The 72089-nt window shown below is 37.8% G+C and overlaps 1 protein-coding gene across 1 annotated transcript; it reads left to right on the top strand.

Moving 5' to 3' along the window:
- Positions 1 to 13397: 13397 nt before the first annotated feature.
- On the top strand, positions 13398 to 55018 carry ZMAT1 (zinc finger matrin-type 1). Its single transcript, XM_022566498.3, has 7 exons — positions 13398 to 13756; positions 27925 to 28031; positions 31957 to 32058; positions 32136 to 32310; positions 33917 to 34201; positions 50702 to 50801; positions 52052 to 55018. The coding sequence occupies exons 1-7, from the start codon at positions 13483 to 13485 to the stop codon at positions 53364 to 53366; spliced, it is 2358 nt and encodes a 785-aa protein (XP_022422206.2). The 5' UTR covers positions 13398 to 13482; the 3' UTR covers positions 53367 to 55018.
- Positions 55019 to 72089: the final 17071 nt, after the last annotated feature.

Here is a 72089-nt window from a genome sequence, read left to right on the forward strand (position 1 = left end):
TGGTGGTGAGCACACTGTAGTGTATACAGAGGTAGAAATATAATGTTGTACACATGAAACTATGTAATGTTATAAACCAATGTTACCTCTGTAAATAAATATATAAATATTTAAAAAATAAAACCTCCTTGCCTGCAAATATTAGGTTCAGATACTAAAAATCAAGACAGTAATTCTTTGGTACTATCAAAGAAAGATGTGTTACTCACACAAGTGGGGAAATTCTGAGGCAAGATGCTAGGAAGATGGTTGTTTTGGGAAAAAGTCTGGGGGGAGAGAGGGAGAGAGAGATAGAGAGAGGCAAGTGCATGGGCATTTTATAACTAGTCATTACCAGAGGGGAGAAGGATGGAGGGATGGGCAAGATAGGGGAAGGAGATTAAGAAGTACAAACTACTAGGTATAAATTAAATAAGATACAGGGATATAATGTACAGCACAGGGAATATAGCACTATTTCATAATAACTTTAAATGGTGTATAATCTGTAAAAATACCAAATCACTCACTATGTTGTACAGCTAAAAACTAATATAATATTGTAAATCAACTATACTTCAATTAAAAAATATGGAATCCCAACTGGCATGAAATTTAAGAGACAGCTATTAGCATAAAGTTTAAAAGAGGCATCAAGAGGGTGCAAGAGCTTGTGGAGTATGTGTGTGGGCAGGGGTGAGCCTTATTAGGATGCTGAAGGAGGCAACAGACACAAATAGGAAATGTGGCCTAGAGGTCGCTGGTACTAAATCAAACATCAGTTAGGATACAAATTTTTTCCTGAGGTCTGAGTTAGCACAGCAACCTACTACATTTCCTGTAGATAAACGTATGCTTGAGAGAGATCAAATTTGCAAAACCAACTCAAAATAATCCGATCAGCAATTATTATAACTCCCTGAAAGATAGTACAGCCATCACCTTCACTGCAGGCAGAAGGAGAAATCCAGGAGAAGAAATCAACCAGGGCCCAGGGAATCTCTTAGAGTACTTTTGTAATATTTATTACTTGGTTTTCTCTATCTGTTGGAATATTCCAAAGATCTTTCCTGTACTATTGGCCCATATTTAAGGCACAAACTTCACCTTGATATGGCAGTAAGTAGTCCAATGCTAACTTTTAATCAGTTACCATAGGAGCTAGAGAGATTTATGCCACATTAAGGGCTTCTAAGGCTTGAGCTGCTTGATATACATGGTCTTCTAGGAGTGATGCCATTGTCTGGGTGGCCTATATGGATTGAGTTTGTGTTAATAAATTGAAAATACCTAAATTTGTGCCTGTTATACCAAAGGTTTTGAAGAGGCCCAATATAATAGGTAAAAAGATAATTTGCTGCTACTTTTTGTGGGAAGGCTAGATAAGAGAAGTTGATTTTCTAATTAGATATAATGAGACCAGAGGCTAAATATGCAGAAAACAAAGGTCAAGGTGCATAAGGCAGAAGGGGGAGGAATGGAGGAGTAGAATATGCTACCCTACTGAACAGGAGTGGTACCACAGGAGAACCAGTAGCCCAAGGGGGCTTGGAGAGTGGGATTTCTGATGGGAAAATTTAGATCAGTGCAGACATGTGAGGATCAAATAGTCTTAACGGAGGGACATGGCTGTGTATAATATTGATTGATGGTGGGAGACAGGAAGGATATACGGTCCATGAAGGAAATTTTTTTTTTTTCGGTACACGGGCCTCTCACTGTTGTGGCCCTTCGCGCTGCAGAGCACAGGCTCCAGACGCACAGGCTAAGCCGCCATGGCTCACGGGCCCAGCCGCTCCATGGCATGCGGGATCCTCCCAGACCGGGACACGAACCCACGTCCCATGCACCAGCAGGCGGACCCCCAAGCACTGAGCCACCAGGGAAGCCCAATGAAGGGAAATTTAATGAGGGCAAGGGAATGCTGGGAAGAAATGCAGGGGCGCCAGATGAGGAGAAAATGATGAGTAGTCAATATGGACATCAAACACCTCCAAGGGGACAGGGGTTAGTTGTATAAGTGGTTGTCCAAGCTGGAGCACCAGGTAGCAGGTCCAGCATTATTAGAGGTTTAGTTCTTAGGTAACATGTTGCATAAATATTTTCCAGCAAGTCAAAGAAAGGAGGAAGTGGGAATGATGACTGCGAGATAGTGGAGAGTGAAGTGTGGGTTGTTGGACAAGGGGAAATCATAGCTACTGCAGTTGTGGGGGTCACAATGGAAAATGATGTGGGAACAATTATAGGTACAGTAATCACAGCCAGGTCCCAACTGCTATGCATAATAGTAGGTAGAGTTTTAGGCCTTTGTGAAGAGATAGTGGAGGTGAGGATCCCAATTCAGGTTTTAGGTACTCAAGAGGAGAAATTAAATGGTGTGGCACCAGTAGGAATAAATCAGCTAACTTAGAGGGTGCTAGTGTACACTAAGAAGGCAGTGCATGGAGATGGAAAAGAGTGGGCCCAGAACAAATCTAAATAATCTGCAAGGAGTTCTTTGATGCAGCAGGATAGATAATGGGGCCTGCCAATAGGCTTTAGTTCCTTGCAAGGTATTCTTACGTGTTATAAGAGAGGATATGAAATCATAGAGATGTAGGTAAGCAGGATGGGTAGGATCTTCATTTAAGCATTTGACAATAACCATGGTGGCACTGGCATCATCTAGGTAGGGAACAGAGGCCTGCATAGATTGAAATTGAGGGATAAGGTAGGAGGAGAGAGAAGAGAGGGCAGTTAGGGAAATTATAGGGGATCCAGTTGGGTATATAGGTGGGGTGGAAGAGCCAAGGGTTGAGTCTGGAAACAGAGAAGGTGAGCCTGGTCAGAAACTTTATTTGGTGGGTTTTGGCATTGGACTGTGTTGGCAGGACATCTTGCAGTGTCAGTGTCAAGGTTAGGACTGCCAAGTTGTGCTGAGATCATCATTTGAGATGTGTTCATCTACTGGGCAGAGGTCATCATCTTGAAAGTGCTGGGCTGCTGGGCTGAGGCCATCATTTCTGAGGTGATGGTTTGTTGTCTGTGTCCTTGTCCATTACTGGCTTGTGGGTGATACCTGTAAGGAGCCTAGTGGGGCAGGGGGACCAGGAGCTCCTGACATGAATCCTGAGCTACCTTTAAGACTTTAAAGCAAAGTTTTACATTTGGAAAAATATTACAAAAGTGGCTGAATAGTTGCCTTTTGCCCTCCAGGTGTTACGGAGTAACTTCTTATGGGGAAACTGTGAACTGACTGAACACTTCAAACAAGTAGGAGAAAAAGGAGCCCAAGCAGTTTGGCATTGAGCTGAAGTGGTGGAATCCCACATCCAAACCATGAGCCAAATAAGGCACAGCAAGAACAAGCAGAACTAGAATGTTCCACAACTTTGGGCCTTTGGCATATAGTCCCTGGTGTGCTGGGGCTGCCTGTTTATTATGTTGAGAGTCATAGGCATTGTCATCCCAGATCCTGTAGTGGCTCCTCATTTGGTATCACTGTAATGAGGTGGATCCACAGCTGGTATGCTATTTAGCAATACTGGCCCAGAGAACTAAGTTAAGATCTTTCTTCACTGGAAGAGCCACACAGTTGTAAGTAGTATCAGGTGTGGAGACTTCTATTCCTTGAAAAGAGGAACCTCTAGTTGACCAAACTTTAAAACCATCATATTGGGAAAGGACAGCAGACTTTTGTGGAAAGCTTCCTTGTGGCATACAGAATAACCTTTTGGGGTGGAGGCAGACTAAATTTTTGGTGAGTCTCATTCTATTATTTGCCCTTCATCCAGGCACCAATTCAGCATGATTTGTGCCAGGATAGAAATGGGGTAATAGAATGGGGATATGTCATTAATTTGAAGGTGCTGTTACATTTGGATATTGTATACCTAGACCTATAAGTGAGAAGTGCCCATTTATGGCTAGAAGGGGGATGACAAATTGTTCAGGAATAAAGTGGCCTGTTCAAAAAGAGATCCAATATACAGACATATTTAATAAAAACCTGACTTCAAACTTCTTGCTGGTTGCATGATAATTGACCAGAGTTATGTATTTTCCCTAAACATTTATTTCCCCATCTGTGAACTAGAAGTGGAAGTACACACCATATAAAAGTGTAGTGAAGAGTAAAAGAGAGAATGCACATAACTTAAGCAGTTTGATCCTGGCATTTAACATATTCTCAATATATGTTTGCTGAATATATCATTACTTGTATTCCTCCCAGCCAACCAGAAAAAGAATAAAGGTTAGTGGTTGGAGACTGGGGAAGTTTATTGCATTTTGTCCAATCCAGTACCCTCCTTCTGGCACTGTTATATGAACAGACCCACATAGACCCTCTGCTGGGAAATGGATGGTCTGAGAAGTTTCTCGGTGGCTAAAGTGAAACTGGTTAGCTCTGGTTATGGGTAGTTGACATCCTGGCATCTGCTGCTTCAGTCTGTATCCAGGCCACTTTGCTAAGGTCCCTAAGTCCCTGCACACTGGGGACTCTGTCTGCAGGCCTTTTACATTCACCGGCCCTAAAAGCACCATGTGATAATGTAAATGCAAAATTGTATTATTTGCATTCATAATAATAATTTAAGAGTGAAGAAAAAGGTTAACACTGAATATGGCTATTAGGGTTTTTTCTATACTTTTTCACAATCTATATTTAAAATAGATTGCTATATATATTGTTTTTAGTCACAGGTCAGTGCCATCTGGTGAAGACGCCCAATATTATAGCTTGGACATCATGTAACAGGTAACAAGGAGTTGAAGGGGCATGAAGGGGTTATATGTGGTACAGGAAATCAGGCAGAGCACTCAAACACTAAATCACATGACAAAAAGTATTCTTTAGATCTTTTCTCAGCTAACAAGAAAGGTGTGTGTGTTTGTGTATGTGTGTGTTTGTGTATGTGTGTGTTTGTGTGAGACCCTGGGGAAAGAGAGAGAGACAGAGAGAGAGAGGGAGAGGAAGAGAAAGGTGTAAGGAGTGTTCAGAAGCTAATGACATACTAAGAGAATATATAGTATTATATATTATATTATTGAAAAAAATATATACTATATATTAACACTATAAATATACTGTGATATATGACTGAACAAAAGATGCAGGTAAAAGGTGTTTATAACCTCATTTTTTTCTGTCAATGATACATATTTAACACCTTTGAATGTAAGAGAAATACATTTACACAAAATAATTTTTTGATTCAATTTAAAACTCCATTTCTTACATTTTAAAAATGTATATCAAGTTATTTTCCTGATGACCAAATTAATATATTTGAGGCAAGCATTGGAAAATATATCAATATAAGAGGAAATTTTTATGTTGTTGCCTCTCATCTTGCCACATCACAAGATAAACCAATAGCAATATTTGGATGTATAGTCTCCAGATGTGTGTGTGTGTGTGTGTGTGTGTGTGTGCGTGCGCGCGCGCCTATCCCAGAAAATGTAATTTACCTCCTGTAACTCAGGCATTGCCCATCTTCAAAATGGGAGCAATGGAACCTTCCTTGCATGATCACTGGGAGGAGAAAATGAGAAAACCTAAGAAGGTTTGTCACATTGGGCACATTCAGAAACTGTCCTCACTCTGCTTTCTCCCTCACATAAAGAAGTCACTTTAATACCTACTGTTCCAGTTATCTATTGCTGTGTAACAAACTGTCATAGAATTTAGTGGTATTAAATATTTATTTGGAGTCAGACAGTTATGCATTCGAGTCCCAGTTCACATTGTTTTTAACATTCAGTGGTTATAGGATAAATTACCTAATGGAGTTGGTAAAGAAAAGAATACTTTTTATCATTTTCTTTTCTTTCATGTGTTTTCCTAACTCCTGAAATTGTTGTATAGTATGATATAGGAGAAAATTTTCCACTAATCTCCAAAAGGAAAAGATGGACAGAGTGACAGAGCATAATAGTGAGACTGCTAAACAGAGAAATGGATTCAGGAGATACATACTGTTGGGCCCATACATAACCTACATCATTTTCATTAATGAACATTAATTATATTAATTGATTAATATAATTCATTAATTATATTAATGCTCCCTTCAAGTAACCATTTTGCTAGCACTATGGTAGGCTTCTAACAGGAACTGTCTAAGGTCAACTGGCTAGCTTATTCTGTCTGCTTGATTGTTTAGTACCTCTTCTGTGGTAGGTGCTCTTTAGTGGGTATTAATATGCAATACAAAGATGTTCACTTTTTGCCTACTCCCATTAGTCCATCCACATAACTCCTCTCCAGATTTTCTTGTACTGGATATTCTATCTTTCTCCTTCCAGGACCCTGACCAACTTGACAAGTCATTCTCCACTGCCTGTGAATTCATATATATTCTTACCTTGTTCTCTTTGAACCAAGTTCTCTTTGAACCAAGGTGAATGACCAGATGCTCTCCCTATAGCGCTGCACTTTGGGAAACTTTACCCTTAAAAGGTATGTCTTTCAAGGCTACCTCTGAGCGAAGGTTAGTGCAGCAGCATTCCATGTTCAGCTTGTACCTGCATACTGGGCCAACCCATACATGAATGTTTCTTTCTCCAAGTGAGTCATAAGGAATCTCCCGTGGCCACAAGTGTGACTTGAGACTTGAGTCTCTGATGCAACAGTTTTGCTAACTTGGGAGGCTGGGCCACCCACATCAGTAGTTTAATTGTGCTTTGGGGACCTGCCCATGCCCAATCCCAGCCATATCACTTCCAATTTACAATGAATCATTGCTGGACCCACTCAAGTTTATGATTTTGTGGGTCTGACTGTATTCAGCTCATGATGGGAAATTCTAGCTGTATATTCACTTAGTGTCAAAGGATCAGGTGCTTTGTCTCTACCAAGGCCGAATAATGTGCTGGGGGGTCTTTTTTGAATGGTATCTAATTCTTCATTGCACATGGCATGCCCTTTCTCCAGGACATCAGAGATTATGTTGTAAATATCCTGCTGAGGCTTTCCATAAAGTACACATCATCTATTCCCTCTACATGTACCTACCTTTAATATCATAGGATCTGTTGGGTCATATGGCCCAAGCAGCAAGGCTGCATACACCCCAACTTGGACCTACTACAGAGCCTTTTCTCAATTAAGCCCAACTCAAAGTTGGTATTCTTGCATACCACTAAGTAAATGTGTCAGAACAGTACTTCCAAGTTGGAATATGCTGCCTCCAAATCTGAAGAGGTCTATCTGGTGTCTTATCTATCCTACTTGATGGTGGATGGCTAAAAATGCTATAATACATCCTGTACGTTCATAAGATTGTCCCTGTGTGCCCAACACCACTAGACCCCTAAAAACTTCACTGATGTGAATCTGTGATGGTTTTATCTCCCACCCTCTGGAACATTATCTGTTTTACTAAGGACTCAAATGTACCTACCAGTTCTTTCTTATCTGATCCAATTAACATGATATCATCTATATAGTAGACCAAAGCAATATTCTGCAGAATATCTACATGTTCCATATCTCTTCAAACTATGTTATAATAGAATTGGAATGTTAACATATCTCTGGGACAAAGGCTTACATTAATTAGGTTGTCCAAATCATGTGAATGTGAACTGTGCCTGGACGTTCTTCATGGTAAAGATGGGAAAGAACTCATTTGTTAGATTAGTGGCCATGTCCTGTGTACTTAAAGCCATGTTAATCTGCTCTAGCAAAGATACCACAACCAATATGGCAGCTGCAATTGAGGCTAATACCTGTTTCAGTTTGTGGTGACTTACTCTCCTCCTCCATGGTCCCTCTGGACTTTTTATGGTCCAGACTGATAAATTAAGTGGGAAAATGATGGGCATTATTACCACTGCATCCTCTAAGTCTTTAAGAGTGGGACAAATTTCTGCCACTCCCCACAAGATTTTTTAAAAATTTACTGTCTTGGCCAGGGTAGTAGCAATTTCAGAGGCTTCCACTTGGATTTCCCCAGAATAATAGCTTTTTCCTCACAGGCTAAGGAAACGATGTGGAGGTTCTGCCACCTGCCATGTACATTTACTCTAATTATATATTTGTGGATCAGGGAGATGCCAAGCAGATTGTTTCATAGACTTATTAGAACCACAGTGAGTCAGACATGGGATAATTCATATGCTCCCTCTCAAACAGAGAGCCATGAATATGCTTTAGGTCTTCAGGCATCAATGTCAACTAGAACTCCATGTCCAAGAGCCTAAATATGCCTGGGTAATTGTTCCCCAATGTACAATTAGTTAAGTAAAAGGCTATAGGTGTCTTTGGGGAAGGACTCTGTGAACTATCACCATATAAACTTGCTATAGAGTTGCAAGATCCTTACTTCCGCGGACCTCACATTTATGCTGTCCCTGGAGGCTGACAAGACAAATTACTGAAGGGAGTAGGTCTGTTAGATTGAGTGCTAAAGTGAGAGTCAGCCGGTGTGTATCCCATAGTCAGACCCATCAGTCTTTGTAGGACCTGAAGTAGGTCACATTCTCTGTCATCATGTTCAGCACCCAATAAATGCCGACTCATTATTATAGTGAAGTAAATGTCCTGTGGTGCTTTTGAGTAGTTTTACAAGACCCTGTAAAAATATTCAGACCCTCACCCAAACACTTCTAGAATGGAGCTATTTTAAAAGAAAATCTTTTTTGAAGAAAAGACTTGTGAGTGGCTCTGTTGAAGAGAATTTCAAAGATGTGGATCTGGTCTGTTCAGTACACACACACACACACACGCACACCAGATATCAGCAAACTAAATTCTCAGACACTTCCTGTATCATAAAATCTCTCTATAATAGAGCTAAATATTTTAAATGCTCACGTGAAATACAACCTTTTGCAACAACAAAAAGTGGCTACAGTGATATTTATTCTGACATTATTTACATACAGAAAATAATTATTGGCTGGGTAGTAAGATTAGTTCTAAATTTAAAAAAATTTATAGCTCATACTATTACTTAGGCAATTACTTTTATTTAACTTCATTGTCACTTTAATGCTGAGTAGTCTCTAGCTGAAAGAACAACTCTAAATAGGAGCTAAGAGGGCAGTTGATGTCTCTTAAAGCAAGAGCTGCATGGCGATGTAAAGAGGATGGATAACATAAAATGTAAAAGTCAGAAGTCAGGAAAGCACATGAAACAAGTGAAGGTGGGGTGCTGAAATTTGTCCCTGACTCCAAACTCCATTGGGTGATAAAGTGACCAATACCTAAACTGTTCTTCCCTTAACCCATCATAGACAATAAACTTAGGTTTAGGAAAACACTTCCCTGTAGTTCCCAACCAGTGAGAATTTTCTGTATGTTTATGGAGCATATGGAGCATTAAGAGTGATTCTGGTAGATCTGGATGCTAAATCACATGGTAGGATATTCCCCTCAGACCCTCTCTAGACTGACAAGAGAGTTCTCTGTGTGTGTGTGTGTGTGTGGTGTGTCTGTCTGTCTGTCTGTCTATGTGTCTGTGTGTCTGTGTGATGGGGGTGGGGAGCAGAGAACAAGAATGAGAATATACTTAAGTGTATACCATGAGACCAACACATTAGGCATACACAGATATATTTTCTGTGAAGTCTCTGTATAACTTCCTTTTCATTTAACTGTATAGATATTTGACAACTTTCATATTAATAAAAATACACTTCTATAACATCAATTCCTAATGAGATACATCTTATGCTGTCATAATTTTATCTATATAACTATTACTGCTTCAACAATGGAGAAATATTAAATACTCTTAGTATTCTGCAGATACATTTTATGTGTTTGTACATAATTCAGTTGTTATATCTGTATGTTCATATGTATATATTTTTTGTTTAAAACTTTGTCACATTATACATGCTATTTTATGTCTTTCTTATTTGTACATATCAATGTGTCTGTTTGCTTTTCTTTAATTTTACTGTTGTTGAACAACCAGATATTTGATTGCCATTGTTTTTCAGCTTTGATTTATTTGTTGATAAAATTTGAACATCACTGTTCTACTTAGATTCTTTTTTTTTAACATCTTTATTGGAGTATAATTGCTTTACAATGGTGTGTTAGTTTCTGCTTTTTAACAAAGTGAATCAGCTATACATATACATATATCCCCATATCTTTTCCCTCTTGCGTCTCCCTCCCTCCCACCCTCCCTATTATGTCAATCACACTAGCTATATGCCACTAAATTATGTTCTAATTATTTTTTCCATTTTCTGATATCTTTAAGAGTACCGTATTTGGTAATAATGAATTTTTAATTTCCCCACATTATTCCAAACAATGCATATTATGTTTCACTGTAGAAATAGCAAAATAGCAATTGGTATGCTTTTTCTTATTGATTTCTCAAATATTCAAAGATACACTCCTTTATTTATTTTTGACCTCCACCTTAGACCCACTTCCACAACCCCCCACCCCTGTCTTCTCTCTATGATTTGGGGAGTTGGTAGTTAAAACTCATTTCAACCAATACTGTCCTCCTCCCTCTGGTCCAGTGATATAAACAAACCATTTCAATCACTAAATTGAAAACCATGGAAAAGTTAGTTACATCCATGAGGCTGAGTGCATTCTTTAAACGGGGTTAATGAGCCCAGTGTAATATCACTGTTGTGAGATGACTGGGAAATTATGGGAAAAGACTAGCCCATAGCAGGCTTTCATCAATTGTTACTCTCTGCCCCATTCCACCTCCTCTCTCTTGTGAAAGAAATTACTTTGGCATTCACTTAATAGCATTACTGTCATAGAGAGCAATGAGAAGTATAAGAGGAAGACAGGAAAGTAGGTGCATATTGTCACAGTGTATAACTCAGACTTGGTGGCATTTTTGTTTTATGGCATGTCACCAAATGGAGTTGGGGAATGTGCAGAAAATTAACTACTTTCTTTTACTTCATGCATTATCCTCTCCCCTCTTTTTACTGTTTGATTGAACAGCAGACACAGAATTTTCCATAGTGCCTAAGAAGGAAGAAGTAACTCTATAATTTAATAAATATTTGTTGACTTCTATAGTCCAAAGACAGGAAATTGTAACTGTCACACAGAGGTCAGCGGGCTCCAGAAAACCATTGCTAATCTTACAGGTCCTCCAAAGCCTTTGGGTGCAAACCTTGCAGAAGAATGTTAAGGCCACCACAAAAACTCATGTTTTGTACCTGTTGGAGTGCCTGTAAAGAATGGCTTTTATCTCCATTCTATTCTAAAATGTTTACCATTGGTGAAACCTAAACCATATTCAGAATCCTGCTGGCCAAAAAGTCTGGGAAATGTAATTCATAGGCTTCCAGCTTCTGCAACACAGGGGAGAGCACAGAAGGGGATGGAAAGGCTATACAATACTAGCTGACAGTATTCGGAAAAGTCCTCTGAGTTTTAGTCCTCTAACCTTTCTAATTTTTAAAAAATACCTGATTCCCTATATTAAATCATTTCTGTTCGAAATACCTAGTGCAGTTTCTCTTTTGCTGACTGAATCCTGAGTGATGCACACTCCCAGGAGATTCTGACTGAATAGTTCTTATACAGCAGACTGTGATTCGTATTTTCAGAAACAATGCTTTTGAGGGATTCCCCCTCGCATATTGGAAGGAATAGAGTAACACTCCTTTTTATGCTTACCTTGTCCTACTGGCTATTTCAGTGGAATATTTCTTGTGCATGATCTTTCCAGTAGTTTCTTTGATGAGTGAATGCTGCACTAACTTAGAGAAGGACAGGAAAGAACATCAGAGAAACCACCTAATGACTCAGGTAATCTTGGGTAAATTATTGAGCCACAAAAACAACATAGAAAATGTCCTTAAGAGCCTAGCACTCCAAGTCTCTGAATTTGCTATTCAGCTCCAGCCAGTTGTTGCCAGTCAGGAATACACAACCAATACTGTCAAATCTTCAAATGCTTTTAAGAAACTTTTTTCTTTTGTATGAAATGCCCCTTTCAAACGTTGACAGGCAAGTAAATAAATAATTGTGCAGTTAAAACATATCTGTGGACCAGACCTAAGGACTTAGGGACCTAGGCTTGGGGACCACTGGTTTTTGACCTTTGCCCTAGGACTTTACTGTGCTGGACCATGAGAAGTCAGAAATAAAACAAGCTGTCTTTTGTTTCAAAATGGTCCCAGGCTATGGACAAGAGAGGCACACAATAAAAATGTGCACAAAATATAGGTGTAGCACAGAGGAGGGTGGAATTAAGTCTAAGCAGGGACAGGACATGTTACCTGGAAGAAGTGATGTATTATTTGTGTTTCCAGGGGTGTATAAGGATTCAGTAGGAAGGTGCCTAATGTGGGGAAAGGGGCATTTCAGGAAGAAGGAGCAATATATACAATAGCATTACATCATGAAATAACAGTTTTTATAGGAATCTGTAAGAAGATTTAATACAGCTAAATAATAAAGTAAAAGAAGTGTGGGGAGGTGGGGGCAGTGGAAGGGGATGAGATAAGGAAGTAAGAGGGGAGACTAATAGTGCAAAGGTGTGTCCTTTGACTGTCTAACAAGCAAAGGTGAGCTATTGATAAATGGCAGCAAAATGGAAATAGATTGGAGGGTTTGAGATCAGAGAAAAGGAGACCAGTGGGACAGATGTCATAGTTCTGGCAAGAGATGATGAGTACTTGAAATAGAGCAATGGAAGTGAGACTGGAAAGGAGAGCATACCCAAGAGAAACTTTTGCACAGATGCACCATGACACATACCCATCAACAGAGAAATGGTTGGATATTGTACAGCATTGACAGTGAGTGAACTACAGCTATATGGATGAATCTCAGAAACAAAATTTTAGTGAAAGAAACAAGCCCCAAAATGCTACCTAGAAAAATATATAAATTTTTGTTAAATTTGAAAACAAAACAACATGGTTTAGGCACACATCTATGGCTAGAATGTATGTAAAAGGGGTATGGAAATAATAATATAAATCAAGATATTGGTTTCTTTGGAAGTTGAGGAAAAGACGGTGAGGAGATTCAAATTATAAGTAATATTCTAGTTTTTTGGTTGGGTACCGGATTCCCAGGTTTTTATTGTAATTTAGATGGGTAGATCCATAGTTAAGCAGGACCTTAGGGCCCATGATGAAACGCTTCATGACCAAGGCTTCTGCTTATTTCTGTTCACTGAGGGCTGTAAGAAAGGCAGGAGAACATATAGGGTGAAATAAATTGGTTTCCAGACATTTTTTTTTTACCTTAAATTGGATTTAGATTAGCTCCTCCAACGGAAGAAGCTTCACTGTGTGAGGCCCACGTGCTTTTACATCCCGCGCTTTTTGCCCTTTGCCCTTGGTCACCATTGCTTCCCCTCCAAAGGGAGGCGGGTGACGCCGAGCCGTGGGGGGAGGGGAGGGGTGGCCCGCGGATCTGAAGCGTTCCTATTGGTGGAGAGAAGGACTGAGAACGAGGCTTGAGCCAAAGAGAGAAGAGGGGCAAGGGGCGGGGCTAAGAAGGAGGCGGAGACAAAGGAACTTAACTGGAAAGAGACGAAGTGCAATTGTCCGCGCCTCGCTGCGATGGCGGCGGCGCGGAGCACAGCCACACCGCTGGCGGCGGAGTCTTCCCCTCAGGAAGCTACCGTCTCTGCCGCCTCCTCCTCCTCCTACACCGCCTGCGCGGCGGCGGCGGCGGCGGCGGCAGCGGTTGTGACTGTCTCCTCCGCCACCTCCACCCCTGCCTGCCCGCCTGCCGGTGGCTGCGGCGACGGCGGCTTTGGCGGCTCCACTATGGCGGCGGCGGGGAGGGGGGACAGTAGTTTTAAAGTAGACACCCGCCCTTGCCTCAGAGAAGGTGAGTTCCCGTCCCGGGGTGTGGGGGCGGCCCCGTCTCCTTCGCTGCCTCAGTTCAGTCAGTCCGAGATCGGACTGGGCGCGGTTCGTTAGCGCCCCACCCCCCACCTGCTGTGGCGCAGTAAAGGCCAACCTCGCCCCGTCCCGCCCCGCCCCGCCCCGCCGTTGTAGCCCCGAATGTGCCAGACGGACGAAGCAGAGAAGGGCTTCCCTACCTCCCCCTGCCCCGAGAAGGATGGCCCCCAGGAAAAGGAACTGCAGGTATTCACAAGACAGGAGTTCGAAGGGAAAAAAATACCACATAATTTCTCTCCCAGTCAGGGCGCTTTAGTATTCTCTGTAGGAAGCTGAGGTGTGATTTGGTGAAAGCAGAGGAGGCAAGGTAGAAAGTGCAGTGGAACTAGAAGGTCAGGGTAAGGGAAGGGGGACTGACGGAGAGAAGGGGCAGAGATGAGAGAGAAAAGGCCAAAGAAACGAGAGGGAGGAAATCTCCCTTTGGGGAAATTCAGCATCTCGCAGTGTAGAAACTTGCAGTAGTGTACGTAAGGAGAGACAACATTAGACATTTGGGGAGGTTAGAGTGTATATTGAGCTTTAAGGTAGGATCGGTTGGATTTTAGGATCGTAGGGTCTGGTGGAGGGGGTTGTACTGAGGAAAGAAGAGAGGGAGAAGCACAGATTTCAGAATTTTCTTTGGCTATTTGAGGGTGTGACCTTATAAAACAAGGTTTTCATGCCCATCTTTAAGGTGGTTTTGGTTTTAATAAGTGCTTTTGTACCTACCAACAGGTATTACTCCTAACATAAAATATTTCTTGACTATTTCAGTAGAAGTGGTATTTAGTTCACACAAAGTATATTATATACTTGTAAACAGCCTACTAATAGCAAACTGTAAAATTTGCCATTGAAATGTGTTTTAAAGCAGTATTGGAAATGCTTCTTAGGTGGTTGAGACAAAGTCCACCGCAGAATATCTCAGTAAAGCATTTTGCCATAGTAAAGTTCATAATTAATTTCCAGTATATTCTGTGTCACTGTATACTGCTAATTTGCCTCCAAAGTGAAAGACCGTGGACGCCAAAATAGAGTAAAATAATGTAAGTTACTTTTTCTTAGGAGGACACTGTATTAAAATTATCCCATAAAAATAATTTTCTCTTCACATTCTTAAATTATATATCCCATAACCTTTGACTCCTTTCACTTTGGAGGAATGGCAAAGCAGTAAAAAAAAATCCCTTACAATATTTGTCATATGCACATTACATAAATGGCACTTACTAAATATGGAAGTTAGAAATACACTGTAACATGATGTTTTTTTAATTTATTAACTCTCTTACTGAAAGCAACTTTTGAAAGACTATTTAGTGCATTCAGTCAGGCTGCATTTGTACAGTTGTTCTGGGATGAAAGTATGAAATCTCCTGGATTTTTTGTTTTTATACCAAAGTTTCTGTCTATAACCAGCAGGAAGGAGAGAACAGTTTCTCAGGGGTGAAGATCACAATTCAGTTTGGCTCTCATGGCCTTTTCACAGTAAGGTTTAGGACCAGCATCTTATGGAAAAATGCCTTTTTGCCTGGCTCTGTGACTGGCTTGGTTGCATTATCTTTGATATGCAAGCATTAATGGCTTTAAGATATAAATTCAGAAAGTAGCAGCAATACCCTGTCTGTACTACTGCTAGCTGGTAAAAATGAGGAGAGCCCTTGAATAGGGGTCTGGTGTAGTGAATCTAGCTTCTGTTGTTAGTTTATCTGCTAGATTTTTCTGACCCTGAACAGATCTCAAGCTTCCTGGATTTGGGTCTTGACATTTTTTAAATAGAGGTAATGGAGTAGCCAAACTCGAGGTTGATTTCAGATCTGAAAGCATGAACCATGATTTTGCAGTTCTGCATTGATAATCTTTCGATGGCATTTCCATGGCTGTGCACTGGAACAGTGATTCATAAGCCATAGAAACCTTCATCGAGAGTTATGACCTGACATTCAGTGAGTAATGAAATCTGTGTTGTAAGTGTTGAGACAATTTACTAGGATATGAGAAACCAAATATAATTGCTACCTAAGAATTATCTCTTACCATTTCATTTTGGGTAAATATCCTTCATTAACTGTTCAGTCCAAACCAAAACTCTTAAATTTTCACCTAACAAACTATGCATATTTGATATAGTACACTGTCCAAAACACTATTAGGTCTCAAAATATTTTTGTTTAGATATTTATAAATGCCATAAATGGTTACCAATTATGATAGTGGCTAAAAGAGAAGAGAGAAAAATGTTTCTTGGTGGTGTGCCAATGTCTTTTGCTTGTTTATTTTTTTAAGTCCTAGTTAGGAGATGGCTCTAACAGGTGGCAAAGAATTGTCAAGATTCAGATTATTACAAATCCACTCCAGATAGGACCATTAAAAGTTGTTTGATAAAGCATTTGCTGATCCATTTTCAACTGTAGTCAACATTCCGGAGGATTTCATCTGTTTTGGGGTTGGTAATGAGCAAATATCAGTGGAGATTAGAGATTGCCAAGCAGGGAAGATTAGAAACTCTGAAAGGTTACAAGTGGGAAATTGGGCAATCAACATAAAAACAATCAACAAATAAAAGAAATGCCAAGTGAACACACATGAAAAAAGCACATACCTACCCCAAATTCATGGCAAGGGGACTCATGAGAGTTTGAGGGACCCTTCATATTTCATTCAGTGAAGTTTTTCAAAAATGTTTAATGGCTCAAAACTGAATATTCATCCAGTATTGATGTTGCCATGTGATCATAGTAAAAATCAAAACATAAATAAACAAAAACCCTCTTGTTTATTTCCCTCTTCCTTTTAAGAAAAAGAAATTATTAAATGGATTCTCTTTTAGATTGGAGGACATGCTGGCATTTAATTTAGTTAATGATCTGTTTGCACAGCCATTACCTAACAAGACTTTCCTTTGTCTTGATGTTATTCAGTAAGTTCAAGTGCAGCATAAGAAAACCTAGTTAATAGCCTTTCCTTCATTTGTTCAGGAATCATTTATTGAACACCTGTGTGTGTGCGCGCGTGCACAGGCTCACATGCACCTGTGCCAGGCACTTGGTTCAGTGCCCAGAATATACAGGCGCACTAGACACAGCTATATTATAGAGCCCAATAGTAGTGCTTGATAGTAAAATTATAAAATAAAAAAATAATTGGGGAAAAAGCAGTTTTAAGGGTAACTAGCCAGACTCCTAAACTATCAAGGCTCCACCATCGTTTATTGTAAATCTGTACTTTGCCCATGGTGTTTCAAATACTATAGGCACACTAAAACACATTATATTATATATCTAATGTTAGTACTAAGGAAGAATAATTAGCCAACTGTTAGAATTAATATTTTTTCCAGACTGAAGCAATTTATTTAACACTTGAAGTTGTTGGCATATTTAACAATCATCAGATAGACTGTAATACTGATAAAGCATTATATGGGTTAATTTATAAAATATATTCTTAGCAGTTATCTAATAAACAACATTTGTCATTGATTGAGTACCTACTGGCATAATTGCTTTGCTTTCCAAATTGAGACAATCTTCCAATGTCACATGAAGTATTTTAAACTACTATGAAACATACATTCATTCGCTCATAAACTGAAGATTTTATAAAAAGAGCAAAATAATTAAAATTTTAAAATCAAAATCATAGGTTTTATTTTTCACTGTATTTTATTTTTACAAGAGATAAATAAACTGACACCAAACATTGTAAATGGATGACCACAACAAAAGCAACAATGATTGCAATTACCAAACACGAAACACACTCATACTATTTCATAATATTGCCATTCAGTCCAGTAATCCTCCAGTGTAACAGCTCCTTTACTTTGCAGTGAAAATTGATTTCTATATTTTTTGTCTCTTGAGTCCCTGTGGGATTTTTCTTTTATTCAAACAAAAGGTCACAAAAATTATAATCATCCTCATCAGTTCACTGAGTCCCATGTAATTAATTTTTTTTCATCTTGATCTTTTGTTAGCACTTTTATGAATTCACCAGTTTTCCATTAGAGTTTTGAAAATGCTTATTCATTCAGTTCAGCAGTATACTCAGTTACCAGAAACCTGTACTTGTCAGAGTCTTTTCCATGAACACCTTGAAGATGAAACCCTTTTATAGGAACATTTTTGTGAGAGCATCAGAGTACACCCAGAACTGTCTGTAAATGACAAAAGACTTAAAAATGACCACGGTTAAAGATTTGGTGAAAGTTCATATTAATGCAATTGACAAGGAAATTTAGTTATTTCTGAGATATACATTTTAAAGTAATAACTAGAATTATGACTTATAACATTATACCACAACATATAAGATTTTTAGAAATTTCATGAAATGTCTGAAACATTTATATTAACATATTTCCATACAAATAACCCAAAGAAAGTTTAGTATTAGTTGTTTTTCTTTGTTTTTTTTATACTGCAGGTTCTTATTAGTCATCAGTTTTATACACATCAGTGTATACATGTCAATCACAATCACCCAATTCAGCACACAACCATCCCCACCCCACCATGGTTTTCCCCCCTTGGTGTCCACACGTCTGTTATCTACATCTGTGTCTCAACTTCTGCCCTGCAAACTGGTTCATCTGTACCATTTTCACATACATGCGTTAATATACAATATTTGTTTTTCTGACTTACTTCACTCTGTATGACAGTCGCTAGGTCCATCCACGTCTCAACAAATGACTCAGTTTCGTTCTTTTTTATGGCTGAGAAATATTCCATTGTATATATGTACCACAACTTCTTTATCTGTTCGTCTGTCGATGGGCATTTAGGTTGCTTCCATGACCTGGCTACTGTAAATAGTGCTGCAGTGAACATTTTGGTACATGACTCTTTTTGAATTATGGTTTTCTCAGGGTATATGCTCAGTAGTAGGATTCCTGGGTCGTATGGTAGTTCTATTTTTAGTTTTTTAAGGAACCTCCATACTGTTCTCCATAGTGGCTGTATTAATTTACACTCCCACCAAAGTGCAAGAGGGTTCCCTTTTCTCCACACCCTCTCCAGCATTTATTGTTTGTACATTTTTTAATGATGGACATTCTGACCAGTGTGAGATGATATCTCATTGTAGTTTTGATTTGCATTTCTCTAATGATTAATGATGATGAGCATTCTTTCATGTGTTTGTTGGCAATCTATATCTTCTTTGAAGAAATGTCTATTTAGGTCTTCTGCCCATTTTTGGACTGGGTTGTTTGATTTTTTGATATTGAGCTGCATGAGCTGCTTGTAAACTTTGGAGATTAATCCTTTGTCAGTTGCTTCATTTGCAAATATTTTCTCCCATTCTGACGGTTGTCTTTTCGTCTTCTTTATGGTTTCCTTTGCTGTGCAAAAGCTTTTAAGTTTCATTAGCTCCAATTTGTTTATTTTTGTTTTTATTTCCATTTCTCTAGGACGTGGGTCAAAAAGGATCTTGCTGTGATTTATGTCATGGAGTGTTCTGCCTATGTTTTCCTCTAAGAGTTTGATAGTCTCTGGCCTTACATTTAGGTCTTTAATCCATTTTGAGTTTATTTTTGTGTATGGTGTTAGGGAGTGTTCTAATTTCATTCTTTTACATGTAGCTGTCCAGTTTTCCCAGCCCCACTTGTAGAAGAGGCTGTCTTTTCTCCACTGTATATTCTTGCCTCCTTTATCAAAGATAAGGTGACCATATGTGCGTGGGTTTACCTCTGGGCTTTCTATCCTGTTCCTTTGATCTGTATTTCTGTTTCTGTGCCAGTACCATACTGTCTTGATTACTGTAGCTTTGTAGAATAGGCTGAAGTCAGGGAGCCTGATTCCTCCAGCCCGGTTTTTCTTTCTCAAGATTGCTTTGGCTATTCTGGGTCTTTTATGTTTCCATACAAATTGTGAAATTTTTTGTTCTAGTTCTGTGAAAAATGCCAGTGGTAGTTTGATAGGGATTGCATTGAATCTGTAGATTTCTTTGGGTAGTAGAGTCATTTGCATAATGTTGATTTTTCCAATCCAAGAACATGGTATATCTCTCCATCTATTTATATCATCTTTAATTTTTTTCATCAGTGTCTTATAATTTTTTGCATACAGGTCTTTTGTCTCCTTAGGTAGCTTTATTCCTAGATATTTTATTCTTTCTGTTGCAGTGGTAAATGGGAGTGTTTTCTTAATTTCTCTTTAAGATTTTTCATCATTAGTGTATAGGAATGCAGAGATTTCTGTGCATTAATTTTCTATCCTAGTACTTTACCAAATTAATTGATTAGCTCTCAGAGTTTTCTGGTAGCATCTTTAGTATTCTCTATTTATAGTATCATGTCATCTGCAAACAGTGACAGCTTTACTTCTTCTTTTGCAATTTGGATTCCTTTTATTTCCTTTTCTTCTCTGATTGCTGTGGCGAAAACTTCCAAAACTATGTTGAGTAAGAGTGGTGAGAGTGGGCAGCCTTGTCTTGTTCCTGATCTTAGTGGAAATGCTTTCAGTTTTTCACCATTGAGGAGGATGTTGGCTGTGGGTTTGTCATACATGGCCTTTATTATGTTGAGAAATGTTCCCACTATGCCAACTTTCTGGAGGGTTTTTATCATAAGTGGGTGTTGAATTATGTCAAAAGTTTTCTCTGCATCTATTGAGATGGCCATATGGTTTTTATTCTTCAATTTGTTAATATGGTGTATCACGTTGATTGATTTGCGTATATTGATGAATCCTTCCATTCTTGGGATAAACCCCAGTTGATCATGGTGTATGATCCTTTTAATGTGCTGTTGGATTCTGTTTGCTAGTATTCTGTTGAGGATTTTTGCATCTATGTTCATCAGTGATATTGGCCTGTGGTTTTCTTTCTTTTTGACATCTTTGTCTGGTTTTGGTATCACAGTGATGGTGGCCTTGTAGAATGAATTTGGGAGTGTTCCTCCCTCTGCTATATTTTGGAAGAGTTTGAGAAGGATTGGTGTTAGCTCTTTTCTAAATGTTTGATAGAATTTGCCTGTGAAGCCATCTGGTCTTGGGCTTTTATTTGTTGGAAGATTTTTTTTTTTTTTTTTTTGCGGTACGTGGGCCTCTCACTCTTGTGGCCTCTCCCGTTGCAGAGCACAGGCTCCGGACACACAGGCTTAGTGGCCGTGGCTCATGGGCCTAGCCACTTGGTGGCATGTGGGATTTTCCCGGACTGGGGCACGAACCCATGTCCCCTGCATCGGCAGGCAGACTCTCAACCACTGTGCCACCAGGGAAGCCCCTGTTGGAAGATTTTTAATCACAGTTTCAATTTCAGTGCTTGTGATTGGTCTGATCATATTTTCTATTTCTTCCTCGTTCAGTCTCGGAAGGTTGTGCATTTCAAAGAATTTATCCATTTCTTCCAGGATGTCCATTTTATTGGCATATAGCTGCTTGTAGTAATCTCGCATGATCCTTTGTATTTCTGCAGTGTCAGTTGTTACTTCTCCTTTTTCATTTCTAATTCTATTGATTTGAGTCTTCTCCCTTTTTCTCTTGATAAGTGTGGCTAATGGTTTATCCACTTTTTTATCTCCTCAAAGAACTGGCTTTTAGTTTTATTGATCTTTGCTATTGTTTCCTTCATTTCTTTTTTAATTTATTTCTGATCTGATCTTTATGATTTCTTTCCTTCTGCTAACTTTGGGGTTTTTTTGTTCTACTTTCTCTAATTGCTTTAGGTGTAAGGTTACGTTTTTTATTTGAGATGTTTCTTGTTTCTTAAGGTAGGATTGTATTGCTATAAACTTCCCTCTTAGAACTGCTTTTGCTGCATCCCATAGGTTTTGGGTCGTCGTGTTTTCATTGTCATTTGTTTCTAGGTATTATTTGATTTCCTCTTTGATATCTTCAGTGATCTCTTGTTTATTAAGTAGTGTGTTGTTTAGCCTCCATGTGTTTGTTTTTCTTACAGATTTTTTCCTGAAATTGATATCTAGTCTCATACCGTTGTGGTCGGAAAAGGTACTCGATACAATTTCAATTTTCCTAAATTTATCAAGGCTTGCTTTGTGACCCAAGATATGATCTGTCCTGTAGAATGTTCCATGAGCACTTGAGAAGAATGTGTATTCTGTTGTTTTGGGATGGAATGTCCTATAAATATCAATTAAGTCCATCTTGTTTAATGTATCATTAAAAGCTTGTGTTTCCTTATTTATTTTCATTTTGGATGATCTGTCCATTGGTGAAAGAGGGGTGTTAAAGTCCCCTATTAAGATTGTGTTACTGTCGATTTCCCCTTTTACAGCTGTTAGTATTTGCCTTATGTATTGAGGTGCTCCTATGTTGGGTGCATAAATATTTACAATTGTTATATCTTCTTCTTAGATTGATCCCTTGATCATAATGTAGTGTACTTCTTTGTCTCTTGTAATAGTCTTTGTTTTAAAGTCTATTTTGTCTAATTTGAGAATTGCTACTCCAGCTTTCTTTTGATTTCCATTTGCATGGAATATCCTTTTCCATCCCCTCACTTTCAGTCTGTATGTGTCCCTAGGTCTGAAGTGGGTCACTTTTAGACAGCATATATATGGGTCTTGCTTTTGTATCCATTCAGCCAATCTATGTCTTTTGGTTGCAGCATTTAATCTATTTACATTTAAGGTAATCAGTGATATGTAAGTTCCTATTACCACTTTCTTAATTGTTTTGTGTTTATTATTGTAGGTCTTTTCCTTCCGTTTTGTTTCCTGCCTAGAGGAGTTCCTTTAGCGTTTGTTGTAAAGCTGGTTTGGTGGTGCTGAATTCTCTTAACTTTTGCTTGTCTGTAAAGGTTTTAAGCTCTCCGTCATTCTGAATGAGATCCTTGCTGGGTAGAGTAATCTTGGTTGTAGGTTTTTCTCCTTCATCACTTTATATATGTCCTGACTCTCCCTTCTGGCTTGCAGAGTTTCTGCTGAAAGATCAGCTTTTAACCTTTTGGGGATTCCCTTATGTGTTATTTGTTGTTTTTCCCTTGCTGCTTTTTATATTTGTTCTTTGTATTTAATTTTTGATAGTTTGATTAATATGTGTCTTGGTGTGTTACTCCTTGGGTTTATCCTGTATGTGACTCTCTGCACTTCCTGGACTTAATTAACTATTTCCTTTCGCATAATAGGGAAGTTTTCAACTATAATCTCTTCAAATATTTTCTCAGTACCTTTGTTTTCCTCTTCTTCTTCTGGGACCCCTATAATTCGAATGTTGGTGCGCTTAATGTTGTCCCAGAGATCTCTGAGACTGTCCTCAATTCTTTTCATTTTTTTTTCTTTATTCTGCTCTGCAGTAGTTATTTCCACTATTTTATCTTCCAGGTCACTTATCCGTGCTTCTGCCTCAGTTATTCTGCTATTGATCCCTTCTAGAGAATTTTTAATTTCATTTATTTTGTTGTTCATCACTGTTTGTTTGCTCTTTAGTTCTTCTAGGTCCTTGTTAAATGTTTCTTGTATATTCTCCATTCTATTTCCGATATTTTGGATCATCTTTGCTATCATTTTTCTGAATTCCTTTTCAGGTAGACTGCCTATTTCCTCTTCATTTGTTAGGTGGTGGGTTTTTGCCTTGCTCCTTCATCTGCTGTGTGTTTCTCTGTCTTTTCATTTTGCTTAACTTACTGTGTTTGGGGTGTCCTTTTCGTGTGCTGCAGGTCGTAGTTTCCATTGTTTTTGGTGTCTGTCCCCAGTGGCTAAGGTTGACTCAGTGGGTTGTGTAGGCTTCCTGGTGGAGGGGACTCGTGCCTGTGTTCTGGTGGATGAGGCTGGATCTTCTCTGTCTGGTGGGAAGTTCCACATCTGGTGGTGTGTTTTGGGGTGTCTGTGGCCTTATTATGATTTTTGGCAGCTTCTGTGCTAATGGATGGGGTTGTGTTCCTGTCTTGCTAGTTGTTTGGCACAGGTTGTCCAGCACTGTAGCTTGCTAGTCATTGAGTGGAGCTGGGTTTTGTTGTTGAGATGGAGATCTCTGGGAGATTTTTGCCATTTGATATTATGTGAAGCTGGGAGGTCTCTTTTGGACCAGTGTCTTGAACTTGGCTCTCCCACCTCAGTGGCCCAGCGCTGACGCCTGGCTGGAGCACCAAGAGCCTGTCCTCCACGCAGCTCAGAATAAAAGGGAGAAAAGAAAGAGAGAAAGAAGAAGATAAAATAAAATAAAGTAAAATAAATAAAAAATTAAAACCTGAAATAAAATAAATTAAAAAAATAATTATTAAGAAAAAAAATTTTAAGTAATAAAAAAAAAAAAAGACGGACAGACAGAACCCTAGGGTAAATGGTAAAAGCAAAGCTGTACAGACAATAATCACACACAGAAGCATACACATAAACACTCACAAAAAGAGAAAAAGGGAGAAAAATATACATATCATTGCTCCCAAAGTCCACCTCCTCAATTTGGGATGATTCGTTGTCTATTCAGGTATTCCACAGATGCAGGGTACATCAAGTTGATTGTGGAGATTTAATGCGCTGCTCCTGAGGCTGCTGGGAGAGATTTCCCTTTCTCTTCTTTGTTCGCACAGCTCCCAGGGTTCAGGTTTGGATTTGGCCCCGCATCTGTGTGTAGGTCGCCTGAAGGCTTCTGTTCTTCACTCAGACAGGACAGGGTTAAAGGAGCAGCTGATTCGGGGGCTCTGGCTCACTCAGGCCGGGGGGAGGTAGGGGTACAGATGTGGGGTGAGCCTACAGCGGCAGAGACCCCCGTGACCTTGCACCAGCCTGAGGCGCGCCGTGCGTTCTCCTGGGGAAGTTGTCCCTGGATCACAGGACCCTGGCAGTGGCAGGCTGCACAGGCTCCCAGTAGGGGAGGTGATAGTGACCTGTGCTTGCATACAGGCTTCTTGGTTGCTGCAGCAGCAGCCTTAGCGTCTCATGCTCATCTCTGCACCCCTGTTGATGCACTCTCCTCCGTGGCTCCGAAGCTGCCCCCCTCCACCACCTGCAGTCTCTGTCCGGGAAGGACCTTCCTTGTGTTTGGAAAACTTTTCTCCTTCACAGCTCCCTCCCAGTGGTGCAGGTCCCGTGCCTATTCTTTTATCTCTGTTTTTTCTTTTTTCTCTTGCCCTACCCAGGTACGTGGGCAGTTTCTTGCCTTTTGGGAGGTCTGAGGTGTTCTGCCAGCGTTCAGTAGGTGTTCTGTAGGAGTTGTTCCACATGTAGATGTATTTCTGATGTATTTGTGGGGAGGAAGGTGATCTCCGCATCTTACTCTTCCATCATCTTGAAGCTCCTCTCATATCCCTTTTTAATCACTTCTTTTCCTTTGTTGAATGCAGAATTAAGTCCAAATGCCCTGATGAAGCCAATTATGATTTGACCTCATTCCAAGCCTTCAATTATTGTCTTTCATATTCTTGTGTATCCCCAGGTACCTTTTTTCCACTCTTTTTATCTGAATTTTATTCATCTTTTAAAGCTTAGTTCAATACCTGTTCACCTCTAGAAAGCTTTTCCCAAACTCCTCAGCAGGAACCCACTGTACCTTATGTCTTATATCACTTACGACATTTTGATCTTGGAATCATAGTTCTTTTTAAAAATAATTAATTAATTAATTTAACTGCACCGGGTCTTAGTTGCGGCACGGGGATCTTTAGTTGTGGCCTGTGGGATCTTCGTTGCTGCACGCAGAATCTTTAGTTGTGGCCTGCAGGATCTTCGTTGCGGCATGCAGGATTTTTCAGTTGTGGTATGCGAACTCTTAGTTGCGGAATGTGGGATCTAGTTCCCCTACCAGGGATTGAACCCAGGCCCCTGCATTGGGAGCGTAGAGTCCTCACCACTGGACCACCAGTGAAGTCCCCATGGTTCTTTCTATACACATCTTTCTTACTAAATTGTAAATTCCTTGAGATTAGGAGTTATTCACTTGCTGTGTCATTTCCAACATGTGGAACAGTCATGTATTTATAATGGAAAAAAGTCAAGGTAAAACAAAGTTCCGCTCCACCAAATAACACATGTGACAAGTTATTTCGATTTCAGTGAATCCTAATTTCCTAACCTTCAGAATGTGGCAAATATCACTTACCTTGCAGACTTATTTAAAGAACTAAAGGGGTAAGCTATTACCTTGTTTACACATAGAGGGCCTTCAATAAGTGCTCTTTCTTTTTTCTTATTTCTTTCCAAAATGTGTACCATAGTACTTTGAAACTAACCTCAGTAAATACCAATAAAGCTAAATGATGTGCAAGACATTGAGGGCCTGAACTTGGGTAGTGTTATGGGGAATTAAAAGGAAGAGATGGATATCAGATAATGTTATAAGCTAGAATTGACATGAAACAGTGATTTGCTGGGGAGCAGAATGGCTGAGATTTTGAGTCTGGAATATTATGCCATTTAATAAAGAAAGACCAAGATCTTGTTTGAGAAAATGAGTCAAAGGCAATAAGTCTAGGCAATACCATTCTAAAGGAAAAGTTGTAGGGGTACCAGTAACTTCATGGACTTCATGGAAATTTATCTGGGTCACCAGTAATGAAAGGCTAGGTTAAAATACTTAGCCTTCATATTTCCCAACTTGAGTGTCAGTGTCAAACTTTGACTATTAGAAGTGGGGAAATCTGGAATTAAAGGTTGATCTAGGAAAGAAATGAGTGTTAAATTTTAGGAATTGTTGAACCTCTAAATTAGTAGTTTCCTTTTGTCTTCTTAATGGAAACTTTCCCTCTGTAACAAGTTATATTGCCACCAAATGATAATATTTACTTATTATTAAAGAATTTAATAGGAAGCTCAATATCTTATCACTATGCTCAGATTGCATATAGTAGTTAATTCTGAAACAAGGCAAGTCCTGAAATACATTTTAGTTAAACTCTCTACCTTGCTGACTTTAAGAGTCAAAGTTAGAGAAATCATATATTTTAAAACAACCTAAAAATAATTCAGAGAGGATACTATATATTATAGGGATAAATTTTTATGTGTTCATCAACTTGTTTTTGACATGTTCCTAGTTACAGTTATTATTATCTTGAGCATGCAATTTAAGTAAGCATTTTAATCCATACAGTGGTACTGAAAACAAAGCTTAGTTGTAGATATCCAACATAACTTTTAAAATAAATACCTCTAAAGGTTTTTAAATAGAAAGTCCTACATAATTCTTGCAAAAATTGAAAGAAAACAGTTGTACAGAAAATAAAATGTTAAATTTTCTCCCTTTCTTCCTTTTCTAGCCCCACTTCCCAAAGTTAATCACTTTTAAATTTAATTTATATCTTTCCATATTTTTTATATGTGATGTATATTTAATTTTTCTTAGTGTTGGAGATGGATGTATTGTATTTATTGTTCTACAACTTTTTATCCATTTAATATATCATTGGCCTTTCTCTGTGAAAGTATGTGTGGTATCAGCTTATTCATTTAAATAGCCAAATAGCAAACAAAATTTTGATGTTTTGTGATTTATACCTTATAGATGCACTAATAAATTTGGGGGGAATACATTGCAGCTGTTAAGAAGTTTAGATAGAAGTGTGGACCTCAAGTGTAAATTCAGAAGATTTTGGCATGTGTTATTTATTACAGTGAGAAACATTTAGAAATAACACTTCTAGATGGTATTATATGAACATTACTTTATAGCTTTGGGGGCTTCTGTGAGACTTGTTTGGCCAGATGAATGTGCTAATGTTCGTAGAACAATGGAAAATGTTTGCCTACTACGGGCAAAATTTTTTTGTGGTTCCGTGTGATTTTTAGATAACATTGGAACCATAGCTCCAGATAAGTGACAGTCTTATAACAATGCCTTTTTAAGGATTGTCTACTATAAAACACAAATTCCAAGGCTTGGTTTTTTAATCCTGCCGCTCATTATTGGTGCCCCAAATCAGTCTACGAAGCTCATGAAGTTACTGGTACCCCCATAACTTTTCATTTGGAATGGTATTGCCTAGGCTTATCATGTTAAATAAATAACACTTGCTATATCCTACATTAGAGGCATATTTATTATGCTCATATTAAATTGCATACTCAATAAGCAAAAAGCTTTTACTGTAGCCTCACAAGCACTCAGGTTTGAGGTGGTATATGAAACAATATGTAGTTGAAGAATGAAAATTATACTTCTAAATATTCATTTATGTGATATATAGTCTCATTACCCTTTATTTTATTCATAGATATGACTTGGAAAGAACAGGAAAAGACTGAACTTTTTACAGATAATTTTTGTAATATATGTGGAGTGGTGCTGCAGTTTGAATCACAAAGGATTTCACATTATGAGGTAGGTTAAAAACACTGGGAATAGAATCTAAAATAGGTTTTTAAATGTAACAGATAAACTTCATATATTATCTGTTTTTGATTCTTATGAGAATCCTGTGTATTATTTCCCTTTGATGGATGAGGAACCTGGCTCAGAGAGGGACAGTAACTTACTAGCTTAAGTTTGGAGAATTCGGGTTTAAACTTAGCCTTTTTGACTCCAAAGCATGTTTTCTTTTCTTCACATCATTCTGCCTCCATTTGTACCTATCAAGCCACTATATCCTTCGTGTCCTTGTAGTAAATATAAGGGAAGTTTTATAAAGCTTGTGTAGGAAACAGTTAATGTGAATCAAGGGATATAATTGAACTCCAGAGTTTTCCTTTACAGTAAATGAAGGATAAAAACAAAATGAACTCGTCTTGCACTTGATTTAGCTACATGTTTTTAAGCACAGTACCATAGAATTCTAGAGTTAAAAGAGGAATGTATAACGTTCTTACTTCTTTAGTTTATTGATTAGAAAACTGAAACCCAGAGGGATAGTGATTCTGCATAGCTAATCTTGGCATGACTAAGCTTAAAAATGATTTCTTCTAATTTCATATCCAGTGTTCTTTCCTTTCTTTTAGTGTTGTCTCCCATTTCTACATCATATTATGAACTATTGGATTTATTTTCATATCTGGTATCCGTGTTAACAAAAGTACTAGATACATTTACTTAAAAGAAATATAATGCCAGTTCTGCTTTTTTAAACACCTCATCTTGTTTTGCCCATTGCTAATCTTATTGGCAACTATATTTCAGTCCTTATGTTGATTGGGATTCAATTAACTGTAATTACAGATAGTGAAATTGTGTTGGCTGTGGATTGAAAGGACGTAGATTCAAGTCTTTAACTCCACCATTGTTGTGAAACCCTGGGCAAATCACTTTACCTCTCTTGAGCATGTTTCTTGAGCCTGCAAAATGGGGGCATAAGATCTCTCTTACTATACTTGTGAGAATTAAGTGAAATCAGATATGTGACTGTGCCTAGCATATCCTGGGACCCCAAAGCTCAAAGATTTAGAGTTAATAAAGAGAGACATATAATCAAGGGGCTCTGTGATAACTGTGGTTGGAACCATTTGAATTTAAATTTGAAAAATTACTTTTATGGGCTTATGAAGTACTATTCAGTGTAGAAAATATACAAAAATATGAGAAAATATGAATCAATCATAATTCTGTTGCTTGTAAGTAAGCATCATTTAATTAACTTCTGTTTAGTTTATATGATTCCAGTATGCTTTCTAAACACACAGACATATTTTTACAAAAGAGAATTGTATGTTGTTTTGCACTTGCTTTTTCATATAAGAACATATTCTGAACACTTTGTCCTATCATTACATCGTTTTACTTTTCTGTAATAGTTTAATGGCTATAAGGCATTATGTTATGTAATGTTGTAGCATATTTTTAAATTTAAATTTCAGTGCCATCTGTAAGTTTGGTACTTAAGCTTGTTAAATAATCAAATCAAAACTATACATGACTTTCCGTATATTTGAAAGCACTTCTGTGCAAATATCCTACTTGAAAAGGTGATTTTTTTTCTCTTTAGTATACAGCTTGGTTAATAGTGTCAGACTATCTCAGCATAGTATTTATTGTTCATGTAAAATAGGACAGTACTGCAGAAGATTTGAATTTTAATGAGGTTGCACTTATTAATATTTCCTTTTGTATTTATACTTACATGTTTAAGAAACCATTCTTTGTTCTTTTGTCATATAGATATTTCTGTTTTCTTCTAATACTTTTAAAAGCTTTATTTTTTAGGTTAAAATGTTTGATCCATCTGGTATTGATTTTCACATATGGAGGGTGGTAACATTATTTTCCATACAGATAACCAGGTATCCCAGCAATATTTATTTAAACAGTCCATCCTTGCCTCACTGATTTGTAGTGGCATCTCTATCATAAGTTAATTTATATATATATATATATATATATTTATAATGTTATTATGTTCTATTGTATTGCTTTGTTTACCTGTCTCTATAATAATTTCACCTTATTAGTATAGCTTTAAAATATGCCATGATACCTGGTAGGGAAAATTTATATGACAAAAAACTCATTATAAAGTTAAAAGACAAGCCACAGATTGAGTGCTATTTATAACCGATATAACTAACAAAGAATTAGTATCTAGAATATATAAAGAACTATATATCAATTAGAACAAGAAACAACCCAATAGAAAAATGGGAAAGTGTTATAAACAGGCTATAGAAGAGATACTTAACTTCAGAAGTGATCATATGGGAAATGCAAGTTAAAGTGATAATGAACTATCTTATCAAAACTATCATGCTCGCAAAAATTGAAATCTAATAGCACTTAACACTTCAGGAGAATATAGGAAGACAAATCACTCATATATGCTACATTTGGAGTTGTAAACTGCTTCAACATCTTTTTTTAAATTAATTTTTATTGGAATATAGTTGCTTGCTTCAACATCTTTGGAGAGAAATTTTATAATACCTATTAAAGCTGAAAACCCTCATACCTTATAAGCCAAATAGTCCATATCTAGGCGTCTACTTTAAAGAAACTCTTGGACATTATATTAGGAGATACATTTACATATGTTCAGTGCAGAAATGCTTGTGATAGCAAAATAAACAGAAACATAACTTCCTTCAGTAGGTAACTTGATGGGTAGCATATGGAGTGGAATATTATGCAGCATGTAATATGAATGAACTAGAGCTATATGTATCAATATGGGCAAATCTTACATAATATTGAGTTATAAAAAGTTGAAAAGGATATGAATAGACTGATTCCATTTTCATAAAATTAAAAAAATGACAGTAGTACATAATACTGTTTATGGGTACATGCATATCTAGTAAAGGAAGAGAAGCATAGAGGAAATGATATAGACCAACTTTAAGATAGTGGTTACCTATCGGGAGAGACTGAGGAGGGGAGGGATTGTTGGCATGAGGAGATAGGACTGTATGTGTAAAATTTCACCTCTTTTGAAAAGGAGATCTGAAACAAATATAGAAAAATGTTAATAGTATCTGTTAAAACTGGGCAGTGGGTATGTACTTCAACTATATTATTTCCTGTGCTTTTCTATATGTATATATTTCACAATTTAAAATGCTGTAGAGGGTAAGTAGTTGCCTCACAGTATATGTTCAGGAATGTTAGTTTCCCTTCTATTTACACCAACATTTTCATTATTACGTATTTTGTTCCACATTTGTTCAGAGATTTTTCTAATGTGCCTAACCTAGAAGAGTTAATTTCCTCACATAAAAGAATTTTAGAGGTAAGCAGTACAGGGCTGATGTGACAGCTCCATAACATTATCAGAGATCTAGGCATTTTCTCTCTTTCTACTCTGATGAACTAGCCTCTGTCCTTAAGATCCCCCATAGTCCCAGATGACCTTTAAATCTTAATTCCAGAAGCAGGAGGGAAGAAGGTTAGAAGAAGGGTTCATCCTCCATCCTTTTAGGAGGCTTCCCAGAAGTTCTACCCAGCATTTCAGATTACATCTTATTGGCCAGAATAGAGTCACAAGATTACGTCTTGCTGAAAGGGAGGCTGGAACATGCAGTCTTTTAGCTGGGTATATTGCCTAAGATGTGTAACTAAGGAAGAAGAATAAGTTTGATATTAGGCAAAAAAATCTATGAGTCTCTGTCAAAAACAAAAACCTAGAAGTTATTGGACTCTAAATTACAGCATTATTTTCATTTTAATTGAGATTTAGAGATTTGAAAGCATGTGAAGCCTTTTCGTAAACTTGGTACACATTAAATATATTTCAATTCACGGGTACTGTCCTCAAATTTGAAGAGGTGTAAATTTGGGGTACCTCTGTTATTGAATAAACAAAGTCATATTATATATATATTTTTAGAGTGAAAAACATGCTCAAAATGTTAGGTTTTATTTTCAAATGCATGGGGAACAAAATGAACTGCCTGGTAAGAAAATGAAGATGGATGTTAGGAATTTTCAGGTGAGTGGCCTTTGTTGATGTTGTAATTCGAAAGTTTGAGTTATTGAATCTTTCTAACAAGATTGTGCTTATTTCAGATGCATAGGAGTGAAGTAGTGGACAGAAACAAATTTTGTGATCTCTGCAACATGATTTTTAGCTCACCAGTTGTTGCTCAGTCTCACTATGTGGGGAAATTCCATGCTAAAAAACTGAAGCAATTAATGGAGGAGCATGATCAGGTATCTCCATCAGGATTTCAGCCAGAGATGGGTAAGATGACATTCACCTCTTTAACTTCAATACAGGGTCTCTCTATAATTTTTTACCATCTCTGCCATCTATTTTTTATTGGAGAGACTTTTACTCTGCCACAGTAACTTGGTTCTTCTTCTGCCTGGTTAATCTCTTTCTGTATCCTTGTAATTTAATATAGAGATCATAATTGCTAGCTGAATTTTAAGAAATGTGACCTCTCCTTTTCAGTTTATTAAATCCAAATAAAAGCAAGTTATTTGCTATGTTGCTATAAAGAAAGAACAATAAGCAACCTGAACTCTCCAGTTTCTAATCAAATTATAAAGTCTTAGCTCCTTCTTACTTCTTCCCCTTGGCATCTATCTCATTCTTCTTTTTTTGCTTTAGTACTTTCCAAAACATTATCTCATAGTGTGTGTTCAGACCAGTGTCTTCACCATAATATAGTTATGTTGCAGCATTTTCTGACTATAACTATAGCCAAAAAAAAAGGTATGGAATCTTCTTCTACCAGATTGCTCATTTCTTTCTTCCTATGAATATAAAGAAAAGGTACTACTAGCATTATCAATCAGCAGTTATTGAGTACTTATTTTATGTTAGATGCCAAAGATACAGAGAACTGTAAAACGTTGCTGTTTCCTCCTTCCAGTGATGTTGGGCCGCCAGCGCATGAGAGAACTGACTCACAGATCTCACTTCTGGCCTGAAGTGGCAGAGTACACCCTGGAAAACCCAGCCTGTATTTTGAAAATGTGCCTGTATTTTGAAAATGTGTGCCAGAACAAAAAATAAGATGATCAGTTCTCTGGAATAAATAATTTACCACATTCTCACTAGCTTCAACACTTTAGGAATAAAGCATGTCTAGCATGGAAATTTTACCAACATTAATTTCCAACTCATAGTGTAGGCCTCATCAGCATTAAAACATATAGTTTTCTTAATAAATGAAACCAGAATTATTTTTAAATTTATTCTAGTTTCTCTAATTTTTGTATATTTGTTTTTCTGCCTGTCAGTCAAGAGGGACAGAATCAGTGTGCCCTACAAGAGAAAGCATCTTGTAAAGCTTTATCTTTAGTTCCCAAAATTCATAAATTTGGGCTCAGAGAGGAGACTAAATGAAAGAGCTCTGAAATAACTGTAAATGTGGAAACATAATTTTATAGCCTTAAACAACTGCATAAATTTTATTTTGATACAGACACCACAAATCTGGACTGAATAGGTGATTTACTTTGCTACTCAAGAAAGACACCAACTTAGAAGTTGGTACCATCTCTTTTACCCTCACTAATTTCAAGAACCATCCTAAGACATCTCTTATGCCTTCATTGATTTTTCAGATGAATAAAATTCATTTGAAATACATGCCTAATGCTGAATATTCTTTCCTGTATCTTTGTTGGAGAAACTTGGTGACAGACTTGTATTCAAATTTCTGTTCTCACAGAAGGAAATTCTTTTTAGCCTGAGTACCTTTATCCAACAGCCCTATATGGAAAAAGTCCAGAGATAGTAGGTTTTAAAAAAACTCTAACTTTCCCTAATACTTTATAATGAATGCAGCTCTAATAGCTGGACACATGTTGATCACTTTTCATTATGACTATTTCAGCAGGTGTGCCTATTACTACTTCTGCTGAGTCAACTTTTCTGAAGCCCCTTGTTGTCAAGCCTCCTCCAGGTGGGATTAAAGACGAGACTACGCCTTCCTCTTCCAGCAGTGCTTTGGATTTGAATAATCCAAACAAGTATTGTAAGCTCTGTCCTGCTTCCTTTAATGGTCCATTAATGGCCCAACAACATTATGTTGGGAAAAAACACAAAAGAAATGAAGCTAAGAAGAAGTTTGTAGACAAGATAAGAGAGAAACCTCTTCCAGCAAAATCAGATGCAAATGGTAAATAGTAAAATTATCCCAAATCTCTTTCTTAGAAAGTTTATATTTTATTAAACATATCTGGCTTATGTATATACTATTTTGCTTTTACTGAATACAAGGTTTATAATACTCATGGGATCATAGAATTTTCGATAAAGACTTTTGAGTCCATATAGGTCTGTCTGTTGGTTTTCTAGAAAATGAGACCCAGAAAGGTTTAGATGACACTTACTAATAAAATACAGGTATTACCACGGTTTCATGTTATATCATAGGTACATAAGGAAGTATTTTAAATTAGTATCATGTAGTTATATCATTCGGTCACTAAGTATGACTTAAGTGTCTCTTAGTTGCTAGGCTAGTTATTCTTGGGAATACAAATGAAGATATACTATTTTCCCTGAAGGGGCAAGTGTATAACTAATTGGGTTAATAATACTTCATTGCAAGAGGCTGCAGACATGGATTTTTGTGTACATATTTTTGGTAACCAGAGGAGCCAAACATCATGGTTCAGAAAAGCTTTATAGAGGAAGTATATGATTTAGATTGATAGCAGTGGGAAGGAGAGAGGATGAACAAAGGAGCTGAGAAAGAGTGGCAAGAATTCAGGTGCAATAAAGATTCTGATCCTGACTGGAGTGATCCACTTGCTCTTCTAACCATATGTTTTTTCATTTTCCCCCCACAGGCACCATCTCACTACTAGTATTTTTATTCCCTTTTCATATTCTCTTCTCCACCCACTTTTCCTCTACTCACCATTATTTTTCAATTCTTTCCTTACTAGACCTTTTTGCTTAATGTGAAAATGTTCATTACTCCCTCCTTGAAGCTCTATTCTTTGTCATTAGTAACTCCTTATGCTGTTGTTCTTTTCCCGTGTTTCTATTTATTTTCTGTTTTCTTTGGGGGCTCTTTTTTAAATTCATTGTCTAAATGTAGACGTTCCCATGGTTCCATTCTTGACCTTAATCTATAACATGATCTAATCTGTTCCTCTGATTTCATCTGTCATCTGTATGCTTATGACCTTTCTGCAAAGCTTTAGATTCATATATTCAAAGAGCAGCTACCTCTTCACCTGTATACCTCATAGCCATTTCAAATCCACTCAGTCATTCAAAGTAGAAACCTGTAGTTAATTGTAAATCCCACAGCACCATCTACTTCACTTCCTATATCTAATGAGGCACCAAGCCATGACTGTTTTACCTCCTGAATCTTACTGTTACCTTTTCTCCAGCCATGCTTTTCCCACACTAGTTCAGGCCCTCAACATCTTTTCTAGAGTTTTGCTACTCAAAGTGTGGTTTGTGGCCAGCATTATAAACATCACTTGGGAGCTTGTTAGAAAAAAGAATCTCAGGCCTCACTGCAGACCTACTGAATCAGAATCTGCATTTTAACAAGATGCCTAGGTGATTTGTACTCACAATAAATTTTGAGAAGCATTGTTCTAGAATATTGCCACAACCTCTAACTACTCTCCTTGCCATCAGTTTTGTCTCCCCAGATCTACCCTCAATTTAACCACTAGAGTGTTTCATCTAAAGTGTACATCTTTTCATGTCATTCCCCTGCTTAAAAGTCCTTATTTCTCTATTTTCTAAGGATAAAAATCTAAGCTTCATAGCTCTCTACCATCTTGTCCCTATCTCCTTCTCCAGGCTTATTCCCTGCTACTTCCTGCTATGATTTATGTGGGTCAGAATCTACAAACTGCTTATGGTTTCCAGAAACCATTACCCCATTTCTTGTCTCTGTGCCCTTCATGCTGCCATTTTGCCTAGAACATCTTCCTGTCCCTCTTCTCTTGACCAACTCCTACTCATTTCACTTCTTTCAAGCCTTTTCACTTCCTTCAAGGCTTATATTCTGTGCTTCCTTAACCTGAATATCTAATTATCTCTCCCTGTGTCTTTATCTCCCACTAGAATGTAAGGTCTTTGAGGGAAGGGACTTCATCTAACTCATCTATATTTCCAGTACTAGAGATAGAAACTGGCACAGAGTAGGCCTACCTCAATAGAGATTAGTTTAATATATGAATCAGTGAACTATTAACCTTTATTTATTGAGTGCTAACCCTGTGTTTGTACTATTAAGTTTTCTGCTTAATGTGATTCAACATGTCCCCAAAAGTTACATAGAGATCTGTATTTTTATCTAGGATTTTAAAGAACGTTGATTTAGGCAAGTGTAGAAATAGAAGTGGTAGGGCTTCTGAAAGTTGTAGATGTTTGGAGAAATGACAGACTTCCACTTGTTAGGGTATTTTTCCCATCGCTACGCTGAGGGTGATCTGAAATAAGTGGCTTCTAGTTTGTGGCATTAGGTAAATTGGAACTGAGAAGTGTGTCAGCCATGAGAAATGTGTGCACTTTGGTCACTTCTGAAAGGAGGGTCATTTTAGTACTCTGAAGTTTCAAGGTTATTAGATTGAGAGAAGGATTTTGGTGAAATTTTTATCTGGCTGTGGAGGCGAGTGCTGATCATCAGCATAATTTAATCCAGTCATTGAAGTCATTTTATACTAGCCTCTGAAGATGAAGCTCAAAGAACAGATTTTCAACACTGCCTTGACTATTTCATTTTGATAACAGTAAACATTTGAGGATTAAGAAAATAGCTGGAGAATTTAAAGTAGCAAATGAGAATTGCAAAGAACAGCTACAGCAGAAGCCCATATTATAAGTGAGCAAGCGGTAAGACAAAAACAGCTTAACCTGTGCCACTTTAACTATATTCACTCTTCACCCATTTTCTCCCTTCTTTCTGTCTCTGCCTTCTTTTCTATCTGCTATGGTTTATATATGTTTCTACTATATCTAATCTCTTTCCCTTTCTCTTCATCATTCTTACTGCTCTCTTCATGTCCCTCATTCAGTCCAGATCTTATTAGCACAGGAATGGCTACCATAACAATATGGAAATAAAATATGTATGTATTTTTAATTTACTGTATTTGTTTTGTTTATTTTACTAATTTCTAGCCCCATTATTGCACTTAGATGTCTCACCTTCACCTGTAACTCAGCATATCTAAAACTGAATTAATAATCTTCCCTAAAACCACCTTAAATTTACCAAGTTTTCTTTCTTTGCCAGTAGTACCACTATTTATTAGTCACCCACACTTGAATCTTTGAGGGCATCTTTGACTAAATTTCCCTATCTCCTATCCGTCCACAGTCTTATCAGGTCTTTTTAGAACTATTTTTTCTTCCTTTATCCTTCCATTGCATTTTCACTACCATCATCTCACAGTTTAATGCTGTAACCACCTTCTGGAAGGCTTTACTTATACCTCATTGTTATTCTCTCACTACCTAGTAGCAAGATTTCAACCCAGGATCAATTCCACAGTCCACTTGTTCTACTTTTACATTCAGAACACTGAGTGATGCTATGGAGAATTATATAAGGCTAGAGATTGGGTGCCTCTACAGAGTCTTAGTATCCAATCTCTGTGGCCTTTTAGTCCTACTTAATACTTTTCCTTTTCCTTCACTTTCCTTTCAGCAGTGATTTTTAAGCCTACACCACTCTCCAGGACTCTCTTCTACTGTTCAACACTCCCCCTCCTCACAACATTCAGGCAAGCTTATTCCTTATTTCATCAAGAAAAATGTGGCCATCAAATGTGGATACCAAGTATCTTGCCTTAACCAAATAATCCCTTAACCTTGAGTTTCCCTTTAACTACTACACTTTCCCCTTCTCTTCTTTGCCAAGTTTTTTTTTGTTGTGTTGTTGTTTTTGTTTTTCAAATATACTCTTAACTGTCTTTACTGATATTCACTGAACTCATTACCATTTGTTGACACACATTCCCCCAGCCCTCCACACCACCACTGTACCGTTCCACTGAAACTGTCCCTCACAGGGTTATTGTGACTTCTAAATTTCTAAATCCAATGACCATCTTTACTCCATTCACTAAACTTTCCTCCTTTGACATCAGTCTCTCCTGTTCATCCTTACAACTTTGTCCTTTACTTCTTGATTTTTCATGGTCCCCCTCCTCCTCTACCATATAGTTTAAAGAGTGGTGCTCTCCAGGGTTTTTATCATTATGTTGGTGTTGCTATGCCCACCCATACATTATCCTCAGGACATCTCACCCACTCTGATTGTCTTAACTAACCCCCATCCCCTGACTTCTCCAAAATTAACCTATCTTCTGCCTTTCAAATTCCCATATCTAACTGCCTATTGGACACCTTTACATGAAAATCTCACAGATATATCAGACTCTGTGTGTCCAAATTCAAACTCACCAATGCTTATTATCCCACCTCCTAAAATAGTACTTCCTTATGAAGTTCCAATTTCAGTTAGGATCACCACCCACTCAGTCACCAAACTATGCTGAGAGGTATTTTAGACTTCTCTAGATTCCTCCTTCTCCCTTATCTCTCACATTCACTCAGTCATTAAATTTTGTCTGTTTTAATGGTAAGTATTTCACCAATATCCCTGCTTCTCTCTACCCCTACTGTGACCTGTCTAGCCCATGCCCTCTCATCTCTTGCCTTATGTAACTGTGGTCTCCTTACTTCCAGGCTTGCTCCTCTTAAAATTACCCTCCATATTGCAGTTAGAGGAGAGATTTCTCTAAAACACACAGCTGACCATGTTACTTACTACTTAAACCACTTCAAGGTTTCCCAGCCCACAGAATAAAAATCTAGGCTCCTTAGCATAATATAAAAGTCTCTTTGATGTGATATACTTTTGCCTCTCCCATCTCATCCCCTTATATTTTATTCTGCAACAATTCCAAATTTTAACTAGTTACTGTAAACACTTCTGTGTTCTTTTCATGCTATTTCCTCTGCCTACAGTACTCTTCTCAACTCTTTTAACCGTTAACTATTTTTCATTTTTCCAAGTTTAACTAAGGCATCATCTCTTCCAGTAGCCCTCTTCAGGCTCCCATATTGTACTAAGTGCCTCTGCTTCATTGAATTCCCATACCTCTTAAGCATACTTGTCTTACCTTTTACCAAATGAGATTGAAATCCTCTGTTCATGTGTCTGTTTCTCACTTGGATTTGTGAGCAGCCTGCCCAATTTATTAATCTTGTACCTCTAGCATCTAGCATGATGCTTGGTGCCACAGAGGTGTTTAGTGTTGGTTGAACAGGTTATTTGAATTCAGCACATCATGCTCATTTCTGTCTCTTCAGAATATTGATATTGTTTTCATCCCCTGGAATTCCCTAACTGCCTTCCTTACAATTCAAATCCTTCTTTTCCTCCAAAGTCCATCACAACTTCCCTCACTTCTCTAGCTCTTGGTATTCTCCCCTTCCTCTGATTTTTCATGGGTATTACTGTTCATTGACAGTTGCATTAATTATAGTCCCTTAACTGAATTGGCCCCCTTGAGACAAGGGATTGTATTTTATTCTGCAATATCCTTCTCAGTGCTTTATATGGGAATGAGTATATGGTTTTTCTCAATATTTGATAATTGTTTATTGAAAGGCAGTGTTGTGTAGTGGGATAAACATAGATTTGGAGAAATGTTTGAAGTCAGTTGCCCAGTTGCACCTCAGATTCCTCAGGTATAAAATGAAAATAAGACTACTTCACAGGATTGAAAGAGGATGAAATGAAGCAGTATATACAGTACCCATCACAGAATAGGTCATCAACAAATGTTAGCTTTCTTGAAATATTTTGTTTTCCTGCCGTAATTTAAAAACATGTAAACTGGACATTTTCTATTTTTCTTCATAAGCTAAATGCCACATTAAGTTGCATTTTTGCTTGCATGTAGCTCTCAGTTGATTTAAGATATTAGATCAATGGTTCTCATTCTTGACTACATACTAGAATCATGCAGGCAGCTTTTAGAAATCCCAATGCTCAGGCCATCGCTAAAATCAATTAAATTAGAATCCCTGGGACCCACACATTAGTGTTTTGTTTTCTCTTTTTTAACTCCCCAAGAGGTTATGATATAGAGCCAAGATTGAGAACCAAAATGTTAGACTATAAAGATATGCAGTTCCTCAATCTATCCTTTGAAAACAAAGACCTTAGTCCAGGGAGTTATGAGGTACGGCTGTGATTAGGAGAAAAGTGGGCTCCACAAGTGTTAGGTTATGGATGATTCTGAAAGTTACAGGTTGCAAAGAATCTTGAGTTTCTGGGTGAAGTCAGAAACGGAATCCTAGCAGGGCTGAGGGGAGCAAAGTTTGACAGTTTGACAGGCCCAAGGAGCAGACTCAGATAGGAGAATGGACAGTGTAAGGAGCATAGTAGAGGCAGGTTTCAGTAGGATCAGACCAGGAATTTTGATCTTGGGGCCAATAAATAGACTTCATGTCTTCACAGAAAGGGTTTACACCATTTTTATATATTATTTTCTGAGATGTCTATATCCTAGAAAAAGATAAAGAATATCAGTGTGTGAAAAAGACAAGGGCTAAGGTAATAGAAAGCAGACCATAGTTCCAGAACTGCCTCTGGATCTTTCATATGTGACCTGCAGCTGCTCTAAACTACTGTATTGCCTATATTATAATCTTCTGGTATAATTTGTGAAGAAACTAAGGAGGAACTGAGGAGAACATTATGTATAATATACTCTATAAGCACTAAACAAATATGTAAAACCTCTGAAATATAATCTGAGTTTATAATCATACTGAAGATCATTGACTCGATAATCTAGGCAGTGGTGCTCAACAGTGTCTGCACAGAAAAATCATCTAGAGTGCTTTCAAAAAGTAAGAAAGCCTGGTTCTACCCCTAGAGATTCTGATTAAATTAGTCTTATGTGGAGCTGTAACATGAATATTTTTAGAGTTCTCCACAAGATTTCAATGTGTAACTAACCTTAAGAACCACTAGTCTAGAGGAAACAAGGATTCCTCCTTATCTTTTATAACTTGGGTGCCCTCAAAATACATGGTATTAGCCAAGTGAATATGAGCCTTAATTTTCCCACCTGTTAAATAAGGTTAGTAATAATTTCCTGAAAAGGGTTGTTATGAGCATGCAGAGTCCTGGATTTAGTCCTCAGCTTTGCAGGAAGTCCAGAGTCTTCAGAGGTGATCAGCTTCAAATCAGGGACTCCGAAAACCAAAAACAAAATTGGAAGATGCAGAAAAATAACCAAGGAACTGGAAAGGTATTCCCTTAGTGGTTTTCTCCACACATCCTCTGACAATAATTAGCTGGGGTATTGTTAAAATGCACAATCCCTGTCCCAGTGAATCATATTCTCCAGAGGAGGGGGTCTAGGGATCTGTATTTTAAACTCACACTCCAGGTGATTCTTTTTTTTTTTTTTTAACATCTTTATTGGAGTATAATTGCTTTACAATGGTGTGTTAGTTTCTGCTTTATAACAAAGTGAATCAGTTATACATATACTTATGTTCCCATATCTCTTCCCTCTTGCGTCTCCCTCCCTCCCACCCTCCCTATCCCACCCCTCCAGGCGGTCACAAAGCACCAAGCTGATCTCCCTGTGCTATGCGGCTGCTTCCCACTAACTACCTTACGTTTGGTAGTGTATATATGTCCATGCCTCTCTCTCGCTTTGTCACAGACCCTTCCACCTCCCCATATCCTCAAGTCCGTACTCTAGTAGGTCTGTGTCTTTATTCCTGTCTTACCCCTAGGTTCTTCATGACATTTTTTTCTTAAATTCCATATATATGTGTTAGCATATGGTATTTGTCTTTCTCTTTCTGACTTACCTCACTCTGTATGACAGACTCTAGGTCTATCCACCTCATTATAAATAGCTCAATTTCATTTCTTTTTATGGCTGAGTAATATTCCATTGTATATAAGTGCCACATCTTCTTTATCCATTCATCTGATGATGGGCACTTAGGTTGTTTCCATCTCCGGGCTATTGTAAATAGAGCTGCAATGAACATTTTGGTACATGACTCTTTTTGAATTATGGTTTTCTCAGGGTATATGCCCAGTAGTGGGATTGCTGGGTCATATGGTAGTTCTATTTGTAGTATTTTAAGGAACCTCCATACTGTTCTCCATAGTGGCTGTACCAATTCACATTCCCACCAGCAGTGCAAGAGTGTTCCCTTTTCTCCACACCCTCTCCAGCATTTATTGTTTCTAGATTTTTTGATGATGGCCATTCTGACTGGTGTGAGATGATATCTCATTGTAGTTTTGATTTGCATTTCTCTAATGATTAATGATGTTCAGCATGCTTTCATGTGTTTGTTGGCAGTCTGTATATCTTCCTTGGAGAAATGCCTATTTAGGTCTTCTGCCCATTTTTGATTGGGTTGTTTGTTTTTTTGTTACCGAGGTGCATGAGCTGCTTGTAAATTTTGGAAATTAATCCTTTGTCAGTTGCTTCATTTGCAAATATTTTCTCCCATTCTGAGGGTTGTCTTTTGGTCTTGTTTATAGTTTCCTTTGCTGTGCAAAAGCTTTGATGTTTCATTAGGTCCCATTTGTTTATTTTTGTTTTTATTTCCATTTCTCTAGGAGGTGGGTCAAAAAGGATCTTGCTGTGATTTATGTCATGGAGTGTTCTGCCTATGTTTTCCTCTAAGAGTTTGATAGTTTCTGGCCTTACATTTAGGTCTTTAATCGATTTTGAGCTTATTTTTGTGTATGGTGTTAGGGAGTGATCTAATCTCATACTTTTACATGTATCTGTCCGGTTTTCCCAGCATGATTTACTGAAGAGGCTGTCCTTTCTCCACTGTACATTCCTGCCTCCTTTATCAAAGATAAGGGGACCATATGTGCGTGGGTTTATCTCTGGGCTTTCTATCCTGTTCCACTGATCTATTTTTCTGTTTTTGTGCCAGTACCATACTGTCTTGATTACTGTAGCTTTGTAGTATAGTCTGAAGTCAGGGAGCCTGATTCCTCCAGCCCAGTTTTTCTTTCTCAAGATTGTTTTGGCTATTCGGGGTCTTTTGTGTTTCCATACAAATTGTGAAATTTTTTGTTCTAGTTCTGCGAAAAATGCCAGTGGTAGTTTGATATGGATTGCATTGAATCTGTAGATTACTTTGGGTAGTAGAGTCATTTTCACAATGTTGATTCTTCCAATCCAAGAACATGGTATATCTCTCCATCTATTTATATCATCTTTAATTTCTTTCATCAGTGTCTTATAATTTTCTGCATACAGGTGTTTTGTCTCCTTTGGTAGGTTTATTCCTAGATATTTTATTCTTTTTGTTGCAATGGTAAATGGGAGTGTTTTCTTGATTTCACTTTCAGATTTTTCATCATTAGTGTATAGAATGCCAGAGATTTCTGTGCATTAATTTTGTATCCTGCAACTTTTTTTTTAATTTAACATTTAGTCTGTGTTCATGCTGGATATTAGTCTATAATTTTATGTATTTATTTATTTGAATTTTATTTTATTTATTTTTTTATACTGCAGGTTCTTATTAGTCATCAGTTTTATACACATCAGTGTATACATGTCAATCCCAATCTCCCAATTCATTCCACCACCAGCCCCTCCTCCCCAGCACTTTCCCCCCTTGGCATCCATACGTTTATTCTCTACATCTGTGTCTCTATTTCTGCCCTGCAAACCAGTTCATCGGTACCATTTTTCTAGCTCCCACATATATGCATTAATATATGATACTTGTTTTTCTCTTTATGACTTACTTCACTCTGTATCACAGTCTCTAGATCCATCCACGTCTCTACAAATAACACAATTTTGTTCCTTTTTATGGCTGAGTAATATTCCATTGTATATATGTACCACAACTTCTTTATGCATTCGTCTGTCGATGGGCATTTAGGTTGCTTCCATGACCTGGCTATTGCAAATAGTGCTGCAATGAACATTGGGGTGCATGTGTCTTTTTGAATTATGATTTTCTCCGGGTATATGCCCAGTAGCGGGATTGCTGGGTCATATGGTAATTCTATTTTTAGTTTTTTAAGGAACCTCCATACTGTTCTCCATAGTGGCTGTATCAGTTTACATTCCCACCAACAGTGCAAGAAGGTTCCCTTTTCTCCACACCCTCTCCAGCAGTTGTTGTTTGTAGATTTTCTGATGATGCCCATTCTAACTGGTGTGAGATGATACCTCATTGTAGTTTTGATTTGCATTTCTCTAATAATTAGTGATGTTGAGCAGCTTTTCATGTGCCTCTTGGCCATCTGTATGTCTTCTTTGGAGAAATGTCTATTTACGTCTTCTGCCCATTTTTGGATTGGGTTGTTTCTTTTTTTAATATTGAGCTGCATGAGCTGTTTATATATTTTGGAGATTAATCCTTTGTTGATTGATTTGTTTGCAAATACTTTCTCCCATTCTGAGGGTTGTCTTTTCGTCCTGTTTGTAGTTTCCGTTGCTGTGCAAAAGCTTTTAAGTTTCATTAGGTCCCATTTGTTTATTTTTGTTTTTATTTCCATTACACTAGGAGGTGGGTCAAAAAATATCTTGCTGTGATTTATGTCAAAGAGTGTTCTTCCTGTGTTTTCCTCTAAGGGTTTTATAGTGTCTGGTCTTACATTTAGGTCTCAAATCCATTTTGAGTTTATTTTTGTGTATGGTGCTAGGGAGTGTTGTAATTTCATTCTTTTACATGTAGCTGTCCAGTTTTCCCAGCACCACTTATTGAAGAGACTGTCTTTTCTCCATTGTATATCCTTTCCTCCTTTGTCATAGATTAGTTGACCATAGGTGCATGGGTTTATCTCTGGGCTTTCTATCCTGTTCCATTCATCTATATTTCTGTTTTTGTGCCAGTACCATACTGTCTTGATTACTGTAGCTTTGTAGTCTAGTCTGAAGTCAGGGAGTCTGATTCCTCCAGCTCCATTTTTTTCCCTCAAGACTGCTTTGGCTTTTCAGGGTCTTTTGTGTCTCCATACAAATTTTAAGATATTTTGTTCTAGTTCTATAAAAAATGCCATTGGTAATATGACACGGATTGCCTTGAATCTGTAGATTGCTTTGGGTAGTATAGTCATTTTCACAATATTGATTCTTCCAAATCAAGAACATGGTATACCTCTCCATCTGTTTGTATCATCTTTAATTTCTTTCATCAGTGTCTTATAGTTTTCTGCATACAGGTCTTTTGTCTCCCTAGGTAGGTTTATTCCTAGGTGTTTTCTTCTTCTTGTTGCCGTGGTAAATGGGAGTGTTTCCTTAATTTCTCTTTCAGATTTTTCATCATTTGTGTATAAGAATGTAAGAGATTTCTGTGCATTAATTTTGTATCCTGCAACTTTACCAAATTCATTGATTAGCTCTAGTAGTTTTCTGGTAGCATCTTTAGGATTCTCTATGTATAGTATCATGTCATCTGCAAACAGTGACAGCTTTACTTCTTCTTTTGCGATTTGGATTCCTTTTATTTCCTTTTCTTCTCTGATTGCTGTGTCTAAAACTTCCAAAACTACGTTGAATAAGAGTGGTGAGAGTGGGCAACCTTGTCTTGTTCCTGATCTTCGTGGAAACGCTTTCAGTTTTTCACCATTGAGGACGATGTTGACTGTGGGTTTGTCATATATGGCCTTTATTATGTTGAGGAAAGTTCCCTCTATGCCTACTTTCTGGAGGGTTTTTATCATAAATGGGTGTTGAATTTTGTCAAAAGCTTTCTCTGCATATATTGAGATGGCCATATGGTTTTTCTCCTTCAATTTGTTAATATGGTTTATCACATTGATTGATTTGCGTATATTGAGGAATCCTTGCATTTCTGGAATAAACCCTACTTGATCATGGTGTATGATCCTTTTAATGTGCTGTTGCATTCTGTTTGCTAGTATTTTGTTGAGGATTTTTGCATCTATGTTCATCAGGGACATTGGCCTGTAGTTTTCTTTCTTTGTGACATCCTTGTCTGGTTTTGGTATAAAGGTGCTTGTGGCCTTGTAGAATGAATTGGGGAGTGTTCCTCCCTCTGCTATATTTTGGAAGAGTTTGAGAAGGATAGGTGTTAGCTCTTCTCTAAATGTTTGATAGAATTCGCCTGTGAAGCCGTCTGGTCCTGGGCTTTTGTTTGTTGGAAGATTTTTAATCACAGTTTCAATTTCAGTGCTTGTGATAGGTCTGTTCATATTTCCTATTTCTTCCTGATTCAGTCTTGGCAGGTTGTGCATTTCTAAGAATTTGTCCAGTTCTTCCAGTTTGTCCATTTTATTGGCATAGTCCATTGGAATTCGCCTGTGAAGCCGTCTGGTCCTGGGCTTTTGTTTGTTGGAAGATTTTTAATCACAGTTTCAATTTCAGTGCTTGTGATTGGTCTGTTCATATTTCCTATTTCTTCCTGATTCAGTCTTGGCAGGTTGTGCATTTCTAAGAATTTGTCCAATTCTTCCAGTTTGTCCATTTTATTGGCATAGTGTTGCTTGTAGTAATCTCTCATGATCTTTTGTATTTCTGCAGTGTCAGTGGTTACTTCTCCTTTTTCATTTCTAATTCTATTGATTTGAGTCTTTTCCCTTTTTTTCTTGAAGAGTCTGGCTAATGGTTTATCTATTTTGTTTATCTTCTCAAAGAACCAGCTTTTAGTTTTATTGATCTTTGCTATCATTTCCTTCATCTCTTTTTCATTTATTTCTGATCTGATTTTTATGATTTTTTTCCTTCTGCTAACTTTGGGATTTTTTTGTTCTTCTTTCTCTAATTGCTTTAGGTGCAAGGTTATGTTGTTTATTCGAGATGTTTCCTGTTTCTTAAGGTGGGCGTGTATTGCTATAAGCTTCCCTCTTAGAACTGCTTTTGCTGCATCCCATAGGTTTTGGGTAATCGTGTCTGCATTGTCATTTGTTTCTATGTATTTTTTTATTTCCTCTTTGATTTCTTCAGTGATCACTTCGTTATTAAGTAGTGTATTGTTTAGCTTCCATGTGTTTGTATTTTTTACAGATCTTTTCCTGTAATTGATATCTAGTCTCATAGCATTGTGGTCAGAAAAGATACTTGATACGATTTCAATTTTCTTAAATTTACCAAGGCTTGATTTGTTACCCAAGATATGATCTATCCTGGTGAATGTTCCATGAGTACTTGAGAAAAATGTGTATTCTGTTGTTTTTGGATGGAATGTCCTATAAATATCAATTAAGTCCATCTTATTTAATGTATCATTTAAAGCTTGTGTTTCCTTATTTATTTTCATTTTGGATGATCTCTCATTGGTGAAAATGGGGTGTTAAAGTTCCCTACTATGAATGTGTTACTGTCGATTTCCCCTTTTATGGCTGTTAGTATTTGCCTTATGTATTGAGTTGCTCCTATGTTGGGTGCATAAATATTTACAACTGTTATATCTTCTTCTTGGCTCGATCCCTTGATCATAATGTAGTGTGCTTCTTTGTCTCTTGTAATAGTCTTTGTTTTAAAGTCTATTTTATCTGATATGAGAATTGCTACTCCAGCTTTCTTTTGGTTTCCATTTGCATGGAATATCTTTTTCCATCCCCTTACTTTCAGTCTGTATGTGTCTCTGGGTCTGAAGTGTGTCTCTTGTAGACAGCATATGTATGGGTCTTGTTTTTGTATCCATTTCAGCCAATCTGTGTCTTTTGGTGGGAGTATTTTGTCCATTTACATTTAAGGTAATTATCGATATGTATGTTCCTATTCCCATTTTCTAAATTGTTTTGGGTTCGTTATTGTAGGTCTTTTCCTTCTCTTGTGTTTCTTGCCTAGAGAAGTTCCTTTAGCATTTTTTGTAAAGCTGGTTTCGTGGTGCTGAACTCTCTCAGCTTTTGCTTGTCTGTAAAGATTTTAATTTCTCCATCAAATCTGAATGAGATCCTTGCTGGATAGAGTAATCTTGGTTGCAGATTTTTCTCCTTCATCACTTTAAATATGTCCTGCCACTCCCTTCTGGCTTGCAGAGTTTCTGCTGAAAGTTCAGCAGTTAACCTTGTGGGGATTCCCTTCTGTGTTATTCGTTGTTTTTCCCTTGCTGCTTTTAATATGCTTTCTTTGTATTTAATTTTTGACAGTTTGATTAATATGTGTCTTGGTGTATTTCTCCTTGGATTTTTCCTGTATGGGACTCTCTGTGCTTCCTGGACTTGATTAACTATTTCCTTTCCCATATTAGGGAAGTTTTCAACTATAACCTCTTCAAATATTTTCTCAGCCCCTTTCTTTTTCTATTCTTCTTCTGGAACCCCTATAATTCGAATGTTGGTGCATTTAATGTTGTCCCAGAGGTCTCTGAGACTGTCCTCAGTTCTTTTCATTCTTTTTTCTTTATTCTGCTCTGCAGTAGTTATTTCCACTATTTTATCTTCCAGGTCACTTATCCGTTCTTCTGCCTCAGTTATTCTGCTATTGATCCCATCTAGCGTATTTTTCATTTCATTTATTGCGTTGCTCATCGTTGTTTGTTTCATCTTTAGTTCTTCTAGGTCCTTGTTAAATGTTTATTGCATTTTGTCTATTCTATTTCCAAGATTTTGGATCATCTTTACTATCATTATTCTGAATTCTTTTACAGGTAGACTGCCTACTTCCTCTTCATTTGTTAGGTCTGGTGGGTTTTTATCTTGCTCCTTCATCTGCGGTGTGTTTTTCTGTCTTCTCATTTTGCTTATCTTACTGTGTTTGGGGTCTCCTTTTTGCAGGCTGCAGGTTCATAATTACCGTTGTTTTTGGTGTCTGTCCCCAGTGGCTAAGGTTGGTTCAGTGGGTTGTGTTGGCTTCCTGGTGGAGGGGACTAGTGCCTGTGTTCTGGTGGATGAGGCTGGATCTTGTCTCTCTGGTGGGCAGTTCCACGTCTGGTGGTGTGTTTTGGGGTGTCTGTGGACTTATTATGATTTTAGGCAGCCTTTCTGTTAATGGGTGGGGTTGTGTTCCTGTTTTGCTAGTTGTTTGGCATAGGGTGTCCAGCACTGTAGCTTGCTGGTCATTGAGTGAATCTGGGTGCTGGCATTGAGATGGAGATCTCTGGGAGATTTTTGCCATTTAATATTATGTGGAGCTGGGAGGTCTCTTGTTGAGCAGTTTCCTGAAGTTGGCTCTCCCGCCTCAGAGGCACAGCACTGACTCCTTGCTGCAGCACCAAGAGCCTTTCATCCACACGGTCACTGGCTCAGTCGTTGTTTTTCAAAGAATGCTGCTACACCACGGTGGCTTGGTCCAGGAATCCTTCTAGCTGCAGCCATGACTGTGCTGGAATCAGCCTTCCTCAAGAACAGCCTCACGGCTGCTAGTGGGAGGCCTTCCTCTCGAGACCTCCAGGTGATTCTTGCCAGAGAAGGCTGGGAAACATTGTAGTTTTATACACTGTCATTCTGGTATTGATTTATGGTAGGAGGAGGAATATATATTTCCAGTTCCGAGGTTTTTTAAAAAAATACCTATCATCTAGGGTATCCTCTTTTTTGTATCAGTAATATGGAAAACCAAATTATAATCAGAAGTGACTTGGCAAGCACAAAATCAGAGCACAGGAAGAGAGGATAGTTTTGAAGAATTATTTATTTAGACTTTGACATAACTGGCTGAGCTCTCCTGGGCCCACCACAGAGTATATGTCAATAGTGAATGTAGTCCTCATGTTCTTTAAAGTCAAATTCTTTCTTTCTACTTGACAATAATCTCCTGTTTCTGTGAATAATCTTTGCTTAGACAAGGCCAATACATTTAGTAATAATTAATTTAGTGGCCTTTAAATGATTAAGTTGCTGTTTGATTTAAAAGAAGATGGTCTTCCCTGACCCTAAAAATCTCTGCAGCCATCAGTTTATTGCCGCTTCCTTAGGGTGGGATTGTTTTTATATTTAGCTTATGAAATTTATTAATTTGCTTCTTCAGACCAAAGAGAAAGTGGAAGGTGATAAGATTAAGAAAATAAAACTTAATCTGTCACCTGCTTCCTGTTCTACCTATGAATCAGAATAGAGAGGTAGCTAGTATATCTATTCTATAGTTCTTGACTCTTATGAAGTGGTAACTAGCAGTTTTGTTTTAGAATTTTGCTTTCAGAACTTATCCTGAGAGTGGGGCTCACTGAACCTCTCTCATTTCTAAAATCTGTCTGTAGAAATAACTTTTGGTAAAGTAATGCACTACAGTGATTTCAGGTAAGAGAGTAAGAATTTTCTTTTATTTGTTTTTAATATTTTGGGATGTTTCAAGTTTTAGTTGGGTAGAAAGAGAATTAGGGGCAAACAAAAAAGAGGTTGGTTGAGGGATTAAGAGGCAAAGATTGATTGGGCATGCTAGATTTGAAGTGTCTGTTGTACTTTCATGTAGCAACAATAAACAGGCAGATAGCAGTTTCTTAGGAAAGAGGCCAAGGCTAGAGAGGCAGTGTGGTGTAGTGTGAAAAATTTTGGACTTTAAATTAAGAGACATGGGCTCTGAGAGGCTATCTTTGTTACTAATGCTGTGTGACTTTGACCAAGTCATTTGACCTCTCTGGGCCTTAGCTTTAAATTGGGAAGGCTCAAGTAGATGATCTCTAGTAAATTCCTGTCCAGCTATGTGATTCGAAGTGTATTCCTATTGACCTTATAAACTTGAACTCTCTGTTTTTTCAGCATTTAGTATGAAAACCTATGTTTGTCATATTTGTAATATCACCTTTACATCTTTAGAAATGTTCCGGTCCCATATGCAAGGAAGTGAACATCAAATTAAGTAAGTATTTCTTGCCAAAATGCTCCTGTGATACCAAAGACCAGGGCTTCTGTCAAGTACCTTTGCATGTACTTTACAAACTTTCTAGGCATTTATTTCCCTAAGAGTTGATCCTGGGTATGGTTGGTGATATTTGTAACATATTGTATGTTAGTTCCATCTCCCAGGGAGTTCTCTAGCCATGATAGTAACTGACAGAGCTAGCTAACTGGCACTCCTCCTGACCAGACAGCATTGTCCTTCTTTGGAAAGATGCTAAAGGATCATTCTCAGGCTAACCATATAAATTCAAATAATCCCTGTAATCCCTGGAAGGTTGGCTAGTTCCAGAGATTCAGTGATCCAGTCATCATCCTTCCAATGAGGTATAGTGGTTAAGAAAGAAGGTCTTGTTGTTAGACAGAACTGAATTGGAATACCAGATCTATCTTTCTGCCAAGTATGTAACTTTGGACAGCTCTGACATAAAGTGGTTATAATGAAATATAAAAATATGTGCAAGGTGCCTGACTGGCACATAGTAGGAGCTCAATACACATTTATTCCAATCTGTTTTGTTATTTTAAGGAGGAGAGGATTGAGTGGACAATTGGGGATCGGATAAGTCAGGTAGTGGGACAGTGGGGCACTTAACTATTGTATATTTTTTTTGTTGCTTTTAAAATCAAAGCATACTATTTCGGTTACATGATTTTAGTGGAAAACATTTATATTATTGAGTCTGAATACTAAGTAGCTAAGTTGTCTCACTGACCAAATTAACCTTCATTTAGACTCTTTTTTAAAATCTCAGGGTTCCAGAATAAATAGCTGTCACATTTATAGATCTGTACAGGGAACTAATAATCAAAACTTTTTTAAAGCAATGTGACATTCAGATCAGACCATCTTTAGGGCATTAAATATTATTGGTCCTTTCCCACACATCCCAACATGCTTTATATTTTTAAGTACTATAGCAGTGTCAAATATGTCTGCTTCTTTGTACCCATATTTCCATTCATCCCAGGCCTGAAAATTTTTTTATGTGTAAAACATTGTGAGGTGCTTAGGAGATATCTGACTATCCCTGCTGCTTCTCTTTGACATACAAAAAGTCACAATTTTTAGCTTTTATATTGCGGTGGGTTTTAAAGTTTTGTTTGGGCCTCTGTTGTATTTGTTTTTTCAAACTAATATTTTTGAAAGCAAAGCAAACATTCCAAATAAAATAATCTAGTAACAAGAACTTTCTACTGTCTTGTTTGCAGAGAATCCATTGTTACCAATCTAGTGAAGACTCCGAAGAAGCCACCAGACTCTTACCAAGATGAAAGTACAGATTACATCAAAGTACAGAAAACCAGAGGACCAGAACCAAAGACTTATTTCAGAAAGATGGAAGAGACTTCTTTGGAAGCCTGCAGGTACAGAGAAGCAGTTGATTCCAGATCCAGACATAGAATGTTTGAACAAATACTCCCATGTGAGACTTTCTGGACATACCCAGGATCATACAATATTTCACAAACAGTGGAAAACCAGTTACCTCATTGCTTACCAGCTTACTCAAAGAACACATATGACTCTTTCCAAGATGAACTGGAAGATTATATCAAAGTGCAGAAAGCCAGAGGATTAGATCCAAAGACTTGTTTCAGAAAGATAAGCAAGAGCTCTGTGGAAACCCATGGGTACAGAGAAGTTGATTCTGGACCCAGACCAAGAATGTGTGAGCAAAGATTTTCATTTGAGACTTCTCAGAACTCCCAGCGACCATACGGTACTTCACCAGTGGGAAGCCAATTACATCACTCGTTACCAGCTCATTCAAAGAGGTCATATGACTCTTTCCAAGATGAACTTGAGGATTATATCAAAGTGCAGAAAGCCAGAGGACTAGAGCCAAAGACTTGTTTCAGAAATGTAAGCAAGAGCTCTGTGGAAACGCATAAATACAGAGAAATGGTTGATTCCAGACCCAGACATAGAATGTTTGAGCAGAGGCTCCCATTTGAGACTTTCCAGAATTACCCAGTATCATATAGTATTTCACAGGCAGTGGAAAAGCAGTTACCTCATTGCTTACCAACTCATGACAGCAAACAGAGATTAGACTCTATGACCTACTGTCAACCCACCAGAGACTATTTCCCAGAAAAACCAGTACCCCTGAGCCTTAGTCAACAGGAAAATAATTCTGGCCCATACAGTGTAGAATCTGAAGTTTACAAGCACCTCTCCTCAGAAAACAATACCAGTGACCATGAAGCAAGTCATACATGGAAACATCAGAAGAGAAGGCACCTGGAGGAAGGTGAAGAAAAGCCAGAGAAGGAGCAGTCGAAGCATAAAAGGAAAAAGAGTTATGGGGATACAGATCTAGACAAGGACAAGAGCATCCAGAAAAGGAAAAGAGAGGGAGATAAAGTCAGTTCAGGAAAGCTTAAGCATCGAAAAAAGAAAAAAAGACATGGTGTTCCCTCTGAGAAGGAAGAACATAAGCACAAGAAAGAGAAAAAGAAATCTGTTGAAGAAAAGACAGAAGAGGAAATGCTTTGGGATGAGTCTATTCTTGGATTTTGAACTTTTAGCTTTGTTTACCCAATGAGAAATCGGTTAAGAATAGGGGAATTTAGACAAAGACAGGAACATCCAATGAAGAAAAGGAGAGGTGAATACAGTCAGTGTCAGTTCAGGAAAGCTTAGTTTTTTGTGTGTAAAAATTGAAATTGAATTGAAAGAAAAGACAAGCCTAAACCTAGTCTCTGAGAAAGAAGAACCTAAGAACATAAGAGAAAAGGAAGCCTGTTGAAGAAAAGACAAAGGTGTCAGTGCTTTAGGATGAGTCTTCTCTTGAATTTTGAACTTTTCAGTTTTGTTCACTTAGGTTGAATTGAAGAAATAAGTTGAAGAGTTTGGTTTTGTTAAATTCATGTTATTGAATTGTCCTAAGTGGACAGTTACTTTAACTGCTAACAAAAGCCAAGTGAAACAAGAGTATTCAGTATGCCTTTTCCTTAAGTTATTTTTCCTCATTTATTAAATTGAAAGAAAAATTACATGTTTCCTGTGTATAAAGTAATTTCCCTTAATGAGGCTGTCTCTGCTTCTATTCTTCAAATTGCTGTGATAGTGAATTACTTACCTGTGGGAGATAATTTATTTTAAATGAATCACCAGGCATTACAGAATCCATCCCTTCTTTGGGTTTGTGTTAGTGTTGGTGGTATTTTATTGTTGTTATTGTGTGTTTGTTTATGTTTCTTGGTTTTCTCCAAGGAAAACGTGTGAAGCGATTTAGACTGATTTTTTGTTTGTTTGTTAAATCTAATTTGCAGCGTATTTTTGTATTTTCTATTTCTGAAAGTGGAAAATGAAACAGTCTATAGTAAACTAAGATGATGTATGGTTTTAAAGAGCTCTAAAAAAGTACTGATAAAAATCAGTCTATATTCTGGAAATGTTTATATTATATTAAAGTGTTTTAATTTCTACGTATTGTTTTATGTAAATGATCATTTCCCAGCTGGATATTATCTTACTTTGGGAGTGAGAGGGTAAATAATTAAACAGTTTGCACCTCTGGGGAGATCACACTATAAAGTTTTAATAGTTTCATTTATCCTATATCTAGCTTAGGAAAAGCTGATATTCAGAGTTGAGCTCAGTTTTAAGTTAGAAAAATATGACCAGCTAAATACTTGAAACTGAAAAAGGAAGAATTTATAAGTGGGAGAGGACTGTGAGGAGGAGGCATTACCTTTATTTATTTATTTAAAATTTATTTATTTATTATTTATTTTTGACTGCATTGGGTCTTCGTTGCTGCGTGCGGCTTTCTGTAGTTGTGGCGAGTGGGGGCTACTCTTTGTTGCAGTGCGCAGGCTTCTCCTTGCGGTGGCTTCTCTTGTTGCAGAGCACGGGCTCTAAGCCTGTGGGCTTCAGTAGTTGTGGCACGTGGGCTCAGTAGTTGTGGCTCATGGGCTCTAGAGTGCAGGCTCAGTAGTTGTGGCGCATGGGCTTAGTTGCTCCACGGCATGTGGGATCTTCCCGGACCAGGGCTCAAACCCATGTCCCCTGCATTGGCAGGCAGATTCTTAACCACTGTACTGCTAGGGAAGCCCAGGCATTACCTTTAACTTGTTTCATCTTGATTATGCTTTTTACTCTGGTGCTCCTTATTTTTTATGTTTTATGATAAACACCTCCTGTAAGCATTTGAGCATCATCATGGTATAGTATAAAGAGTCGTAGCCTGGGAATCTAAATCCCAGGATTCTGGTCTCAGTTGTACCATCAAGTTGCTGTGTGACCTTGTAGAAATACCATCAAAATCCAAACATGGAGTCATCAGGAATAGGAAAAATAGGCTGTAGTATTCCCTTGATGTGTTAATCCTATCAAAAAGCAAATAAATTTAGATGGTGATTTATCTGCACTTAGGCAAGGCATTTAATGGTTGTTTTTTATTGAGATTTGAATAAAATGGTAAATATTAACTGAAGCATAATACGATTGTTGGGCTTATACCGGGTTGAATGAATAGTCCAAAGGGGAGTTCGATGGTCCTCAAATTAACTTTTCTTCCAGAATACTGTTGGTATAACATTATTGGTGTTACAATATCACTTCCCCTCTTTTTAAAAAACCCATCTGGTGTACTGGTGAAAGGAGAGGGGAAAGAAGAACCAGAGTAGAGCAAATAGAGTGTTAATTGGCCACAAAAATGGCAAATTCTCTTTTCTGAACATGTAAAAAAAAGTAGCATTTTTTTCCACAGGAAGTACAAGATGAGTTCAATTGAATTGTAAGCATTTTTAGAATTGGTAAATTCTTTTGCAGAAGTCCATTTTGCGTTTAAAGCTGGAGGGTAGGAATTCAAACTATATATCGTAAGAATATTCACTAAGATACCAAATTACTATGATCTTTCCAAAATAAATAGTTGAATTATTTATTAAAATTAGCTGCACACATCAAAAATTAAAATTTTAGTCAATACTGGGTAAATCATTTAAATTGGTGGTGTGGCAATTTGGGGGAGGGATAAGGGTGTGGTGTTGACTGCATTCTTGGAGAAGTTATCAGTGACCTCTAGTAAGTGGTTTAAAAAATTTTTAGGACAAAACCCTTTTTTTTGCCAAAAATGGGCTTTATCTTAACCCCACCATAAAATAAATTTTCTGTTAACCAGGAAGTATTATTTTCTGCTTGAATCTGGGGACAAGGACTTGGATCCAACTTTAGCATATTTGCTTTGCTTCCAGCTTCTGCCTCTGAGCACTTGAAGGTCAGAGTATGTCAAGATATTTAAATATATATGCAAGGGGCTTCCCTGGTGGCGCAGTGGTTGAGAGTCCGCCTGCCGATGCAGCGGAAATGGGTTCGTGCCCAGTCTGGGAAGATCCCACATGCCGCGGAGCGGCTGGGCCCGTGAGCCATGGCCGCTGAGCCTGCGCGTCTGGAGCCTGTGCTCCACAACGGGAGAGGCCACAACAGTGAGAGGCCCGCATACCGCAAAAAAAAAAAAAAAAAAAAAAAAATATATATATATATATATATATATATATATATATACAGGGATCCAAAATGATCTCCACTTCTGGAGTTGAGTACTGAATCTAGCAAGATGAATTTAAGAGCGTAAATATTAAATCCACATTTGGCTATGGAAGACAATACAAAAACATGTTTGAGGAGACATAGTTTTTAAGATATTACGTGGTAGGGGGGGCAAAAAAAGATACTACATGTGAAAACAATGTTGGAATTTTTATTACATGCTTGTTTTGAAAGACTAATAGGCATATATATATATATATAATCACATAGATCTAAGGCAAGTTATCGAAGTCAGTATTCAGACAAGTAAATTAATAGCACTTAGCTTCATAGGTATATCCTCATTTGAATAGAAGGTAGAGGGAAGCAAATTTTGGCTGAATTTAGAAAATAATTTTCAATAATTGGAGCTATGGAGAAAAATGGAATTGGCTGCTTGGTTTATATGCATGCATTGAACAAATAATAAGAGGTGACTGTTAGCACTGAGCCAGGAAGGAATCTGAGAAAAAAATGAAGAACATAAGTTCTGTTCCACAAACAGCTCACATTCTAACAGAGAAAATGGACCAATAAATAGGAAACTGCAATATAAATTTGATAAAAGCTACAATAGGAGTGATGAAGGATGCTGTGGGTAGCAAGGGTAATAAGCTTAATGGGATGGTAAGTGGGTATTCAGGAAAGGCTTCCCAAAGGAAATGACATCTAAGCAGACCTTTTCCTCTCAAAGACTTACTTCTTTGATATACCCACTTAGCTATCTAACAGGTACTTCAAACTTAATTTATCCAAATAGAGTGCCTGCTTCTGCCATTACCAATCATTCATCTCCCAGTTTCCCCCATTTCTATAAAACCTTCATTCAGTTGCTCAAGCCAAAAACCATTTTTGAGCACCTCTTCACTCCTGCATTAGACCATAAGCAATTCCCCTTGATCATATCACCAAAATATCTCTTGTAATGTCCAGTTCTCATCTTCACTGTTACCAGTCTTATCTGGGACATCATTATTTCTTGATCAAACTGAGAAAATAGGTTTGTGAGCAACTGAAACATTGAAAGAAGTCATTACAGGCTCTGAATTACAGGTGAGTGGAGGAAAAAAATGCACAGAATCAGCAAGAGATCAAAAAGTGCTCAGGTGAACTAAGCCCTTGAGGACTTCAGAACTATCCAGCATATAGTTTACTCCAGAAGAACAAACCCACATATAAAATGAAAACCACTAGTGTCAGAAATCAAGTTCAACAGGGCAGAAACATTGTGGGTAAGGGGAAGGAAAAGTTCAGATAGCAGTGGATGAAGGAAGAGTCTAGAGAAAGCAGATCCCAGGAAGTATTATGACAACAAAGTAAACTTAAATTGGAAGGAATACAAGAGAGAAGAGACTATGGTAAAGATAGTAAGGAAAATAATAGAAAAAAGATAAATTTTTGAAAATTATACAGATTGATAGAAAAGGTAACAGACAGCAATGGAGATACAAATTGTTGTAATGGGTGCTGTGTTGTGCTCCCCAGAACTGCCCTCTTACAGTATGGCCTTATCAGGACAGAGGCACTCATTTCCCCTCCTGGGGAATTGGCCTTGTCTGAAGGGAACTGACTCTCCTAAGGTAATGCCTTCTGGGGGCAGCCCACATTGATGGGATAATGTAGGTATACAAAAACCAGGCCACCTGTTTCAATTTTGGGCAACTCTGAAAGACCATGGGATCAGCTGAGTCCTTTGTTGGAACTGTATCACAGTTCAGTTTCTCTACTAATCTCCTGCTTCTCTCACAAGTGTTGTTCTTTTGAACATACCCCTGTAAATTACCTACAAACAAATCTCCCTCTCATTGTCATTTTCCCCCAGAAACTTACCTGAGACAGGAGGTACTGGGAGTAGTCCTAGGGAATAGACTCCATTTTGGAACAGGCTATGAGATTCTGTTATTGGTAGTTGGCAAAATACTGGTAGTAAGTTGTTCCTGGCATGCTGTAGCAGTACAATTTTTAAAATTTTCACAGGTGATAATAGAAAGGAATGCACGTGCAAGTGTAATATCTCAAGCAGTTAAGAGGATTCAGAGAAATAGCCACTATATTGAATTATATGGAATCTGCTGACTTGTTGAGTGACATTGATGCATTGGAGAAAGAAAACAAAAGACTGAGAGAATTAATTACCAAATTAAGGCAAAATGTGAAAGTCAGAAGGCATCCTGGGTAGCAGAGAAAGGGACTTCCATCTCTTCATCTTGAAATCCCACCTCCCCCTGAACCCTCTGAACTTGAAAAGGTAGACCAATTCTAGGATTGCCAGATAAAACAGAATGCTCAGTTAAATTTGAATTTCAAAAAAGCTAATTTTCAGTATAAATATGTCCAGTGAAATATTTGGAACACACACTAAAACAAAATGTCATTGTTTATCTGAAATCCAAATTTAACTGGATGTCCTTGTATTTATTTTTGGTTAAATCCAGCAACCCTATCCATTTCTCCCAATTAATAGCAAGCATTTCCACCTTGCTTCCAGATGATATTTAGCCCTCTGCCTTGCAAAACAACAAGCCCCCTACCCTAGTATCTATCCCCATCACTCCTGCTGGCTACCAGACTGATAACTATGATCAAATCACAACTTAACCTGGCCTAAAAAGTGTTGGTCTGATAAGGTAAAAAAGGGCCTAGGTACACTCTAAGGGAAGGAAAGAACTAGGAGAAGGCTTGGTGGGCTTGAGCTCAAAGGCCACATAATTTGTGGCCATACTGTAAGAGGGCTAGGGATTTCCAGGAAGAGCCCCATAGTGCAGGGGTGGTTACAGATAGAGAGTAAAAATAGAGGGAGCAACCCATCAGAGAATGTATAAGAGAATATGCACAGGAAGAGTAGGGTCAGACCTGGAAGACTTTGACAGAGAGGGTTTTATTCATTAACTGTTAGGTAAAAGGGGTCATTGAGGTTTCTAACCAGAAAAAGAAAATGAGAGGGACTTAGACTGATGGTCTTAAATGAATCTAATGTGGTCATAAAAAAAAGAGTGTTAGTGTGAAGCTGGAAAGGTAAACAGGGGAGGAGACCAGATACAGGATCTGTGTGATATCAGGGGCAGGGTGGTATCAGAGAAAACTGGGAGTAAGAGACAGATGAAGAGAGACTGTGAAGTTCTCTTGACAAGACTCTGAAATGCCAGGGCTAGGTCATAGGTGTCTGAGAAATATACGAGTTCAGATGCAGGAAAGTGGGAAAGCAAAGCCCAGCTGCAGACAGGCTAATTTCACAGTGACTGATATCAAGAAAGTCAAATAAGCATCATGATGTCATTAAAGGAAAGAGGTAGCCTTCAGATTAAAAGAAGCTTAATTTAATTACAGACCCAAGTTTCTTGGGACCTTTTAATCAAGTCCAAAGAGAATTAAAAACTTTAAGTACATAACAATTGACCCATGAGACTTGGAGTCAGTAAAGTTTCACTCTGCACCTCAATTTAAGACAGGAACTTGGAAAACAGATGTTTGGGAGAAGCAATGACAAATCATACTCTGGAAAGATAGAAAAGGATTCCCCACAGATCTATAAACAAAATAAAATTATTAGCATAACCTCACTAGAGGTTTGCTCCATTTATGTTTTCTTCCATTTGTTTTTATATACTTTTTAGGTATATTGTGGCAAGACACAGGAGGGAGAATTCATAAAATCTTTAATTGTCTCACTGAGGGTAGAACAATGTGTCAGGAAAATCTAACTGTGTTGTATTTCTTTTCAAAAGATGAGATGTATGGCAGTTTTACCTCACCTGATACGTATACAAGGAGGGAGGTTTGTTAGAAAGAGGAAGTGTAGCTGGTACCCACCCCCCCAGCAAGAGGTGGACAAACAAGAAGTGTGCAGTACTCTTTTGCCTTCATTTAAGAAATAATCTAAGCAAGCAAGAGCTTTATTTGGTTCCTCAAATTTTCAGCCACCATAAAATGGATGAATCTATAAATACCAGGGCAGCTATGCGGAGAGCAAGAGAGAGAGTCATGGCGTATCGAGCTCTCATTTATCCTGAAATATGGCATAAAGTAACCAAGAAAGTAATCATTAATTTGGCTTGTATATACTCCACATCATGTTTTTCTTTTCCAAAGCTGACAGAGCCCTTAATAGGTTGGGTGGAGCAGGGCTCATTCCCATCCTAAAAAAGAAGAAAATCCTATCCTTACATATTTCTGTATCTTATATCTTATATCTTATATCCAGTGAAGTCAGGAGGTGATTCCTGAGGCTTTCCCTGAATTCACTTCAGTGTAATATTTGTTACTCAATAATTGGTAGCAACCTACCAAGTGCCCAGGTAGTTTATAGTGCAACAGGGGGATAAAAAAAACATATGCATTATGGGGAAATGACATGGAGTAGTGCAGGCATTGGATTCAGATTCAGAAGACCTATGTTTGGAAGACCATTCTAACACTCATTTGCTTTAAGGTAACTAGAAGCAGGTCATTCAACCTCTGAAACCTTACTTTTCCTCATCTGTAAAATGAAGATTTAAAAAACTCACCTCACAAGGTTATTTAAAGATTAAATGAGATAACATATCAATACAATTTCTGATGCATATTGAACTTGCAATAAATGTTAATTAAATTAGAATATCAAGTAGAGAGTATTAGGGAGACCATGACTAAGTGCTAAATTACATGGTGGTGATCCTAAGAAAAAGCCCTTTCTAGTGGTCATAGTTGTTCAAAAGTAAACTAGGTTATCTCAAGAAGTACTGAATACTGGCAGTGTTCAACGGTTGGATGATTATTAGGCTAGGTTTTACAGGGTGCTCTGAAGCATTGAATATGGGGTTCAATACCAACCTAACCCTCATTTTTCACTCATAACTTCACTCTTATGTTTTTCTACTTTTCTTTATCTACAATTTCATCACTTACATTTTTTTTTACCATCAAGCCTCTGTCTTTGTGAGCTGCCTTGACATTTTTTTGAAATGAAGCCTGATATAAACAAACAAATAAATTTCACAAAAAATATATGTGGAATTAGACCTGGTAATGAAAAATTATGTGGCTTCATTTTTTGTACTAGGAGAGATTTGATCGGGAAAGTCTGCCTTCAAGAAAGCTGAAGGAATAAACGTGTCACAAACTCCTTGCATTGATACCGTTTTCAGGCTATTGCTTTGTGGGTAGGCATTTTTTTACTATCAGCTAAGATTTTATAACAGTGGATGTATAAATGAATAATTATACTGCCTTACATTGGTTAAGTTTGAGTTTGTAAAGTATTTTCACATGTCACCTTCATTATCCTCAGTTCACAGATGAGCAAAGTAAGGATTCACGTGATGTGCCCCAAATCGCACAACTCCCTACCTGTAGGTAGTTAATATCTGCATATCCATCATAGTGTGTCTAATTTATCAAGCATCATGTCCTCTGCAAGAGTGGAGTGTCATCATCTACCAAAGATCTTCCCTTACCAAAAACACATGCCAACGCCCAAAGTATATGCCAAGATAAGGGGACTCGTTCCTCTTCCTAAACTGTACTTCCCCCAAAAGAAATGAGACTTTTAATTCCATCAGAAAAGTTTAAATCCTATGGGCTGCGGGCTTCCCTGGTGGTGCAGTCGTTGAGAATCCGCCTGCCGATGCAGGGGACGTGGGTTCGTGCCCCGGTCCGGGAAGATCCCACATGCCGCGGAGCGGCTGGGCCCGTGAGCCATGGCCACTGAGCCTGTGCGTCCGGAGCCTGTGCTCTGCAACGGGAGAGGCCCATGAAAAAAAAAAAAATCCTATGGGCTGAAGATTGTCCTTTATGAGAATGCAAACACTCTTCAAAATTTATTTTATTCCCAGTCACTAATTTCACCTGTGGAAAAATGGCAAGAGAGAAAATAGACGGCTCATGGAAGATTTGAATGTGAGGAGAGGGAACTGGAACTAGATTTGAGTATCAGTATTGGGCTAGACAATTTCAGATTTGCTATCTCTTTGAGTTATTACTTTAATTCTGAGAACCAAATGGAAAAAAGAGGAAAAGTGAATCTCAGAGTAGTTAAGTCCATTACCCAAGATCATAGAGTTAGTGGCAGGGCTGGGAATTGAATCCCCATTTTTCTGACCACTGAAGCTGACCTGAGCTAGGAAGGTCACTATCCCTGGGGAAGGGCTGTCTCAGAATGGCTTCTAGGTACCAAGATTCTGGGCAGGCCCAGGGCCATCTTATCAATTAAGCACAGTAGTCACAATGCCTAGGTCCCATGATACTTTCAGGGGTCCATGAAAGTGGTTTAATTTAGGGGAGTGATGTCACTCAAAATGGTACAGTAGCAAACTCCAGGGCCCTGTTCATCTACAAAAGCAACTAAGCTGGCAAAGACTGTCAGACTCAACTTTCATGGAACTCTAGAATCTAGTCAAAATCTTATAACCAGGAGAAAGTTTAATGAAGAAAGAAGCTGTGACATTTTAGTAAGAGAGAGCTATGTCATTTAAAATAATTCTCTTACCATCCCTATTCCCCAGATCAGCAGCAGCCATGAAGATTCCTGGTGTAGGTTGCTAAGTGCCAGAGAATATAGTACAGACCTTATTCTCAAAGAATAGTGGTTGTATGCTTTGACTAGTATGGCAGCTCTGTGACAGACCACCTCAGGGGCTTCCCTTTGTTTTCTTGACTTGGAGAGTTCCCAGGGCTGAAGTGACTTCCCAGGCAGCATTTGCTGACAGCATTCGTGATGGTTTATTTTATGGGTCAACTTGGCTGGGCCATGGTTCTAAGACATTTGGTCAAACATTACTCTGGATGTTTCTATGAAGGTGTTTTTTGTGTTGATGGAAATAATCAATAAACTAAACTATAATAATAAAGGGGAGTTTTATTCGAGCCAAACTGAGGACTATTGCCCAGGAGACAGCCTCTCAGATAGCTCTGAGGAACTGCTTCAGCGAAGCATGGTTTTCAGCACAGTTTTATGTCTTGTCAGAACAAAGAACATCAAACATGACAGAGGTACATTTCTTCAAGATTACAAAAAAGACGGATGAGCACATACACAGTAAGTCAGTATGGCATTGGTGTCTGGGAAAGGAGCCTTATCATTGAAGGAATACTAACATTGATGTCCCAGAAAAGGAAGCATTTATCTCTATCTTCCAAATGGGCATTCTTTACTTCTGGACAATACACCCTTTTCTTTAATGGTTAAAGCAGATGTACAATGTATTTTTTTAAAGATTTTTTGATGTGAACTTTTTTTTTTTTTGGCTGCATTGGGTCTTTGTTGCTGCTCATGGGCTTTCTCTAGTTGTAGTGAGCAGGGTCTTTGTCATGGTGCACGGGCTTCTCATTGCGGTGGCTTCTCTTGTTGCGGAGCAGAGGCTCTAGGTGCACGGGCTTCAGTAGTTCAGGCACTCAGGCTCAGTAGTTGTGGCTTGCGGGCGCTAGAGCGCAGGCTCAGTAGTTGTGGTGCATGGGCTTAGTTGCTCCGTGGCATGTGGGATCTTCCTGGACCAGGGATCAAACCCGTGTCCCCTGCATTGGCAGGCGGATTCTTAACCACTGCACCACCAGGGAAGTCCATGGACCATTTTATTTAAAAGACTATATTGAATTTGTTACAATATTGCTTCTGTTTTATGTTTTTGTTTTTTTGACCATGAGGCATGTGGGATCTTGGCTCCCTGACCAGAGATCGAAGCTGTACCCCCTGCATGGAAAGGTGAAATCTTAACCACTGGACCATCACGGAAGTCCCTACAATGTATGTTTAATAGGCCACAAAACAGGCTGTTCTGGTTAGCATGAAGTTTAAGTTACACCATGTATAAGCTAGAATGACTTCCCCATACCTCAATATGTGAAAATTTCTTCCATCATTTGGATGAATTTGACATTGAAATCAGTGAACTTTGAGTAAGGCACATAACCCTCCATAATGTGGGTGGGCCTCATCCAATCAGTTGAAGAACTGACTGACCTCTTCCTTTGATTTTTTTTTTTTTTTTTGGCCGTGCTGCTTGGCTTGTGGGATCTTAGTTCCCTGACCAGGGATCAAACCCGTGGCCCCTGTAGTGGAAGCTCAGAGTCCTAACCATTGGACTGCCAGGGAATTCCTTCCATATTTTTACTTGCCAAACCTCCACAATTGTGTGACTCAGTTCCTTAAAACAAATAAACATCCTGTTGGTTCTGTTTCTCTGGAGAACACTAATATGGATTTTGGTACTGAGAAGAGAGGTACTGCTTTAACAAATGCCTGAAAATGTGGAAGTGGCTTTGTATCTGAGAATGGATAGAGGCTGGAAGAGTTTTGAAGTGTATGTCAGAAAAAGCCTAGTTTGCCATGAAGAGACTGTTGGTAGAAAAGTGGACATTAAAGGAGATTCTGATGAGAACTTAGAAAGAAAAAAGGAACATGTTATAGGAAACTGAAGGAAAGGTGATTCTTGTTACAAAGTGGCAAAGAATTTGGCCAAATTGTGTTCTAGTGTTTTGTGGAAAGTAGAAATTGTAAGTGACAAATTTAGATATTTAGCAGAGGAGATTTTAAGCAAAACGTTGATGGCATTGCCCAGTTTCTCTTTGCTGCTTATAGCAAAATGTGTGAGAGAGAGAAAAATTGAAGAAGAAATTAAGCAAAAAGTCATCAGAACTTAAAGATTTGAAGAATTCTCAGTCTATCCATATTGCAAAAACTGAGAAAGCATGCTCTGGAGAGAACACCAAGTATGTGATTAGACAGTCACTCCATAAAGAGATTATGGGTATGACTCATGGTCTAATCAGCCATCTCAGCAGAAGCCTGGAACAGAGATGGGACTATCCCAGCAGAAACACTGCCAGCTTCAACTGAAGAAGACAGAGATGGGACAAAGTGAAGGAAGACTGTTGGACCTCTGGGATTCTACAGGACAGGCCAACAGATATATTCAACTGTGAACATGTGTTATCCTTCAAGAAAAGGTAGAAATGACCCCAAAGATGGGGCTGTCTCCTCCTTGGTTTCAGCAAGCCAGACCTGGAGCCTCAGGAGTGGGGCTGTTACCCCAGTGGGCCCAGAAAATAGAGCTTCCATCCCTATGAGCCTGGAGGACAGAGCATTGAGCCAAAGAGGATTATTCTTGACCCTTAAAATCTAATGGAATTTTCTGCCTAGGTTTCAGACTTGCTTATGACCCATGACCCCTTTCCTCTTTCAAATTTCTTCTTTTTGGAATGGGACTGTCTATCCTATGCCTATCTCACTATTATATTTTGGAAGCAGATAACTTATCTGGTTTCACAGTTTCACAGCTGGAAAGGAATTTTGCTTCAAGATCAATCATCTCTCGAGTCTCCCCTACACTTGATTTAGATGATATTTAGATGAGATGTGGCACTTAGAGTTGAAACTGAGATGGATTAAGACTTTTAGTCTGTTGAGATAGGGGTAAATGTAATTTGCATGTGAGAAGGACATGAAATTTGGGTATCTAGACGGTGGAGTGCTATGAACTGAATTGTGTCACCTCAAAATTCATATGTTCAAAGTCCTAACAACCCCTACTTCGGAATGTGACTGTATTTGGAAATAGGGTCTTTAAAGAGGTGAGTAAGTTAAAATGTGGCATTTAGGATGGGCCCTAAACCAATCTGACTGGCATCATTATAAGAAGAGAAAATTTGGACACACAAAGAGACACCAAAGATATGTGCACACAGAGTAAAGATCATGTGAGGACAGAGTGAGGAGACAGCCATCTGCAAGCCAAGAAGAGAGGCCTCAGGAGAAATCAAGCCTGCCGACACCTTGATCTTAGACTTCTAGCTTCCAGAACTGTGAAAAAAATAATTCCTGTTTCTTAAGCCACCCAGTCTGTGGTATTTTGTTATGAAAGTCCTAGCAAAATAATATAACATTCAAAGGTAAAAGTACTGACTGAAGCAGCCTGGAAAAAAAGAGCAACAGTCAGGACAAGGAATAGACAGACTGAAAAGCCCGGGAAGGATGAAGTTGGGACAAACAGATATGTGAGGAAATAAGAGCTTTTAAAAGCTCCTGTGTATATCAGGCAATCCAGATGTTCTCCTAATGCCACTGGCATCAGCTACTGTATTTTTAAAATTTCAGTTGAAAGAGAGCCAATTAATATAGTCTAAACACTACTTTGGGTTATAGCTTTCCACAACCTATTAAAAGTTTAAGAGATTTATTTACTATCTATATTAAAGATTCACCTACAGACATTTTCACATTTCATGATTTATGCTTGTCTGTTATTTAAGCTTTTACAGAATATACAGTGATACTTTCATAATTGCCTGATAAATTAATCAATTAAAGGAAAAAGTAGCCTCATCACCACTTCCTCAACCCTTCCGTTAGCCCACTCCCACAAATATACTGCTCCTTGCTCATTTCTGAAGATCTATGGTGTGAGATGTTTTACATACGGACCTCCCTCCCTTCCTTTCCTTCCTTCCCTCCTTCCTTCCTTCCTTCCTTCCTTCCTTCCTTCCTTCCTTCCTTCCTTCCTTCCTTCCTTTCTCTCTTTCTCTCTTTCTCTCTTTCCTTTGTCTGGTTTTCGTATTAGGTTAATATGGTCACTTGCTTCACACAATGAATTGGGAAGTATTCCCTCCTCTTTTATTTTCTGGATAGAGATTTGTAGAATTGATGTTAATTTTTCTTTAAACATTGAATTTTTCAGTGGTATCATGTGGGCCTGGATCTTTTGGGAGAGTTGTTAAATTACAAGTTAAATTGCCTCAATAGTTAGATGGCTATTTAAATTATCTATTTCACATTGGTTGAGTTGTAGATTGTATTTCTCCAAAAATTGGTCAATGTTGTCTAAGTAGTCAAACTGATGTGTGTAGAGTTGCTTGTAGTTATTCTCTGATTATCTCTCTCTTTTTTTTTAATGGCTGTACGGTCTATGGTAACATCTTCTTTTATCCATGATTCTGGTAACTTGTGTCTTTTCTTTTTTTTCTTTAACAGTCTTGCTGGAGGTTTGTCAATTTCATCTTTTCAAAGAATCAGGTGTTTGTTTCATTCACTTTATTATTCTCACTTCAATTTCTTTAATTTCTGCTCTTTATTATTTTCTTCCTTATTCTGATTTTGGTTTATTTTGCTATTCTTTTTTCTAGATTCTTGAAGTAAGAGCTTGGACTATTAATTTGAGACATTTTTGTTTTTTGTAACTTATGCATTTAGTACTATAAATTCCTTCTTGGTGCTGCTTTAGCTGAGGCCCACAAATTTTGATATGTTGAGTTTTCATTTTCATTCAGCTAAAAATTTTAAAATTGCCCCTGAGACTTCAACTTTGACCCACTGGTTATTTAGAAGTGTGTTTTTTAGTTTTCAAGTGTTTGGAGACTATACTGTTATTTTTTTCTATCATTTATTTCTAGTTTGATTCCATTATGGCCAGCAAACACACTCTGTATAATTTGAATTTCTTGAAATTTGTTGAGGTTTGATTTATGATATATCTTGTGAAATATTCCATAGGCACCTGAAAAGAATGTGTATTCTGCTATTGTTAGGTGAAGTGTTCTATAAACTTCAATTAGACCCTGTTGGTTGTTAGTGTTGTTGACTTCTTCTATATCCTCCCCAATTTTCTGTCTCATTATTCTATCAATTCTCAAGAGAGGGTTGTTGAGGTCTCCAACTTTAATTGTGGATTTGTCTATTTCTCCTTTCAGTTCTATCAGCTTTCACTTCAAATATTTTGTCTATCTGTTGTTTGGTGTGCACACATTTAGGATGGCTATGTCTTTTGGTAGATTTAGCCTCTTATAATAAAGCAATATCCCTTTATGTCTCAGAATTTTCTCCCCTCTGAAGTCAACTTTATCTGATGTTAATTTAGCCACTTCTGCTTTCCTTTGATTAGTGATCATATAATATATCTTTTTCAATCACTTACTTTCAACCTGCATTTGTTATTATATTTGAAGTTAACTTCTTAAAAGCAGCATATAGTTGGATCATGTTTTTCAATCCACTATGCCAATCTTGGTGTTTTAATTGGTGTATTTAGACCATTCACATTTACTTCAGATTACATTTAATGTAATTATCGATATGTTACATTTTAAGTCAGCCACTTTATTATTTGTTTTCTGTTTGCTCTCTCTGGTTTTTGATTATTAGTTTTATTTTTTCTAAATTTATATAGGTTGCTTGAACAATTTTTAAAACTTTAATTTTTATTTAGAGCTTTATTTTTTACATCTCTATTGGAGTATAATTGCTTTAAAACAGTGTCTCAGTTTCTGCTCTATAACAAAGTGAATCAGTTATACATATACATATGTTCCCATATCTCCTCCCTTTTGCGTCTCCCTCCCTCCCACCCTCCCTATCCCACCCATCCAGGCGGTCACAAAACACTGAGCTGATTTCCCTGTGCTATGTGGCTGCTTCCCACTAGCTATCTATTTTACGTTTGGTAGTATATATATGTCTACGACAGTCTCTCACTTTGTCAAAGCTTACCGTTCCCCCTCCCCATATCGTCAACTCCATTCTCTAGTAGGTCTGTGTCTTTATTCCCGTCTTACCCCTAGGTTCTTCATGGCATTTTTTTTCTTATATTCCATATATATGTGTTAGCATACGGTATTTGTCTTTCTCTTTCTGACTTACTTCACTCTGTATGACAGACTCTAGGTCCATCCACCTCACTACAAATAACCCAATTTCGTTTCCTTTTATGGCTGAGTAATATTCCATTGTATATATGTGCCACATCTTCTTTATCCATTCATCTGATGATGGACACTTAGGTTGTTTCCATCTCCGGGCTACTGTAGATAGAGCTGCAATGAACATTTTGGTACATGACTCTTTTTGAATTATGGTTTTCTCAGGGTATATGCCCAGCAGTGGGATTGCTGAGTCATATGGTAGTTCTATTTGTAGTTTTTTAAGGAACCTCCATACTGTTCTCCATAGTGGCTGTACCAATTCACATTCCCACCAGCAGTGCAAGAGTGTTCCCTTTTCTCCACACCCTCTCCAGCATTTATTGTTTCTAGATTTTTTGATGATGGCCATTCTGACCGGTGTGAGATGATATCTCATTGTACTTTTGATTTGCATTTCTCTAATGATTAATGATGTTGAGCATTCTTTCATGTGTTTGTTGGCAGTCTGTATATCTTCTTTGGAGAAATGTCTATTTAGGTCCTCTGCCCATTTTTGGATTGGGTTGTTTGTTTTTTTGTTACCGAGGTGCATGAGCTGCTTGTAAATTTTGGAAATTAATCCTTTGTCAGTTGCTTCATTTACAAATTATTTTCTCCCATTCTGAGGGTTGTCTTTTGGTCTTGTTTATGGTTTCCTTTGCTGAGCACAAGCTTTGCAGTTTCATTAGGTCCCATTTGTTTATTTTTGTTTTTATTTCCATTTCTCTAGGAGGTGGGTCAAATAGGATCTTACTGTGATTTATGTCATAGAGTCTTCTGCCTATGTTTTCCTCTAAGAGTTTGATACTTTCTGGCCTTACATTTAGGTCTTTAATCCATTTGAGCTTATTTTTGTGTATGGTGTTAGGGACAGTTCTAATCTCATACTTTTACAGGTACCTGTCCAGTTTTCCAAGCACCACTTATTGAAGAGGCTGTCCTTTCTCCACTGTATATTCCTGCCTCCTTTATCAAAGATAAGGTGACCATATGTGCGTGGGTTTATCTCCGGGCTCTCTATCCTGCTTCATTGATCTCTATTTCTGTTTTTGTGCCAGTACCATACTGTCTTGATTACTGTAGCTTTGTAGTATAGTGTGAAATCAGGGAGCCTGATTCCTCCAGCCCTGTTTTTCGTTCTCAAGATTGCTTTGGCTTTTCAGGGTCTTTTGTGATTCCATACAAATTGTGAAATTTTTGGTTCTAGCTCTGTGAAAAATGCAAGTGGTACTTTGATAGGGATTGCATTGAATCTGTAGATTGCTTTGGGTAGTAGAGTAATTTTCACAATGTTGATTCTTCCAATGCAAGAACATGGTATATCTCTCCATCTCTTTGTATCATCTTTAATTTCTTTCGTCAGTGTCTTATACTTTTCTGCATACAGGTCTTTTGTCTCCTTAGGTAGGTTTATTCCTAGATATTTTATTCTTCTTGCTGCAATGGTAAATGGGAGTGTTTTCTTGATTTTACTTTCAGATTTTTCATCATTAGTGTATAGGAATGCCAGAGATTTCTGTGCATTAATTTTGTATCCTGCTACTTTACCAAATTCATTGATTAGCTCTTGTAGTTTTCTGGTAGCATCTTTAGGATTCTCTATGTATAGTATCATGTCATCTGCAAATAGTGACAGCTTTACTTCTTTTCTGATTTGGATTCCTTTTATTTCCTTTACTTCTCTGATTGCTGTGGCTAAAACTTCCAAAACTATGTTGAATAAGAGTGGTGAGAGTGGGCAAACTTGTCTTGTTCCTGATCTTAGTGGAAATGCTTTCAGTTTTTCACCATTGAAGACAATGCTGGCTGTGGGTTTGTCATATATGGTCTTTATTATGTTGAGGAAAGTTCCCTCTATGCCTACCTTCTGGAGGGTTTTTATCATAAATGGGTGTTGAATTTTGTCGAAAGCTTTCTCTGCATCTATTGAGATGGCCATATGGTTTTTCTCCTTCAATTTGTTAATATGGAGTATCACATTGATTGATTTGCGTATATTGAAGAATCCTTGCATTCCTGGAATAAACCCCACTTGATCATGGTGGATGATCCTTTTAACGTGCTGTTGGATTCTGTTTGGTAGTATTTTGTTGAGGATTTTTGCATCTATGTTCATAAGTAATATTGGCCTGAAGTTTTCTTTCTCTGTGACATTCTTGTCTGGTTTTGGTATCAGGCTGATGATGGCCTCATAGAATCAGGTTTGGGAGTGTTCCTCCCTCTGCTATATTTTGGAAGAGTTTGAGAAGGATAGGTGTTAGCTCTTCTCTAAATGTTTGATAGAATTCGCCTGTGAAGCCATCTGGTCCTGGGCTTTTGTTTGTTGGAAGATTTTTAATCACAGTTTCAATTTCAGTGCTTGTGATTGGTCTGTTCATATTTTCTATTTCTTCCTGTTTCAGTCTTGGCAGGTTGCGCATTTCTAAGAATTTGTCCATTACTTCCGGGTTGTCCATTTTATTGGCCTAGAGTTGCTTGTAGTAATCTCTCATGATCTTTTGTATTTCTGCAGTGTCAGTTGTTACTTCTCCTTTTTCATTTCTATTTCTATTGATTTGAGTCTTCTCCCTTTTTTTCTTGATGAGTGTGGCTAATGGTTCATCAATTTTGTTTATCTTCTCAAAGAACAAGCTTTTAATTTTATTGATCTTTGCTATCATTTCCTTCATTTCTTTTTCATTTATTTCTGATCTGATCTTTATGATTTCTTCCTTTCTCCTAACTTTGGGATTTTTTTGTTCTTCTTTCTCTAATTGCTTTAGGTGCAAGGTTAGGTTGTTTATTTGAGATGTTTCCTGTTTCTTAAGGTAGGAATGTATTGCTATAGACTTCCCTCTTACAACTGCTTTTGCTGCACCCCATAGGTTTTGGGTAATCGTGTCTCCATTGTCATTTGTTTCTAGGGTTTTTTTTATTTCCTCTTTGATTTCTTCAGTGATCACTTCGTTATTAAGTAATGTATTGTTTAGCCTCCATGTTTTTGTATTTTTAAAGATCTTTTCATGTAATTGATATCTAGTCTCATAGCATTTTGGTCGGAAAAGATACTTGATACAATAT

The sequence above is a fragment of the Delphinapterus leucas genome, chromosome X (assembly GCF_059928025.1).
Source record: "Delphinapterus leucas isolate spDelLeu-1000000601 "Yukka" chromosome X, BTC_Dleu_Yukka2, whole genome shotgun sequence".
Classification (NCBI taxonomy): Eukaryota; Metazoa; Chordata; class Mammalia; order Artiodactyla; family Monodontidae; genus Delphinapterus; species Delphinapterus leucas.

Coding starts and splice junctions, on each gene's coding strand:
- ZMAT1 (XM_022566498.3), top strand. CDS start 13,483: ATGGCGGCGGCGCGGAGCACAGCCACACCGCTGGCGGCGGAGTCTTCC. Junction 28,032..31,956: donor AAAGGATTTCACATTATGAG/GTAGGTTAAAAA, acceptor ATATATTTTTAG/AGTGAAAAACATGCTCAAAA. Junction 32,059..32,135: donor TGGATGTTAGGAATTTTCAG/GTGAGTGGCCTT, acceptor TGCTTATTTCAG/ATGCATAGGAGTGAAGTAGT.